The following is a 72,089-nucleotide window of genomic DNA, read 5'->3' as shown; positions in this document are numbered from 1 at the left end:
AGTTTGTTTACATTTACAGGAGATAATGCTGCCAACTTTTTATTTACAATGTCACCAGAAAGTGAGAACAGGGATTTGCATGGCACTTTTATAGCTGGCATTGCAAGATATTTACATGACAGATATGCTAAGCATTCGTATGCCCCTTCATGTTTCGGCCACCATTCCAGAGGAAATGCTTCCATGCTAATGACGCTCATTAAAAAAATAATGAATAAATTAAATATGTGACTGAGCTCCTTTGGTAGAATTGTATGTCCCCTGCTCTGTTTTACCTGCATTCTGCTGTATATTTCTTGTTATAACAGTCTTAGATGATGACCCTGAACACGTACATTTTAAGAACATTTTCACAGCAGATTTGACAAAAAGGAAAGACGGTACCAATGTGAGATTTCTAAAGATAGCTACAGCACTTGACCCAAGGTTTAGAATCTGAAGTGCCTTCCAAAATCTGAGAGGGATGAGGTGTGGAGCATGCTTTCAGAAGTCTTAAAAGATCAACACTCTGATGCGGAAACTACAGAACCCGACCACCAAAAAAAGAAAATCAACCTTCTCCTGGTGGCATCTGACTCAGATGAAGAAAATGAACATGCGTCAGTCCACACTGCTTTGGATTGTTATCGAGCAGAATCCGTCATGAGCATGGATGCATGTCCCTTGGAATGGTGGTTGAAGCATTAAGAGACATACGAATCTCTAGCACATCTGGCACATAAACATCTTGCGACGCCAACTACAACAGTCTCATGAGAATGTCTGTTCTCACTTTCAGGTGACATTATAAACAAGAAGCGGGCAGCATTATTTCCTGTAAATGTAAACAAACTTCTTTGTCTGAGTGATTGGCTGAATCACAAGTAAGACTGAGTGGACTTGCAGGCTCTAAAATTTTATATTGTTTTATTTTTGAATGTAGGTTTGGTTTTTTTTACAGAATTCTACATTTGTAAGTTCAACTTTCATGATAAACAGATTGCTCAACAGTACTTGTATTGGGTGAACTGAAAAATACTATTCTTTTGTTTTTTACAGTGCAAATACTTGTAATCAAAAATAAAGTAAGCACTGTACCCTTTGCATTCTATGTTGTAATTGAAATCGATATATTTGAAAATGTAGAAAACATCCACAAATATTTAAACAAACGGTATTCTATTATTGTTTAACAGTGCGATTAATCGCAATTAATTTTTTTAATCGCTTGACAGTCTTAGCAATTTCCCCTCACACTTCAGCTTTTTACATCTTTACTTGGCATATTGGAAACTGCATGGGCAACATTTAGTACAGCTGTTTCTTCCCTACTGGCTAACTCAGTCTTTTAGCCACTGATCATGTTTCAGTATTTAATAGAGGGGCCTAAGTAGCAATATTTGGATATTCACCTGGATTCTGGACACTTTGGTGTATCTGGATCTGTGTTTTGGGGCCACCCCCATTCACAGATAAAAGGTGTTGCAAAATGTGGATCCAGATTCAGCTTTCCAATACCCTCATAGTACAGGTGTTTTCAGACCCCCAACTTTAACTTTTGACCATCTCTGCCATTTAACATACCAGCATAACGTAGCCAGCCCCAGCAACAACACCCAGGCCTTGTCAGTAATCACAGAGCCAAGCTTAAGCACATATGTTTATGTTGAAACCCATGCTTTTGCAGATCTCATTGAGCTTCAGCAGCTCATAGCTTGGGAAGGACTGGAGTCAGAGTCCTCACTATTCTGAGGGCCCCAAAACAGCATCCATCATATATGTCCATTTCTTGCCTCCAGCAGCAGCTCCAATGGGAGGTAGGACCAGTGATTTTGGGGGAATCCAACGGTAGCTTTATTGCTCAGGCCCCAACAAATTGCAATACCACAGCTCAGGTGTCTATACTGATAGCTCTGCTCTCCACGACATAGCATTTGGCCATTTTGAATAATCAGGAACAACTGAAGAAATGACAACAGGACTCTGATTCAGTGCTTCCTTTGTAATGAAAGAGGTCCCGGGGCTCAAGCAATCATTTTACTTTCATAACTGATGCGGCAAGTCCAGCGGTGCTGGGGCTATGAACTGTCTAAGCCTATAGATGCCGGGGCTCAGCCCTGGCAAGCTCTGGCACAAATTAAGCATTGCTCTTATTCAGGGCTGCCCAGAGGATTCAGGGGGTACCAGAGCAGAAGGACCCCCTGCCGCCAAATTGCTGCCGAAGACCTGGAGCAGAAGAAGCTCCAAGGGCCTGGGCCCCATGAGAGTTTTCCGGGGCTCCCAGAGCGAGTGAAGGACCCCGCTCCAGGGGCCTCAAAAAACTCTCATGGGGGCCCCTGCAGGGCCCGGGACCTGGGGCAAATTGCCCCACTTGCCCCCTCTCTGGGCAGCCCTGCTCTTATTTCTCACGATCCCATCTAGTCCTGTGGCTCCTTCATTCCTCGCATTAAGTTGTTATCTTCAGCAACATCATGTCTGGTTGCCATGGAAATGATTGTGATGTTACATGGGGAATATTATGACTTCAGGTAGCAAACAGGTAGCAGGTGACTAGGACTCTTAGGAAGCTGGAATTTGGGTGACTTCAAATGTAATCCCAACCCTGTTCAGCAAAGAAGCTAAACTTACGAGTAACTTTAAGTGTGGTTAAGTTTCATTGGCTTCAATGGGATTTAAGCACATGCTTAACTTTAGCCATATACTTAGGTGCTGAATTGGGGCCTGCTCCTGTTGAAGTCAATATGAGATATGTCATTGACTTTAGTGGGAGTAAGATAGGATCCCAGGTCTTCATCCAATTATTCTGACCTACTTAGAAGAGGGGAAGAGAAATTCAGAGAAGATCTGCTCTGTCAGCAACAGAGTCAACTTCAGCTAGTGTGTTTTTCAAAGGTTTATATTAATGTGCTGTATTAACATAAAGTTAACATACTGAGGCTTCTGCTGGATGTTCTATGCACTATCCATTCCTGCTGTACATCGATTTCTGTCTGATAAACATAATACACACTGATGAAAGTAGGCAGAACCTGAAGGGAGACTGGCTTATCAGCCAAAAACGTCTGGAAGAATCAGAAGTTGAAATCAAAGGATAATAATATTTACATCTTTAAATGGACTTGGAATGTGCATTAAACCAGAGGAAATGTCAATCCAGTCACCTTCACACTGATAATTCATCACCATACAGCATCCTCAGTATACACAATACATTTGTGTATTGGAAAAACAAATTCAGTACACAAGAAAGTTAATTAAATTAGATGGGAAATGCCAGGAGTACATTGATATATAGATATATCATTCCCCATACACTCATGAACATATATGTATCCACAACTACACTTTAGATGTATGATAGAACCCACATACCTAATCTGCACAGACAAAAGGGACATTGATGTGTCTACACCCAACCTATAGATAAAGGAGATCCACCTACGCTTAGTCTACCTCTAGGCTATACCTAGAATCATTCTACTGAGACACTCAGATCGCAGAAATACAGCAACCGATCTACAGATAGATGAGGTTAACCAGGCCTCAGCTATAATCATCCTATTGACACAAGTTCATAGGTGTATCAATGTGCACCATTTTGTAGTAAGACAATATTCCATGTTAATCCACCTTATAACCACCCTGAAAAGACTCAACCACATGCACTGTACAAGTACCCTGCAGAGACAATGGGAATAGGCACAAACCTATAATTACCTAGTAAAGACAATCAGCTCACACATACTCCCACCACCTGTGGTTCTAAATGAGGAAAAGTGTTAGTTACACTGTTGTATTTCTATAGCGTCTCTGGAGAAAAAACAGAGGGCGTAATGAGCTACGAAGCTTGAGATAAGCTTATATGAGGCAGAATTAAAATGTACTTGCAATTTACCCCTACCACAGTTTCACCAATCTGTGAGAAGGAATACAGAGCAGGGGGCACAATTAAACTTTCTCACTTCCTCTTTAATTTGGAGATATGCAAAGAGAGAGAGAGAGAGAGAGAGAGAGGAATTTATATGGTTTTGCAGCCAGCAGTCATTTACCTTCCTCAGATAGAAGAGAGGCCAGAAGAAACAGATGTAGAATTAGGAGAATAAAGACATGCTCTGATGATGAGAAGCTGCATTATCACAATCTTGACAGAGCTGTGCAAACCTTGTGTAATGAAATCTAAAAGCAGCAGAACTGATGATGATTTGGGTATAGTTTTCCCTGGAGGTTTGATGATTTACCCTCAGTTCAAAGTGGAATCCAGCCATTATGAATTCATGGGAACAAACCCCAAAGCCATCATGTGATGATAGCAAAGAACCACAGAAAGAGTCACTGTCTTCTACTGCAGACCAAAGAATTGTATTAGAAGAAAGACAGTTTTATGACTTTACTGAAGCTCTACCAGGAACCCAAACTGCTGTGGTTTTGCACAGGATTATTTAGGAGTCTCATCGATCCAGGAAGTTATCCAAACTCAGCAAGATGATGAGCACACCTTCCAAGGGACTCACGGCTTGAAGTCAATGGGAGTCTTTCAAATGACTTCAGTGGGCTTTGGATTAGACTCTAAATAACCATACATACAGACACACACATCTACTGAATCCGAAATTCTTTTTTCATGGTTCCCTTGTCCCTCATTATAATGATGGAGAAACAAGAAACACATGGCCATGCCTACATGTGGAATCAAACCTAGAGAAATGCAAATTTCTAAATAAAATATGTCTCAATCAGGGAGGAGAATCTTGGATGCATAGTCTAAATCTGTGCTCACTTCTAATAAGCTTTACAGACAAACCCTCAGTAAATTCTGGCTCTCCCACCTAACATAAGTTTTGGGACCCATTGGGATGAATGGAGCTACATAACTGCAAGATCATCAATATCACTGGGCCAAATTTTGAAGTCCACACTCAATTTTTATTCAGTCCTTAGGCAAAACTGTCACAGACAACGGGTTTTGCCTGAGTAAGGATTGCATAAAAATGACAATATGAGCCACTCCGTCTAAGCTTTCATTTCCGTGAGTGTGCTTATGTGTAGGTGGTGGTATGCGCATGGTTATTTTTTCTTCTGGGAGATGTGCTAGTCATCTTGGGCCAAATTTACAAAGGCATATAGGCACCCAAATGCAAATAGATACCTAGTAAAATTTACAAAAGTGCCTAAGCAGGATAGGCACCAGACTCCATTCAAAGTCATATTAAGACTCCTTGCTAGGTTGCACAGATAGGCAGTGACAGAAGATTGTTACCATTTGACAACTAACTGGTGCCCTCTGGTCCATCTTTCTCAGTCCTAGGGTAGGTTTCCAGATCACAAATGGCAACCTGATTATTGTATGACATTTGTATATAGTGCCATAGGTGTGCAGAATTAGCTGGCTCTCTCGGTAGTTCTGGTGGGCAAAAAGATTGATCTATCTTAGGGTTGTATTCTGGTGCCCATCACTGTAGGATCTGAGCATTTTCCACATAAAACAATAGTGAAGTCTCCAGTGGACTTCATAGAATTTCTGGCAGTCCTCCCTTTTTTAAAGTAAAAACTCTACGTGGGGTAGGGATGTGGTTTTAAAAAAATATTAATTTATTTCTAAGGTTAATTCATTTCAATTTTGTATTATTAATTAGGATTATTATTATTAGTTTGGTTTAGTGGATTGGGTTTTTAGGTGGAAGGGGATGGCAATGTTGTGACTCATTCTAATGATGGAATGGCCTTTTTGAAGAGAAAGGTTTTGCAGTGTTTCCTACCGCTGGTCAGACTCTGGATTCTGTCAAACTGGTATCCTCACACACAGGAATTCAGAGAGCTAATCCAGAGCACAGCTAATCCAGTAGTTACCAATCTGTAGTCTCCTATGGGCCGGGGCAAAATTATTGGCCAAATCCTGCTCACCTAGCTCAGGTGGGTAATTTAATCAATGGTGTTATCCATGTGGAACAGCTTACAAGGACTAGGGGTAAGTATGTTACTTCCTGTCCTTAGGGGGAGCACATCAAAGGGATCATGGATAGGGATAAGGTTTTACCAGAGCCCCAGTTTGTCAGGTGAATTTTTTGTGGGTTCAAACTGTGCCTTCAAAATGGGGGGCTGTACACTGCAAATGTATCTCTTGGCTTAAGTCCAAGAATACAGAAAGAAAGGATTTGTTGATGCTCAACAACACCTTTCAATAACATTCACCTTGTGCAGAAAAAAAAGACATTCCCTTAATACATAGAAAACAGACTGTCCCAGGAAAGATGTTCTCTGTGTGTGTGTGTAATCATTTATTTATTTATTTGTGTGGAGGCCTACATTGCTCTCACACGCTGCATATGTTGTAGATACATAAGATTACTATGGCAATAAAGCACTGAAGTGATTGTTTAAAGAGAAATCAGCTCTCAGCCACTGCAGAGTTTGAATTAAACAAAAATAACCCAAAGCAGCAATGTAATAACCTTAAATGATCCACAGTTTTAAGCAGCTTAAGCATAATGGAATTCTCTCGGTTTTTCACAAATGCTTCACATACGCTCAGATAATAATCACACTGCCAGGTTGCCCCTGACAGAAGAGGTCTGAAAACAAACAGTGGTCTCATAAGAGAAGATGTCGTTTCCCTCATTCCTTTTATCTAGCTGCCTAGCTCTTGAATGGTGCTCAATATTATAGTATCTAAGTTCCTTCACAGCCCCAGAGCACCATTCATTTATGGATCTATAAATATCTTCTATATGCAGCATGAAATTGCCACTCTAGAGCAGACTAATGGTTCATCTAGTTGGGTATTCTATTTCCAACAGTAGTCAAAGCTAGATGCTTCAGATTAGAGGAAGACATAATTTCAGTGTCTTTATGAATAGATTTGCTAAGGAAGAGATTTTGGTATTCAGATTGTTAAGGTGGCTAGTCCCCTATGTATCTGAGCCTAGCTAGCCAGGCTTTTCATAGTGATTAGTTTAGCTGTGCTTATGGTCTTTGTAACATTTTTGTTTGCAGTTTTTTGTACATTGCTTTTATTTTGAGAAGCAAAAATGGATAGGTGGTCTTTAAGTCATGGCAACCACTGTTAAGTGTGTTAGAGAAAACACTGGCTTCTGGTGTGAATGGGAATGGAAGCAGGAAAGTAGTTATGGCTTGGGGTGTGACAAGGGAGCTGGCTTTGGTCAATATGGACCTGGGAGAAGCTGAATGACCTTGGGCGTGGGGAATGAGATGCTTGATTACCCCTGTCCTAGGCTAGCAAATTAATCATATAATCATAGGACTGGATGGGACCTCAAGTCCCCTGAACTCATGGCAGGACTAAGTATGATCTAGACTACCCCTGATAGGTGTTTGTCTAACCTGCTGTTAAAAATCTCCAAGGATGGAGATTTCACAGCCTCCCTAGGCAATTTATTCCAGAGCTTAACTCCCTGACAGTTAGGAAATTTTTCTTAATGTCCAACCTAAACTGTTCTTGCTGCAATTTAAGCCCATTGTTTCTTGTTCTATTTTCAGAGGTTAAGGAGAACAATTTTTCTCCCTCCTCCTTGTAACAACCTTTTATGTACTTAAAAACTGTTATTATGGTCCCTCTATTTTGACTATTGCCGGGGATCATCTTATGGCTTCACAGTCACAGAGTAAAGACAGATCCATGCCTTGAAGAGCTTACATCTGATGTTCACAAAGAGGATAAAGAGAAAGGATCTAACATGGAAGATGATTGAGGTGGAATCTGATATGTCTTGGTAGTTCCATGATTCCCCATCCTCCTCTTTCCTCTCCCCTTCACCTACTCTCCCTTGCCATCTGTCACTGAACCACCCCATTCTTCTATAATAGTGCCTTTCCCGACACCTCTTATTTCCCTCTCCTGTTTCCCACTACAGTGTATACAAATGTCAAGTTCTTTTTTTATTTTAGTCCTTTTTTTATTTTTAAGGACTAAGACACTTCCCTCAATAATATTTTGCAGCTGTGAGTTCCACTGGTTAATTAATACTTTGTATGGTCAGGCTGAAAAGGGCATCATCAATAGGCATAGCCATAGCTATGCCAAATGATGGGCAAGTGAAAGAGATACCCAGTAAGTTAAATGGCAATGATATTATTAATTATATATATATACCTGCAAACAACATTGCTTCCCAGTATTTCAATAACTATTCCCCCTTATATGCCCAGGTCCAGGCCTTTTATTCCACACTGATTTAAATACAGAGGCAATGTTATTTTTTTCCATATGCAGAGGAAACTATGTACTTTTGCTCTGAACTGCTTTTATTTTTGATGAAGGGAAAACATCAAAACAAGAAAGAACAAAAATAAAGTGACAGTGAGAGAGCACAGTGTGTACATCTCCCTGGTGACATGCTGCATCCTTTCTACCTTACAAATGGCAGCTGTCTTCTACAGAGAGCAGGCGATAAAATCATAATATTTACTTAGCTGCACACATTATAGGTAGGGCATACAGAGTATGGGAAATAGGGCCATGTAGTTGCTGCTCACATATATGGCATTGTATATTCATAAATTTGTACACAGATAAATCATTCAATTAATTTATAATAATAAAAAAAGTACCTAACTTTCTTGACCTTTACTTTCTGCACTCACAGCAAATGTATGCCAAGCATCTACGGTGTCAAACTGGATTCGAAACAAAAACTGTTAAATGATGATAAATGACTCAACTCTACCCAGATTCCTTGGGAGGGCTAAGATTGAGCAGCAGCAGAAGAATGGATTCAGTGGTATAGTCTCTGAGCCATTGCACTGATGTTTTCCTTCATATTGCAAAGTGAGCTGCTTAGAGTTGGGCCGAAGTCACTAAGTTCATGTCCAGGTCTGAACACCCAAAATGTAGTGTGGCTTCAGATAGAGCATTTCAGGTCCAAAGCATCTCATTTCTAGGTTTCCAAACCATATGGGGGCAGGGGAAGAGAAAGGGGGTTGTTCTCCAGAATTCTTGACAGTAAATATAGAGTAGAGAGAAGGAAAAGGCAGAGATTTTCAAGACTGATTTTTAAGAAATGAGGAAGCTCCTCCTTTTGAGCTCCCTGTACCACCTGCCGAGGATGCACAGGGTCTAAGGGGAGTTTGAGCCTGCTTGGGAATTACACGTTCTCTCTGGAAGTTCGGCATTGTCTGGGCTGTGTGTGAGGGTGGAGGGAGAGGTTCCAAGCAGTGTTGGAATTCAACTGTCAGAACCAGGAGCACCACACACACACACAAACACATTATATGTGGCCAAATACCACCCTGGAATCAAAAGGACTTAGAGAATGAGTCAGCTGTAAATCTCAGATAGCGATGGACACAAATCAGAATCTCAGATCTGGTCAACCCAAACTTCAGTAACCTTTGGATCCAGAGCTGGATCTGAATTTAGCAGCTAGGCCCCATCTCTAACTCTAACCCACCCGCACTGAACCCTACAAATCCAACTCAGTCTAGACTAGTCCCAAGGAAAGTAGCTGATAACAAATCTTTTGTTTAGAACCTCTACTTACTTGGGAAGAAGAAGGTCAGGAAGAGCCTGGCTTTGGGCACCCATCCCTACAGTGTGACTGGGAGGAAGTGGCCAAGTCCAGGTCCAGGCTCTTTAGCTTCACTGAACATGGTGGGCAGCAGCAGAATGTGGACATCTAGGGGTTCATCCATGCTCTAGTACCAAATAATTTCCAAGAGTTATTGGGGTCTGCTCCTGCTGCTGAGTTTGCAGGGTCCTCAACTTTGCCTGAAGCATTGCCTGCCAGCATGGTGCAATATATAGCCCAATGACTGATACACTGATGGTGGTGATGCATTCTTCTTCTAACAAAGAAAATAGTGCAGGAACTTGAAAGAGACACTCCATGACTGAACAACGCACTGTCAGCTGATCCTGTGTGCACGACAGGTAATTAGTGACTTTGATAATTGTGGGGAGCAGGTCATGATTTTGCTGCCAGGAATTTCAGTCCGAAAGACACATCATTACAGTATTCACTGCTATTTATTAATGCACCTCGGCAGTGAAATTTCATATCATTTTCTGGGAGAAAAACAAAAGCCGTACGTGGGTGAGGAGTTTTTTTTTTTTAATAGAGGAAAAGTAAAGCTGCTTAGTGTTTTCATACAAAACCTTGTCTCTCCTAAGGAGATGAAAATGAAGAAGAGGAAGAACCTGACAAATATCCACTGAAAACAGTTCTTTAAACCAACAAATCACATTCCCAATGTGATTAGATCAGTGAAATTCAATAGAAGGTGATGTTACTCTGAGATACATATATGTGCTTGCCCATCTGGCTTGTCAAATATAGGAACAATATGCTTTCCTCTTAAGAGATGGAGCATGTAGCAAAGAATCTCTGCAAACCTTGCTGGTATCTGAGGAGATCAAGAAATAAACACTTTAGAAAGGGTTCTTTAGGGAGATATTATATCCTGGGAAAACATGAGGAAGTGTCATTGGCCCAAATACAGCAAAGCATTTAAGCACATGCTTAACTTTAACCATTAAAGCCGATGGCACTTAAAGCACTTAATCATGTGCTTTGCTGAGTTGGGACCTTTTTGCTGAGCCTTTGTACATTGTTGTTTCCTGGAGTCTATGCGATATTCCATTAAAGAATGCGTGGTACAAGAATTTCCAGGTGTACATATAATAGATACAGTCCCAAGCACATAACCCAGGGAACTTTTTATTGGGACTTACTGTACTGTGTTAGGATCAGAAAGGCATTTATCAAGGATAATGAATAGGTGTTCAAGCCACCAAATGCTCATTAAGTCATTGAGTAGGAAGGCTGAGTCAGTTGAATACGTAACTCAATACAGTGCCTAATTCAGAACCTAATAATCACCCTCATTCTTCAGTTTAAATAGAGTAGATACAGTATGAACCAAGTAATTTACAAAAACATGATGGTGAGGAGGAAAAAGATTTTACATTGAATTATTTATATACTTGCAACGGCTCACATACACAGATTTCATTAAATAGCTTCCTCTGGTGTTAGAAATATCTCTTGTGCTTTTTGGGCTATTCATAAATAGAGGATTCGGGGTACACAAAAGGCCAATTTTTATTAAGCATGTCATTACCCTCTGGTGGCTGTGATGTAAAGTGGTGATCTCAATCACATTCCTCGGGACCAGCTTTGGATAGCTCTAATATCACTCTACAATGAGCCCCTACCTATGAATTCATGGAGCCCTCATTGGCATAGCGTCTGAGCACGTCACCATCATCAATGGGTTTTATCTTCACAACACCCCTGTGAGGTAGGGAACATTATCCCCATGTCACAGCTGGAGAACTGAGGCACAGGGGTGATTAGGTGACTTGTCCGAGGTCTCACAGTAGGCAGAGGTGGGAATGAATCCAGGGTCTCCTGAGTCCCAGTTCAGTATCCTATTCATTAAACCAGAGGTACACTGGCAGGGGAGAACGTCTGGTGTGGGAAACTTGACTGGCCGCCATCTATGCTGTTCTGTGAATAAAGACTGTGGTCCACCTGGGTAACAAGCCTCTCATCAGCTGTACATTCATTTTAAAGATGACAAGGCATCTCTAATCAAACATATTATTGTGCATAGTTACACCTTCAGTCTGCTTTTTCCTCCACTGCTTTCTTTAGTTATTGTTTATTCATAACATTTGAGACCTGAAGCCTTTCAAACAAATGTTCTCAATAATTATAGCCATCTCATTTGGAATTAACAAGACAGCTATTGTATCCTGATTCGTGATCAATGGAATGTTAAAAGAGGCCTTATTGAGTTTAATAAGTATATAAGTTGCCAGTTAATGAAGTGAAAATTATGTCACCAATAACTGTGTAATTACATTCTTATTAATGCATTCAAACATCTTGCAGCTTAATTGGCATTTAACAGGCTCGTTATAGCAAGATAATTAGATAGCCATTAATTGGTAAAATACTGATTGACATACAGTATGTTAATAGACGTGTAGCTTGCTATAGTTGTCTCGCTGTATGCTAATTTAATGCCTTCATGCCTTTATCAATTAGAGGGTTTAAAATATACAAATTTAACGTATTATAAAGTGATTGTATATTTATTGGTGAAGTCATTTTGACAATCAGTGCCACGGTGACTATTTTTTGTCTGCATGTTTATCTCACATTTCAATGCAAGCTCTTTTGGAGTTTATAAGTACTATAATAAATGCATGACTTCCTAGGACTTCATGGTTGTCGCTATGCTAAACATCACAGTCATTGAGAACTTCATAACAGTAACAAAGATAAAATCTGGATCCTCTTTTTCTGAAAGCAGAAGTCCTACCATATGAGCTAATGAAGAATCCCCAGTAGCTGTCTGTAATATAAGGACTATGATACACAGCTGAGCAGCTTTAAGTCCATTCACGGTTGTGCAGTGATGCACAAACCCACTAGCTAGCTCATTATAATAATTATGCCTCTCTATGGCAGGATTGTGTCAGATAGGATATCTATGGCACTCAAAGGATGATCTGGAATTACAGGCCATCTACTTCATATCAGGGCATGTGCTTAATATCTCTTTCTTACTAGGAAGGATGTCACGTGTTGAAAAGACAGATGGCTTAAAGATGTAATATTGTTATTAGTATTATCATTGCAGCTGGAGGCCTAACCTGAGATCAGTGCCCCATTGTTTTGGGCACTGTACCAATGCATAGTCACAGCGTCTGCTTTGAAAAGCTTGCCATTAAAATGAACAAGACAGACAAAGAGTAGAGGGGAAAAGGCACATTGCACACATGAAAGGCCACCCAGGTAAACTGCAAATGCTGAAGTGCAAAACTGGCCATCTTATGCCCTCCCATACCCAATATGCAGACACTATTAAAGTAACTATAGGGTGAATTAGGGAAGCAATTGCATATACATTTTGAAAATCATTTGATGTCTACTGGAATAATTCTGCACTGCTGGGGACATGGACTAGAAGATCTATGCCAGGGTACTCAATTATTTTTTTGTCAAGGTCCAAAGTTCTTGGTCAAGGTATAGTCAAGGTCCAGACTCCAAAGAAAATAATTTAAAAATAACAACAATGATAATAAGTAAATAAAAAGACTTCTGGGTCTGTTCAAAAGCATCTGGTGGCCTGGATGTGGCCCATGGTCCACCTACTGACTAAGCAGTCTGTTCTATTGCTAGCCTCTTTGAGTATCTCAGAGGACAGGTGATACACACATGCAAAGCATTATATTACTCCTAGGGTGATTGTTAATTAGAGCTGGGCAGGAAACAGATTTTCGTTTCACAGGAAATTCTGAGATTTAGAAATTTTTTTTAATTCTAAATCAGAAGAAAACCAGAAATTTTGAAGTTTGTTGAAATTGACTTGTTTCTGCAAAACGTTTAGCTTTCGACAGATAGGCATTTTCCCACTGAAGAACATTTCATCAGAAAATTTCTGACCAGCTCTAATTAACAATCATCACAGGAGCATACTTTACTAATAGTTCTTTATTAGAAAGTAGCCAGATATGTACCATGTAACTTTCCTGGGATTAGCTAACACAAAGACTATTCTGAAGGTAACAGATGAGTTCATTGTGCGGAACAGGAAATCTAGATTAATCGTGCCATCATATGGAAAACTGATTAGTTCATCGTATATATTCCTCAGCCAGCAAAGGATTGTTCCCTATGGTGTATTAAGTTGCAATGATAATGTTACACTGATTATAATGATGACATGAATATTATAAATGTTGATACCCTCAAGTTAGCACAGCAGGAAGAAGCTTTTCATTTAGAATTTTGCAACAAATACGTGACTTGCAACATTTTCAAATGATACTTTTTTTTTTTAGACTGGGGGAAATAGCTAAAATGATTGTTTCACTAAAAATAGCCATTTTGTGGCCATGGAAATATGAACTCTGTTTTTTCTCAGAAGAGGCAGCCACCTCAACGCTGCAGGATATGCTATATTTTGCTTCCGTATGGGATCATTCAGCTGAGTGCAGCTAGCTTGATAAACTAGTCTTCAGTGTGGGAAAGTTTGGAAGGGCGCTATGGAGAAAGTTGCTGGAAGGAATGAAACTGTGGTAAGAAATGAGATTAAAAGCCTTTGAAAATGATACAGATAAGTGTTTGCTCTGCAGTGACCTGTGAATGGGTCAGATGAGGTACATTGGCAGAGGTGGGGATGGGTAGACCCTGGGTTGAAATAACAAAATATGCAGTAGACCAGGACTGAGGCATCTTGGAAGAGCATTTTTGGAGCACAGGAAAGTAATTGGGCTGGGAGATGCAGTGCCAGATTGAGGTGCAGTGATGCAACTTGGTTTGAGCCCGGGACAAGAATAGAAGGAGGTGTGGATACAGAGACAATACGTAATTGTTGATAATGGAGCGGGGTTTTAAATGTCTGGTAGTATGCAGTACAATTCAGGGCAGGGCATATAAACCCTGGCAGAAATCTGGGGGGCAGAGGAGCATGTGACCCTGCATCCTACCCACGCATCACCTCTGTGTGGATCAAAACTGGGGTGCATAGACAGCGCTGTGTGGGGATCCAGGGCTGCACTAGTCATGGATAGGGCTGTGCCTCTGGATTGAGGTACAATGGCAGAGCTGTCTGGAAGTCAGCACAGAAATAGCAGGGGTGCTGCAAGATGTCTTCACGGTGGCAGAACCATAAGGCAGCCCAAGACTGGAATAGCAGTGCGTACTCTGGGTCCCGAAAGAGCTGCATTGGTGGAGCTGAATAAGGGCCTAGGGTTGGAAAGAAGAGGCGGGAACATTGCAGGTCAAGACTGAGCTGCACTGGAAAGAGCATGGTGCCTTTCCGTCTCTCATCTCAATGATCGAAAACATTTGTATAAAAGGTAAGAGGAGAGGTATCGTATACAGTCAAAAAGGAAACCATTTCAGTACTGAGTAGATAAGCTCATTAGATAAACTCACATAAATCTTATAGGTCCCGGGAAAACCCCTTTAAGCTAATGGGAACTCATGAGGATGAGCATGGCAGGTGGCCCAAGCCCATGAGTAATACTACCTGTGCTTTCCTTCCCACTTTAATTGGCATTAGCAGTGGAGATCAGGTAGGCAGCTTCTGAAATCAAATGCTTACATGCCCTGATACCCACATGGGATCAGGACAGAAATCAGATTAAGCTTGTTTGTGTGTTCAATGTTTGGGAAAAAATGACTTGTTCCAATATGGTGCAAGAAACAAAATGTGCTCCCCCTAACAATCAACCCCGGTGCAGTTCTGGAATGAAAGCGAGGGTGAATTCTGATGACAGAAGAGTCCTTTCCCTAGCCCCACTGCATTTCCACTGGTTTGACTTGCCTTCCACCTACTAACAAGAAAAAGCAAAGGAGGGAAAAAAAACAAAACCCAAAGCTCCTAGCAAAATGCCAGGGTTTTAAATTAAATTTAAAACAGTTTAATTGCCTAATTGCTCAGCTATTTTGTGCAGTTTATTAACAGAAGCAATTCTTCGGCAGTCATGCCAGCATAGCAGAAAATTGGCATTTGAGCCAGCGGGAATTAAAGAGGCAGAGTGCGGAACTAAAACAAAAAGAATGCCTCGAACCTAGTGGAACAGACATTTGAGGTTTTCGTCTCATTTTTATCTCTTTCTCTAATCTGCCGTAGGAAGATCAAGCTTGGGTTTTTCTTTTTAATGCGGGAATGACAGTTGCTCATCACCGGTGTCTCTGCCTATGGAAAAGTACTAGATTTCCTAAGAAATGAATGTCTGAGCAAGCAGCGCTTTTACAAAGAAATAAAATGCATTTCTTGCCAATAGTATTGGCATCTTTTAAAAGAGTCAATTTGATGACATTTTGAATAATAAACCTTGCTGTTAAATATGTATGTGTATGCAAACAAAACTAGCAAATCATCCATGTAAATAAATGCATGTACTGACGGAATAGAAGAGATTAATATTCAACTGGACTATAGCACACTTATCATGCGCTCCTCTCCCTACCATAGAGATAGAGAGAGGTTTGTGGGGGAGGGGTTGGGGAAAAGGCAGTTATAATGTAAAATAAATAATCCAATATTTATTGCCTGTAATGGAGAAATTCAATTAGCCAGGAATGCTATTGCTATAAACTTATGGGCTTCATCCAACCTTTCCATTCTCAATGCTTTCTATAATATAAAGAGGCAGGTAGCTATAAGTGTATGCCCCCCTCATTCCTTCAGAGTGCTGTCATTGGGAGAATCCTGCTGGGTGTTATACACCTGCAGTTGAGCTGGCCTAGCAGAGAAGTAAGAGGAGAATCCCACTCAAACCACTTGTCAGTGAATGTTTACCTTTGAGTTATGGGGTGGGTGTTGTGTTAATTTATCTTCTTTGGACAGGATTTCTACATGGTCAGAAAAATCCACAATCTAATAGCAGAGCATGCAAAAAATTAAAGATTTTGGTGAAATTAAGGCTTTGTTGAAGTCAATGGGAATTTTCCCATTGACTTCAATAGGGGGTCAGGATTTCACCCCTCATTAATAAAAGTGATATGCCTAATTTCTGCATGCAGTTGCATATGCAAACTGGGTTACTTATTGTGCATGATTAATGGGATTCATTTGCACATGCTACCTGCTGTACAGGCAATCAGCAACTGCAAGTGAAAATTAGGGCACAAAGTAGGGCACCTAATTAAAAAAAGTAAACAGGCCCTAAACTTCATGATGTATCTTCCAAAGAACTCTAAGTTTCCCAGAAATACTCCTAGAAACTGCAGTCCCATCCTTCCCACAGCATGGAAGCACTGCAGCAGAACGGACTGTTCAGGAGCATGTTTTTTCACAATGCAAAACGCCTCAGAACTTTTGTTTGCATGATTGCCCAGCTCAAGAAACCCCTATGAAATGAGTTCATGATCTCTGCCCAGTACATAGCAGGCAGGGAGGTTTCATCTCTGACTCAAAAGCATCATCACAATTATCACTAATTAGGATGCTTATTGTCAGTCTCAGAGAGAGGCTAAGAATGAATAGACCTGGGAAGAGAACTATCCCCTCTGTCTCAAGGCACTTAGGGTGATGAGTGAAAGCTGGTGCTTTCAGGGCCCGGGCTGTACCAGTAGATCAGTAAGGGAACTCCCATTTAGGGTTATCCATCTGCCACCTCGGCTAACACATAAAGATACACACAAGTGGTAAATGATCAACGTGATACCGTATCTGGGGAAACAAGAGCACAGCTCTTGCAAGCGTTAATGTGACCTCTGGGTATAATTCCCTATGCAGAGCACAAACATTACATGCTAGCGTGCTGACGATCACTGCTGCAGTATCTACTGTATTTGTAAATGGGAGGAATGGTACAGCATAGGTTGGCTGAAGGCTTTAGTCTGGTAGCATAGTCTAGTGGACACTATCTTTGACTGGGGTGCAAGAGACCTAGATTCTATTCCTATCTCTGCCACTGACTTGCTGTGAGATCTTTGGTCTCTCTGTGCCTCAGTTTCCCCATCTGTAAAAAGGCGATGACAACACTTTCATAGATTCATAGACCGAAGGTCAGAAGGGACCATTATGGTCATCTAGTCTGACCTCCTGCACAATGCAGGCCATAGAATCTCACCCACTCACTCCTGTAACAAATCCCTAACCTATGTCTGAGTTACTGAAGTCCTCAAATCGTGGTTTAAAGACGTCAAGGTGCAGAGAATCCTCCAGCAAGTGACCCGTGCCCCATGCTGCAGAGGAAGGCAAAAAACCTCCAGGACCTCTGCCAATCTTCCGTGGAGGAAAATTCCTTCCCAACCCCAAATATGGTGATAAGTTAAACCCTGAGCATGTGGGCAAACGCACCTTGGGATCTGTGGATAGAAACTGAAGAGAGCTAAGCATCATTAGTAGAGATGGTCAGAAAATTCAGACTTTCACTCAAAAATCTTAAACTCCAAAACTGGACATTTTTGAAGGAATATTTTTGACTCTCAGGTTTTGGATATGAAAAATTGAAACGGTTTGCAAAAAATGTCAATGGAAGTTTGGTTTAGTCAGTAGCCCAATTTTCAGTTTTAAAAGAGTTTTGGTGGAAAATTTTCAACCAGCCGGAGCTATTCATTAGCTACTGTTTGAAGCAGTAAACAAAACGTGCCTCCTCTTTTGATTAAATCTCTAAACCAGCACTGTCATTAAGTGATGTAGTAATGCTGCCAGTTTCAATACTGCACTATAAATGCACAGCAAATCAACATAGATAGCGATCAGGTTTCCATGTCTTAGGCAAGGGACATCCTGCGGAGCTAGTAACTTCCAAAGCAATTGCCGGGATGTCAAGCTTGAGGACAAAGGTAAGTCCTAGCTTATAGCATTCACCTACCCTTCTTGTGTGTGTAAGTATATAAGATGAGGAACTCATTTCTTCAAGGAAAGGACACTAATAATTTTTCTGGCATCCTTGCCTCTGGTCTCAAAAAATGATCCAGTGAGCCTTGTGATTTTCTTGTATCTTCTGACATACAAAGATCACTGTACAGCTATTGTCTAAAGCTTCCAGTTAACCTCACTATACAAAGTAAATCCATTTTTGGCCTTGTCTTCACTGTTAATGAAAGGTGCATTTTTACTTTGAGGTTACTAAGAGACATGAGCTACACTGAGTTAAAAATCCCAGTGAAGACAAGCACTTTAGTTTTACCATAAGGTAAAATAGGCTAGCTAAGCCCTAGGTGGGGTATTGTTACCTTGATGTAAAAACACACTTTTTAAAATAGTGAAAACAAGTCCCAATATTATATTTCCTGAGATCCTAATACCTGCATATCCATAATGCCGCTGCTCTCTGTGCGATAGGCAAAGACAACATTCTCTTGCTTTACAAATATACTTACGTGTTTCAGTGACAAATAAAATTTGCTATTGAGAGTGACCTCCACTTTTGGCTAGGGTCACTAGTATCTCTATGTAGACTCTTCTGCCTGTTGCCACTGCTGTGTTCTGAATACACTGTACTCCTGGTTCTCAGGATTCACAGAAAGAGATAAAATGGACAATGGGCCACTGATGCTCAGCGTGTGCTGGGATTGTTGGCCTTTGGTTTAGGAACACATGAAATAATGCCTTGATGCACCTCAGAAGGAAGAGTTTGCACTAATGGGATATGTGACCTGCTTTTAACTCTTTTATTTTCTAATACAGGCATGGAGATTGGCAACCATAGCCCAGTGGTGACATGCACTTCAGCAACAGAGTCCCAAAGGGGAGCCGTAAAGCCTCATCAGGAGGATGAAGAGTTCCTAGCCATTAAATCAAGATGTCTGCTTTCCGAGACCATATGTCATAACTAGAGCAAGAGTGGTCACAACTAGTGGTCAGAGCATGAGTCAGATTACTGGTAGGTCAGAGTCTAAGACAGGCTGGAAGACAAATCTAGAATCAGGCATCAGGAGTGTAGCCAATTAGTTCATTTTGTCATTCATTTGTTGTGTGACATTATGATTAACTAATATGTCATGGAATGGAGTTAAGTTGTAAGATGATAGAAGTATAAGACTGATCAGTAGTCAGAAGGGATAAGTATGCCTTAAGTAAGTGGCACTGAAACACAAAGCCTACAGGCTGAGGCCTGTAAAATATCAACTTAGACAAACTTGGCCATAGGCTTAAGAAATGTTTGACATAAGTAAGTGACCAAAGAATGTCCCAATGCCAAAAAATTATGGAAAAAGATGTGCCAATGGGTGGCATTACTCTTAGGGTTCATTTTTTGCAATTTTAACTACAAGTATCAGAGGGGTAGCCATGTTAGTCTGTATCCACAAAAACAAAGAGGAGTCCAATGGCACCTTAAAGACTAACAGATTTATTTGGGCATAAGCTTTCGTGGGTAAAGCACTCACTTCTTCAGATGCATGGAGTGAAAATTACAGATGCAGACATAAATATATATTGACATATGAAGAGAAAGGAGTTACCTTACAAGTGGAGAACCAATGTTGAAGGCCAATTCAGTCAGGGTGGATATGGTCTACTCCCAATAACTGATGAAGAGGTGTCAATACCAAGAGAGGGAAAATTGCTTTTGTAATGAGCCAGCCACTCTCAGTTCCTATTCAAGCCCAAATTAATGGTGTTAAATGTGCAAATGAATGTTAGTTCTGCTGTTTCTCTTTGAAGTCTGTTTCTGAAGGTTTTTGTTCAAGAATAGTTACTTTTAAATCTGTTATAGAATGTTCAGGGAGGTTGAAGTGTTCACCTACTGGCTTTTGTATGTTACCATTGCTGATGTCTGATTTGTGTCCATTTATTCTTTTATGTAGGGACTGTCCGGTTTGGCCAATGTACATGGCAGAGGGGCATTGCTGGCACATGATGGCATATATAACATTAGTAGACCTGCAGGTGAATGAGCCCTTGATGGTGTGGCCGATGTGTTTGGGTCCTCTGATGGTGTCGCTAGAGTAGATATGGGGACAGAGTAGGCAACGAGGTTTGCTACAGGGATTGGTTCCTGGGCTGGTGTTTCTGTGGTGTGGTGTGTAGTTTCTGGTGGGTATTTGCTTCAGGTTGGGGGGTTGTCTGTAAGTGAGGGCTGGCCTGCTTCCCAAGGTTCCTCATTCTCACAGACCTTGGGAGGCAAGCGATCAGGGCTGTGCATCAAATCGTGAAGTTGAGGACAAACCAGGGTCAGAAGCCAGAGTGTAGGGTCCATCACAAGCAGTGTCTGGAGCAGAGACAGGCAGGCAGTCTATATTGTTGCTCAGACAGCTCCCTTTCATGGCTTCCTGGTTCAAGTACTGGTATTGGCCAGTCAGGGGGCTGTGAGGGGCCACCACTCAGGTTCTGCTGGCCAGTGCTTCCTGCTGAGCCCAGCCTTAAAGGATCCTCCTGTAGGAGCTCTGCCTATGGCAATGAGGTGATGTCAGTAGCTCTGAACCCTCATGGTCCCAAGTTCCAGCCTTGTAGGTTCTAACACCAAATGTCTGGGGCTTTCAAAGGAATTAAACACTTACCTCCCACTGAATTTCCATGGGCTTTGGGCAGCAGGTACTTTTGAAAATCCCAGCTTACAGTTCTTGGGATGAGAACTGATCAGTGTATGGATCAGTACAAGGTGTTGCATCTCCTGTCAGACAAGTCAAAAGATTTCTAGCTCAGCTGAATCAATCCCACTCCCTTTCAGTTTGGCATTAATGCTCCCATGTGCATCAGTGATGGTTCCCATTCCCTCTCCTCTAGGACCATGACCATCTGTGCCACTTATGACCACTGTTCGGACAGGAGTTGAATTGCTCTCTGTATCCCCCTTTACACACCCACATATACACCACCAAGTCCTTCCCTTCCCTCTATTTAAAGAGTCAGATTTCTTTCTTGGAGGTAAGTTGTGTGACATTTCCATGGACAATATAAACTGACTCCATGTAACCCCATTAGCTCCACTTTTGGCACCTACTCCTTTCAAGCTAAATGCATCTCTCTCTCATGCATTCTGTATACAGGGAAAAGCATGTCAAGGGAAAAATTGCAGCAAAGTGTATTGTCACTGGCAAAGTCAAGTAAAGATGCCAGGTCCTTGCCAGTAATAGCCAAGTAACAGCAGAAGGGATACTTTTATGTTCTTTCTTGTGGGGCACAGAAAAAGAAGAGTTTTGCAGTTGTTCATTGTGCCAGAGAAGCACTCCTAGTTGTGTGTGGTATAGCAGCAGACATATGCCGGGGAAATAGTTTTTCTGTGCACTAGGCACAATCCGGCCTGATCTAGCATTGTCGTATTCCTGCTTGCTATAACTCACAGATTCAGAACCCATAAAACACCGGAGGTGAGTTTGGGTAGTTCCTTCTCCCTAACCAGACACTGCTGTAAATCTGCTCTAAGAAGTCCTTTCTATCGGCTTTTGTTCCACTGCATTTTCTGAGCACACTTAGAGGGAGTCTGTTTTACATTACTAAGATGGACTACCTTCCTCATATGGTCACAGCGGAGACTCTGTAAGAGTATAGAGGAGGTGATAAAGATCTGCCCCACTAAGGGCCAGTAAGATGGCATCTTTTGCTCCTTATTCAGACTTAATCTCTGTGGGTACAAAGAGGAAGCACAGCATAAGATCTACAGCAAATCTCACTGGAGCCCTCTAACCATAAAACACAAGACAGGTGAGGGAAGTGATATTTGGATCTAGATCAGAATTAGAACTGGGATTGTACTTCCAGGCTGATCCAGAGCAAAGGTTCTGGTTCAAGTTTGACAGCCAACTCTCACCAGCTGGTCTGTTTATGTTTCCACCATTTTCATACCCAAAGCGGATCTGGAAAGTAGGGCTCCTTCCTATTCTGGTTCCAATTTAAGAACCAAAACTATAGGGGACACATTCAGATCTGGAGGTTCAAGTCCCTTTTCTGCCCTTTTAGTGCTCGCTGTTGTAGTACAGATTAGAGGCTGTGCTCAGTGCACATCTCTGTTTATCATTGTGTCCGCCAGCTGTGAAACTGACTTCATGCCTGTAAACGTCATTGGTCTTTGAAATTAATTGGGAAGAAACAGGCCTGAATACATACAGCATCCCTCTCCCATCACTGCTAATATAACTTAAAATATTAGTTGTATCCCAAGAGGAAGTTTCAATATTGAGCCAATTTCCTAGATTTTAACATTTATTTCCCTTGTGTTTTTAAAATAAAAATCAAAGATAGTTAATATGACAGCCTGGTTATTAATATGAGTTAGTTCCTATTGAAAAGGACATGGGTTAGGACTCCGCATGCAGGCTATGTATCATTTCTTCAGAAAAAATAGTAATTGATTTTAACAGAAGTGTTTTCTTTGGTTAATCCCTTTCTCCAGGCTGTTCTGCCCAAATAGTTTTTCTGAGAGGGCTAGAGTCTGATACAGATCTGATAGGATGCCTTATTTTGCACCAAGTAATTGCATTAATTGGTACAGCCAATGATCAATGTTAATTTAAAAAAAAAACTACAAAGGCTTAGCATTCCAAAGCTATCTAGGAAAGTATCTGAATACCAAGGCTGATTTAGCCATATAATTGACCCTTCAGTCTGTAGCTTAGACAAATAACCCCACTCCTCACCACTCACAAACACCAGTCCCATTCATTTCAACTGGTGCTGCTATTGGAACATAAAAAAAAAAGAAAACAAACAAAACAAAAGGGCTGAAGTTTGCTAATTCTTTCTTTTCCCTCCCTGAAATTACAGAGAAGGGATCGTGTCAAATATACTTGTTCTACCCTAATAGATAATTCTTGCTCATTCTACAGAAAAAAAGCAAACAAGCCAGAAAGGAAGGTCCCGCTGTCACGTGGGATGATTTTTTTCATGGCCTCAGATCTAGCAGACAATAGTACTTTGTGTATGTCAGAAAGAATCATGTTTGTACCCAGTAATACGGTATTCATCTCTATTTTTTCTTGAATCACAAGAGTGGATTCTTCCCATATCACTGCAAAGCCAGAGATCTTACACAGGGATTAGTTTGGCAAGGCTAGATTGGGATACTCGTACTCGTGTTGACTAATGCCCGACTTGATGAATAGGCTCACTGAATTCAGTGGACTATTTATTTATAAGTGGCACCTAAAGGCCCCAACTAAAATCAGTGCTTCACTGTTCTAGGCACTATACAAACAGAGAAAGAGACAGTGCCTGCCCTAAACAGCTTCCAATCTAAACAGACAAAGATTGGAGGAGAAACAGACCTGGAGAGGTGAAATGATTGGCTAGTGTCACACAGGAAGACACTGGCAGAAGCAGGAATAGAATCGAGCTCTCTTAATGCCAAACTTAGGGCCCTATCCAGTGAATCACTCATAAAGGAGAATGCTGCTTAACTCAGGTGAGAGTGTTGGAATCTGGCCCAAAGTGCTTAGCTACCAAGATGCCTTAAATAGGTGGTTAAACCCATGAGTTTCACTACACAAAGAAAATAACTTGATGAAACTTTCTTTTGACATAGGACCTTCTGAGTCATTCTTCTCCCACGTTTACAACCATTTTACACTGGCGTAAATCCATTGCCTATAGTGTCATACAGAAAGTAAAAGGTGAATCAGGCTCAATATTTTCCAGACAATCAGAAAGAGGCATTTAGTATGAACATGGAGGTATGTTTACCCTTTGATAGTAGGAACTGCTACAGTACAGTGCGTTTCTCTGCAGACACGCAGATTAACTGTTTGACCTAGTTCCAAATGCAAGAAGTGTTTGTGGCAGAGACTCATCACAAAAGGCTGCCAAAATATTCTGCAAGACAGCAATAAACTCAATTTACACTATAACTTAACACCTCCCTAGCCTTTATCTCTCTGCCAAGTATGACCGCATAACATGCAGTAATCTGCACTCCATTAAAGCAAAGAATCCCAAAGTTTCCCCTTCAGAACATTTCCTTGCTTGTCAGTGCTTATGGAAAGTGCTGGAAAGCATCATCAAGAATATGATTCTGTCCATATCTACCAGTGCACCTAATGCCAGCATCAGATTCTGTGAACTTCAAACCCTTTAGAGGGAAAAAGGGAATTTTTTTCCTGTCACTCAGCCCATGATCAGTTTTATGGCCTGAAGCATGAAGATTAGTAGTTTTTAGAATTTCTTCCTAACCAGCATAAGTGCAATATACCATTCTGAGCTGTAAAGTTAAAATATTAACAGTTATATTACCTTTTATTGTTACATTATCTGTGCTTTAAATCTGCTATAACTGATTTTTTTTGAGTAGCATATTTTGCTAAAATCCTGAAAAGCCAAGCCAGCAATTCCCATTAAGGAAGCAAAACAGATATCCAGGAGACACAACTATGAGCAGCTTATGGACTCTGTTCAATAGGTACTGGAACTTTGTTCAGTCTTCACCACTTACTCTGTTTAAATGACCTCCAAACTGTGCTTAGGTCATCAAAAATTCCAGAGCCAACACTGCTCAAAAGATATTTAACATGAAGGGAAACAGGTTCAAATGGGTTGAAAAGTAGAGGATCAGCAAAATGCAGCAAAGCACTAAATCTGCCTTATGTTTCCAGAATAATGAATGGATTGTTACTATCAGTTCGGCACATATATATGCAGTAACATGCTGTATTAGATTGAAAATGTACAAATAGATTATGTCTCCAGCCATCCCCAGAGGGGATGAGCTAGTGATGTGACCCCTACATTTAAAACTGAGATTCTGTAACAGCACAAGTTCATCTCCAGTCCATTCTGAGACAGCACCTCATTCTTCTGGGCTGGCAAACTTAGTTATATGTGTGTGAGATTTTATCTGAGCACTTAACAACTAAGGCCCTTTCTGCTCTGCACAGACTAAGAAGCCCTGTATCTAAGAAGAGGGTTTTACTAGTGTCCTTGGCCAAAATTAGTCTCCCCTGCCCAGAGCTGTGCAGTGTGCCAGCTGCCACTCTCCTGTCCCAGCACGATTGGAGCTGCTGGAGTGGGTGAAGCGATTGCTGCAATAAGTATACAGTCTGCAAAGTGCTTTGGAGTGAAAGGTATGCTCTGTATTTAAGTTATTATTTTGGGATAACCAAATTACAGAGAATGGTTCAACAAACTGTTCAAGGATAATCCAACCCAACAAGAAAATAGGAACTCTGCTCTGGAAATGAAAAACCAACCTTCTGATTTGTATATCTAGAGCTATGCCGCACAAGTTAACTCTGTGGGGAATATTTAAATGGCTCCCGAATGGGCAAATTTAGAATTTTCCTGAAACAGTTCACCCACACCTTAATGTCAATGCTTTTATTTCCTGTTATCCACTCAGAGCAGCAAACGTGATGTTACCAACGGCAGCAGGGTTGGTAATATGACCAGGGAATCCCACAGATCTGGCTCTCCTTAATTTAACAAAAAATAAATTTATAATTAACTCAAAATGGTCACCTGGGAATTTAAACCCCCAACATAAAACAATAGTCCTTTGCTGATCCAACTAAAATACTGGCTGAGTCAAGGCCCTGACCAGGCAAAGTTTCTTGGGTTAAGACAGGGATACCTTTCCCTGACAGAGCCTTGTCCAGAACCAGCTCCCTGAGTGAAGCAGACAGTCCTTTTGATCTGACCTGCTGGGTCTTGAACTGGCTTCTGCCTGCTTCTGGACCTTCTAGCTGCTGGAGGACCAAGCCTCGCTGGATCTGCCAGCAGTTGATCCTGGGAGGCCTCTCTAGGCAATCCCTTGGGGTCCATACTAACTCTTCTTCTCTTCCGAAAGGCAGTGGGACCTCTGGTAGAGACCTGCAAATGCCTGGGACACCCCATCACAATGACCAATACCTTTCACCTCTGGATCACAGGTTTGAACTCAGCCAGCAGGGTGATGACCACAAGTGACCTTGAAAACTCTTTGGTGACCTGTGTGGAATGGACTGGTGGTCTCAACCCAGTTCCGAATGGAGAATTTCCCATAAGACAGGAACCTTCATCAGGCATTTGTCGGGCCCCTTCTTGGCACTCTCAACAGACAGGCTAAGGACTGAATAGGCCATGGAGACTGAGTCCCCCTCTTGTCCCTATAATTAAGACAGGCTTTTTATGGCCAGCGTCCAAGCAACTCAAACTTCTGCACTGATCCTGCTATGTAGATTCATAAAGAGGCTTCATCTTGGTGGACTGTCAATCTGGCATCCTTCACTAGCACAAAATTTGCTTTTAGAAAATGCAAATAAACGCCGTTAAATCTACTGAGCAACATCTCTCCCCTCTCCTCCTCACCCTCACCCCTTCCTAGGAGCAACATCAATACACATTACCAACCAGGCTGAAATGAAAATTAAGAATGAAAATAATGAAACCCCTCTCCTACCAGCCATGCTGGGCCTTGGCTTCTGCTCTAGCATTATACAGTCAGAATCAGCAGGAATAAAGCTGTCTATAAGAGGGACTCTCAGGGGCATTTTAAATGTTCCTAATGTAACTAAAGCTTGGAGTTTCTTTCAAGTGCCAGCAAATGGGACTGCAGATCTGTTCTGTCCATTCAACAGAGTCCCTGCAGAGAGCTACATACTGGGCCCCCTGCTTCTTGTCAAAGAAAAATTAGCAATGGAAAAAGACCCCTCAAAACACAGGAAATGCACTGACTACAGGAACTGGAACATGTTCACTGCTTTGTGCCTGGGCACTCAGCCTCTGCCTTTGGAAAGCTTTTTAGATTAAACACCTGGAGTTCATGGCACTGAGGTGCACCTAAAGGGGGAAAATATCGCCGTATATTTCCTGTACATCTTTTTTTTTTTTTAATTAAAAATGTTTTAGGAGTGAATTTAGTGCTCATAAGAGAGAGGAGACTAATAACATGGATTTCAGCCAGGCACCACTTGGGCAGATGTTTTACAGGATTCCCTACAGAGGTCTGCCAAGGCACTTCATTCCCGATCTGTAACACCCCTCTTATTTCAGCACTGGCACTGGGATACAGCTCTGCTAGTACTCCTCAGCCCTGCCTTTCAACAACCCCTGTTATTCCAGCCCTGAGCCCACAGGCAGCCCTGCACGCCTGCTATTCCAGGCCAGTGGCCAGTCCTGAGCAGAAACTGTCAATCATGCTGCATTGTGCAGAGGGTATGGTATGCTAGGCACAGTGACAGGGATTAGGCTGAAATCAGTAAACTTGATTTCATTTGCCATCCAAACTAGCATGTGAAACTAGGCTGCCTGAGATGAAAGACTCAAACACATGACCATTCTAAAGCTGCCAATGGGTAGGAATTTCACAAGTGTTTGGCGCTGACTTGGCCTTGCTCCCATTAAAGTCTACAGAACCATTGACTCCAGTGGCAGCAGAGTTAGGCCGGCGCTGAGCGTGTCTGAAAATCTCATTCAATATTTGTGACCTATGACTCCCAATAGATTGCACACGTGCATGAAAAACGTATGTGACTGTGTCAGAAATGCTTCATTTACATATTTCCTGCAAGGCTTTGTATTACTTTGAGTACCTCTTGTCTCCAAAATATATTTTAAACATATGCTTCATATAAGATATGTTGGTGCAACATAAATTTGATGGGCCAGTTCCTCAGCTGGTGTGAGCCAGTGTTTGTGTCAGTCACAGACATTTTATAGTGCATAGGCTCCATATGGAGCCTACCTATCAGAGTGATAGCTGCACTAGAAGTCCAAACAGACAGGCAGAGGACACAGAAGACTGTGTGGTGTCAGCACTGGGTACCATTATTATTAATTAATTATTATTTATGACTTGTGTTGCCATATTGCCTAGGACCCCAAGTCACGGAGCAGGACCCCAGGGTGCTAGGTGCTGTACAAATGTAACCTGCACATCTCCTGAGTGTGGTGCTCTGTCCCCTCTAGTGGCACTCAGACCATTTAGAGCTTAATTAATCTGCTCTACAGCCCTCGCTGAGGGGCATTTCGCTTTTAGCTCATGTAGTAGAGGCTCATGCATTTAGCTCCAGAGGTTGCAAGTTCAATCTTGCCTGCCAACATATGGGGTCTGTCAGAGTTACACAAACACAGAACAAAAAGATGGTCCCTGCCCCCAAAGAATTTACAGTCTAAGCACTTAGGCACCTACATCCCAGTTTCAGCTCCACTGCGATACACAAAACCCTGTAGGCACCTATCTTACTTGGCACCTAAATTTGTGGAATAGAAGTTCCCTAGGTACCCATGTTTCCGCCTCTGAGCATGTAAACTTCTGCTTCCCTTTAGGCATCTGGATGCCTATCTCCTGCCTAAACCCCAGAATGATTCATAAACCAGAGGAAGATCAGTATTTATAGCTTTTAGCCCAACAATTAGATCACTAGTCTAGGATGTGGGAGACCTGGATTCAATTCCCCTCTCTGCCAGAGCAGGGGAAAAAATGACTTGAACAGGATTTTGAGCCGTCTGACTCCAGAATACAGGTTCCCATTTGTGGATTGCTAAGAAAAGATAGGTGCATCCCTGCAGCCCACGCTTATCTCTGAGAGAGAGGTGGGCCTTAGTGCATACCCCTGTCCTTGGCATCTCCCACTGGCTAGCTTAGATGGTTCCTCATTTAGCATGCTGGCTTTTGTGGATCACATTCTTAGGTGCCTCTCTCTCCCCATTCACTGAATAGGGAGCCTAGATCCCTAATTCAGGCTTGCGGGATGACAGTGGTGTCCTTGTAATTTTCTAGACATCTAACTTTTAGGTGCTGTGACACTCAGCATTGCAACACCTTTGTGGATCCAGGTCTTAATGTCCCTCTTAAAAAGGTCCTGAGGGTATGGCTACACTTACATTTGTAAACACTGGGAGTTATAGCTGTCTTCGTACAGCTGTGTAGGGAAAGCGCTGCAGTGTGGCCACATTTGCAGCATTTGCAGCGCTGTTGGGAGTGGTGCATTGTGGGCAGCTAGGCCAGCATTCAAATCGCTGCAATGTGCTTTTCAAAACAGGGGGGTGGGGTGGAGTGTGACAGGGAGCGTGGGGGAGACAGAGAGTGGATTTTTGGAGCTGACACTGTTCTCAGCTCCCTGCCTTACAAGTTAAGAACTGGAACATACACAGCATCTACCTTCAAATCATTTTAAAAGTTTTGACCCTTCCCCCACCCCTCTCTTATTCACTAAATGCAAATTTTGCACTCCTAAATAGCCTTCAGACCCCATAAGCAGCTGCTCAACATGGACTCTCCCCTCCCCTCAAGCAAACAGCTGTGAACATTCCAAAGTAATTCCCCTGCCTCCACTAGCTCGCTCTCTGGACGTAAAGAAGCAGCTGCTGTTTGTTTTTTTAGATAAGTAGGTCCAGGGAGCTGTAGTTCAGCCATTCTTCCCGGTTTGGTGCTGACAGTGAATTGGAGATACTCTTGAATACCCAGTGAGGCCAATAAAAGCACTTTTGGTGGCCATACTTGATCGAGCAGCGCTGCATCAAACCAGCGCTGGAATCGGTACACCCAAGCAGACCAGGTGTTACAGCAGCGCTGCAGCCAGGGAGTTGCAGCGGCTGGCTGTGCTTTGCAGAGTGTGGACACAGAGTGAGTTGCCAGAGCTGTAACCCATCACAGCGCTGCAACTCTCCAGTGTAGCCAAGCCCTGAGTTAACTCTACTGTCAACTGTGCAACAGGCCAGAAGCCCAGGTGTTCAGGTATCACAGTGATGGATGTTCTATTAGAAGAAAAAGAAGTTCTATACAGTACTTTCACCAGTTAATATTTTTTCTGAATTAAGATGGCTTAGGAGAATGCTAATGGACTCAATTTTGTGAGCTGAATAACATCACCATCAAGTTTGCCCCACTATTGCAATCTTCCATTATGCTGAATGCAGAAAAAGAACAGTAGCAATTCAAAACATTAGAAGTTTGAAGTTTAACTTGTTGCAGCAGATTTTGATGCCTGCAGTTTCCATTAATATTTTATGGGAGCTGGGAGGAGAAAAGCCAACAGAGTATGGAATATATATTATTCCATACTGTATGCTAAGAATGAACGAGACATCGACTCGCTAATCCACTCTGACGCGGATCTACAGTCAGGATTCGGAGTGTCATTCGGACTGGAGAAGTGGTGGCCATGGTAGTGAAGAGAGGGAAGGTAGTCAAGACTGCATGGGGTGGAACTACAGCGGGCCACATAGCGACAGCTACAAGCGTACCTTGGCATCCCCAGATCACAGTGGAAAACCACGATGAGGAGCAAGGAAGAACAGCCAAGCATCCAAGTATCACCAAAGGATAGACAGGTCCTGCAAGAGCCCGCATCAGTGGAACGACAGACGGATCCATGCCATCACAGATAAACGCCCTTCTGGTCATCAGATACCTTGCCGGTTAAAGGTTTGGAAGCTGGGCCCCCAAAGGAGGACATTGGAGGCTGCCGATGGTGAAGACCCCGGAAGCTCCTCACAATGCACAGAAGTTTCCAACCCCAAGTCGCCAACCACCCAGAGACTGTATACAGCCAAAAGAAGGCGTGGGGCTTGGTGAGCATCAAAGCCACTGTCCTGGACGAAACCCCGGAACATCCGGAGTACATCAGTAAAGATGGCCCCCAAAGAGAGCTGCGTGAGCAGAATCGCCTGAGGCAAAGCAAGACATGGGATGGGAAAGGACCAAGCAGAGAAGTGCCATGGGCAGACAAGACTCTGATGGGATGTACATCGACAGATAGCTGAGGTGGCTGACATTGGGAAATCCTAACAGTGCTGGAAAAGCTGGACTAAAGACACAGCACTGAGGCACTGAATCAATAGCAGCACAGGAACAGGCCACTGCTGCACCAGATCCATTGAAGCATGGGGTACCCACTAGAGAAGGACCCAAGGTGCAGACTGTGCAGAAGAGCCTCCAGAGACAGTCCAACACATATGGCAGGATGAAGATGCAGCAGGAACAGCATACACTGAACGGCACAACAAGTGGCTGGCATTCGTTGTACAGGAACATCTGCACAGCATAATGGCTAGGACCCTCCCAAGACCCAGATGGGAGATTCAACAGCAGTTGTGGAGAACGCAGGGCCTAAGATTCTGTGGGACTTCCAGATCAGACGACAGGCATGGTACTGGCCAATCAACCAGACATCGTGGTAATAGACAAGGACAGAAGACAGCGGTGGTGATAGATATAGTCCGTGGCAAGTGCAGCAACATCAGGAAGAAGGAATATGAGAAGCTGGAGAAGTACCAGGGCCTGAAAGAGGAACTAGAGAGGATGTGGAAAGTGAAGGCCAAAGTGGTCCCAGTGGTGGTAGGAACACTCGGGGCTGTGACTCCTAAGCTGGGTGAGTGGCTCCAACAGATCCCAGGAACAACATCAGAGCTCTCTGTCCAGAAGAGTGCAGTGCTAGGAACAGCTAAGATACTGCGCAGAAACCTCAAGCTCCCAGGCCTCTGGTAGAGGACCCGAGCTTGAGGAAGACACATACCACCCATAGGGGTGAGAGGGGAATTTTTTTTATTATATATATATATGTATTCCCCTTTAGATGTTAGTGGTATTTGCTGCTATCTAGATCCTATCAGACTCATTGTGCTTTCAATCAGATTCGCACCTCATTTCCCACAGTTCTGTAAATATATTACAATCACAATGTTTTAATAACTTCACAGGAAAACTGAAAATAAGGCAGAGATGACAACTTATGGATATAAATTTCAATGGCCTCGTTTTTTTATGCAGTTATTAAATGCTTTGAATTGAACAAGAGGCAGGTTCAGAGCTTCGTTTAGCAGGGTATTGGAAATACACTGAAGTCCATAAGTCTGGGAAAATAAAACTGACTTTGTCGACCAATTTTACTTCCATTAGGCTCCACAATTCAACAGGCAATGATACATTGTTAAGAAGATCACAGGATCTTTTGATGAATTCCCAGCCTGGCCATTGATGGTGATTTCATTACATCACTTTCATTCACAACAGCTTTAGGCAAATACGCTCCTTAGGATGAGTGATAAGGAGGAAATGTTTTTCACCACACATGCAGGGATGCTAAAAGGAAATAAAACTGTTTCTTCACATTAGTTCTTTAATGTGGATATGCATTTGTGCTTGGGTCTGACATTTTAAATCTCATCATTTTGAGCGTACTCTAACTCATCTGGTGTGACTTAGCTCAGGATCCAAACCATAGTTTTGTATCTGAACAAAACTATAGTTTGGGAAATTCAGTCTGAACCTGGTGCCCAGTCCAAGATTTGTGGTTGATTACTGTGCATAGACCTGCCCCAATAAAAGCTCCAGAAAACCCCACATAACTTTGGCATCTCCACATAGTCCAGAGTGCATGTTTGCTCACATGACACAATTACTGCTCCCCTGGCAGTATCTGCTAAGAATAGATTTAGGTCTGGAACAGGAGGATGTGTTGAGATCTGGAGTCAGGTGCTTTTCTAAACCAGCGTGGAGGTCGCCAGGACTGGAGCAGAAAGGGGGGCTGCAGGTCAGGATTCAAGGGAACTGGCAGAACAAGAAGTGCAGTTACAGAAGGTGCCATGCAAGTGGCTAGAAAATTCACATACTGACTCCTCTCATGCAAAGGAATTTATGTACTTTAACAAAGCCACCACTTCTGGAGCACCCCCTTATGGCATAGGGTGATCCTACAGCATTCCTGCCTCTGTTTTCCTCTCTTCAGGGCTCCTCAGTAATTTCGCAAAGGTGTTCTCAGAGTCAATGGCACCCAGACTCAGGCTGGTATCGAATCGCAAACAGTTCCAAAATAAGGTCCTTCAATTTCAAATCAAAACATCATACATTTTAAACTTTATATATTCATCCTTCCCCATTCTTCATCAAGCCACACCCAGGTCTTCCTGGCTGGAGTCTTTCCTACCTTGGCAGGCCAGTCCCAGCCCTACCTAGTTAGGGACTTTTCTCTTCAGATGTTCCTCTCTCATATCTCAGGGGCTCCTGCAGGAGCCTTCCGGATCCCTTCTGAAGTCTCAATCCCAATATCTCATTACCCAGATGTCTCCCTTTTCTATCCCAGAGCCCTGATTTAGTCACATGACTCACCAGTCACATTCTCCCCACCTGGGGAGGAGAGTTGGCTGTGTCACAAGTCGGGTGAGATTCATTTCCTTTTGAAGGGCCAGCCACCCTGTAAGGATAACCCTAATAAAAAGATCCTCTGTGATGCATGGAGGCATTAACTGACTAATAATCTGTTGAGCCTGTGGGTCTCAAACTCTTTTACTGGTGACTTCTTTCACACAGCAAGCCTCTGAGTGCAACCACCCTAATAAATAAAACACACGGTTTAACATATTTAACACCATTATAAATGCTGGAGGCAAGCAGGGTTTGGGGTGAAGACTGACAGCTCGTGACCCCCCCATATAATAACCTTGCAACCCCCTGAGGGGTTCTGACCCCCAGTTTGAGAACTCCTGAGCTAACAGATTAGAAAAAACCCAACACTAGTGTGACACGCTGGAACAACACCAACCTGATGAAGATTTTCATGCAGTGATGCGATGGGAGAAAACCATTGTTTTCCAGTTCAACTCACCTAAACTAGTGCCAGGCACAGCAAGGGAATTGTGAAGAAGATCTGGTGCATGCATAATCCGTATGGGTACATGCAGCTGTTGTAAGAGACACAACACGCGCTGCTTCAAATTGATGCTGCAACTGGTGCAGGTAAATGTACAAATATTAAGAATAAAATCTACAGCATAAAGATCTACAGGATATAACAACTATGAGCAATAAGAAATATGGGCATCCATGTGGGTGTGTATTATAAAAACAAATCTTATCAACAAGCTTTTTATTATTGTCACAGGTTTACAAAAACCAGGGCTATTTCTGAGCAAGAGGTAATGCATAAACTGCACCACCCCATGAGAAGACCGGGCAGACAGTGTGCCTTAGAGACACATCTCTGTGCCAAAATTCTCCACTGCTCCCTTCCCTCCTTGCCCTGGACTACAGTTCTTTCCTACTGGCCTAAAGCAACAGCAAATTATGCCACTATCTTTGCCAATTCAGCAGGGAGGGGAGAGCCAAAGCTATAACCATTCTCTTTCTCTCCCCACTCACTCCTTGCCCACCTGCTCTGGAGGGGAATGAGCAGGTAAGCAGCACCTGCTTCCTGGAATCTTTTAATTGATGTGTTCCCAATTAATAATTTAAAGATAAGGAATAAAAACTAAATGGATTCTTTAAGGTTCTTTACATCCAGGGCAGTTACAGATAATTTAATTCAGTGGAGGATTGTGAACGACACGAGTGATAAAATTAAAGACTTTATTTAAAATCAGATAGTTAGTTAAGCAAACAGGCATTCCTATAGAACCATAGAATGATGTATCCAAGGGTGATCAGCCCCTGCATGAGAAGGGGGGTATATAATCCTATTTCAAATGGTACCCTGATGGTGGATGGGCACACCTCTGTAAAATCAGTGTCCTGTCCTTTTTATACTTACTCACAATAACCTCCTACAATCAATTAGCATTAAGCCCGCCTCTTAACCACATCTGCCATAATTAAAAACATTGGCTATTTAATATTAAACATCATTAATTAGCAGCTGTGTAAATGTCATTCCAATAGCTATCACTAGAGACAGCATTCTTCTAAAACATTCATATTTCATCTAAAACTCTTGTTAAAACCAGTGAGAACCAAACACGTTTACAACATAACCTGGGGTTATGCTCTAACGTAGCTCGAACTTGCCTGTGAGTGGTCTCATTTCACTTGTCTCATAGTTTTACCAGGCCTTGCTTGACTATTGTCGAGCCTATTTTTAGGCAATACATTTTTGGGCCAGCTTACATTTTGATGTATATCTATGTAACACAACTAAGCATCATACAGGCTACATTCCTTCTACATGCCCTGTCCCATCTTCTGTGTAATGCACTTAGAGGTCATCTTATTCCTCTCACACTCTTGCACTGCCATGTAGTCTAAGCCACAACCTACACCTTAACGAAAATGATTTTACATCCTCTATGGCACGTGTCATGCAAATGACACCCAAAGCTTTTTTACAAAAGTTGCTAAGGGCCCAGTTCTGCAGATTTACATTGAATGGTACCTTACGCTATTAACAGTTCCATTAAAAGGGGATCATTAATAACCACAAGTAGGCTGGCCTTTTGCTTCACATCCAAAAGAGAGCCCCCCTGGCAGCACAGCACCTCCTGACAACAGGCTGGAGCATTGCCTCGTTATTCACTCGGCAAGAAGGGTGTCACTTATAGCCAACACCATTCCCTACAGCATCTTCCCTTGGGGATCGTCCATTCAACTATTTGCCCCGCCCAACCGTGCCCAGAGCATAAGGGTATGGCTACACTTGAAATTTCAAAGCGCTGCCGCGGCAGCGCTGTGGGAGCGCTGCCATGGCAGCGCTTTGAAGTGTGAGTGTGGTTGGAGTGCCAGCACTGGGAGACAGTTCTCCCAGCACTGCACATAAACCACATCCTCTACGGGTGTAGCTTGCAGCCCTGGGAACCGTGCTTCCAGCGTTGCAGCGCTGATTACACTGAGGCTTTATAGCGCTGTATCTTGCAGCGCTCAGGGGGGTGTTTTTTCACACCCCTGAGCGCGAAAGTTGCAGCGCTGTAAAGTGCCAGTGTAGCCAAGCTCTGTGATGTGAGGAGATCAGAGCTGGCGACGATCTACCTGATGTCCTTTCCTGGTGTGAATTTGTTGGAAGTTATAAACAGGGAGAGATTTTAACTTCATAACATGAGCAATGTACTTGTGCAATATTTACCATATTCAAATAAGTAAAGTGACTCTCTTACCCAGTATAACATATAGTGCCTACTGCTTGCTGATAGGTTAATGCAACTGTCTCCACTCCCACCCACTTTAGCTGCTTTTTAACACACATGCTGGTGTTTGTCAATTAAAGGGATACTATAGCTCTCGAGCTGGAGATGTCTTGGTAGTTGTAAGGCAATGAAAATTATCCTAAAGGCCACAGAAATGACACATTTACTCCTTAACTAAAATCAATAGCTATTCAGCATGGGAAAGGAGGTATGTGCACGCACACACACACACACACACACACACACACGCACCCTTTAACAGCCCTACATGAATACCTTGCAGTATTGGAATTTCATGGCTGGATATCACAAAATTATCTATCATCTAGGTGAAGGGAAAGGCTCGGGGGGGAAAGGCCTTATTAATCAATAGCTGGTTCCTTTAAACAAATAAATCCCATATTTAGATCCTAAAGAGCTGTGCAAGCATTTGGGAGACCCAGTTGGGAATATGCTAGCAGTTGTACCACACAGAAATGCTGAGAACGCAAGTTTAATTTAAGGAGCCTTTCATGGAGGATGACCAAAATAAATCCATGATACAAATCACTTTCTTGGTTTGCTAGAAACAAATATGCACCCAGATAGTCTAATGTTATAGGGAAGCATTTGCCACAGACCCTAATTTAATATTTCTTTTGGCTTACTAGGAATTCATTGTTAGGGTTCTGGGTTTTCTCTTTTCTTTTTAATGTCAAATACATAGCTAGCAGGTACTGCAAATAATACCCTCCTAAGGGTAAATGGTGAGTGCATGGCTCATTTAAGCCTCATTTGAGTGAAACTGCTCCCTAGCTCTGCTCTGTGAATCAAAAGGAGAGTGTGTACAATCACTCGAAGCAGCAGTAGCATTTCCCAGAAAGCTTTTGGAAACTTGACACAATTGCTGATCAATACACTCTCCAGTTAATTGATGGGACATGGAGGGGGGAAAAAAAAGACCATCAATAAATAATCTTAGTTAGGAAACCTAGGTCTGAGGAGAGGTGCTCTAAGTTTAACGAAAGATGTCCATGCTCAGGAATTAAAATGAGGAGTGAAGAAAAGAAGAGCAGTCTCAGATAGTGTGTCTTTCGGAGGATAATAGGCTTAAAAGAAGCTGAGTAAAAGAGCACTCCGGGAGACTTAAAACATTGGGTCCTAAAAGGAAACAAATACATCTGTATATTATTATATAATAAATAATGCAGTGGTTCTCAACCTTTCCCTTACCAGGACCCTCTTTTCTATCACACTGAGGCATGCACAGGGGCCTCCTCCCATTAGCCAGGACCTACTCCCATTCAGTAATATGGGAAGTGAAGGGTTGTCAGGACCCTCTTATGCCTGTTGGTGACACTCTAGGGGGTCATACACCCAGGCTGAGAGCCCATATATTAATAATTGACACTTGGGAGAAGTAAAGGTTCACCCAAGGTTCTCACAGCTCTTTGCAGACCAGGGGCGGCTCTAGGCATTTCGCCGCCCCAAGCACGGCAAGCAGGCTGCCTTTGGCGGCTTGCCTGCGGAGGGTCCGCTGGTCCTGCAGCTTTGGCGGACCTTCTGCAGCCATGCCTGCAGGAAGTCCAGAAGCCGCGGGACCAGCAGACCCTCCGCAGGCAAGCCACCGAAGGCAGCCTGCCTGCCGCCCCTGTGGCAACCGGCAGAGCGCCCCCCGCAGCTTGCTGCCCCAAGCACGCGCTTAGCGTGCTGGGGCCTGGAGCTGCCCCGGTTTCAGACATTAATTCAATAAAGGTGGAACTCACCTCTGCGCAAAGGGGAGGCACAGTCCTACACACCCTATGGAAGTCCTGATTTGAGTACTTAAGTGAGGCATAGATCTTCTTCTGGCCTACTTCACAAGGGTGAATTTCATTCAAAGCCTGCCAGCTAGAATTGGGATAATGCTGCAAAAACATTCTCAGGAATATCCATTGAAAATAGTCAATAACTCGCATTGGGCGTGTTCTCCCTTCCCCCTTTTGTATTCTCTTCCAGTGAGCATTCAGAGCCGAGTTTCACTAGCATGAATGCTCATGGAAAGCAAACATGAAGCTCATGCATTTGAATACTTGCAGGAGGAGAAGTTTATATGCCAGGGTTTGGCAAGCTTTCAGAAGTGCTGTGCCGAGTCTTCATTTATTCACTCTAATTTAAGGTTTCGCATGCCAGTGATACATTAACGTTTTTTAGAAGGTCTCTTTCTATAAGTCTATAATATATAACTAAACGATTGTTGTATGCAAAGTAAATAAAGTTTTACAAATGTTTAAGAAGTTTCATTTAAAATTAAATTAAAATGCAGAGCCCCCCGGACCAGTGGCCAGGACCTGGGCAGTGAGAGTGTGACTGAAAATCAGCTCGCGTGCTACCTTAGGCACGTGCGCCATAGGTTGCCTACCCCTCTTATATTCCTTTCCACAAGTTTTCGCACCAGAAATGTGCTTAGAAGAGTTACACTCACTTGTTCCGGGAAAAGAAACAAAACTACCCGACTGATGTGATCAATCACAACTAAGCAAAGTTACAGGATGAGTGAGCTTGGTGAAAAGTGTCATAAAATAATTTAGAATAATGTTATGCTGGGAGTTGAGTGAAACCTGATGGAAGCTGGTGGGCATCACGGCTGCCCTTTGCCCAGAATAGAAGCAATTAAACTTCTCTATTGAAGACAGATGAAACAACAAGAGCCACTACACAAAACACAAGTCCCATGCAAGGCTGGTCAGGAGCTGAGCTATATGAGCGGAGGGTTTTCACTGGGGAATGAATGCAAATGCAGAGGGCTGGTTATTATTAGATGGAGCTGTGTGTGAGAGAAAAGCAGCCAAGAAAACACCACAGAAGTACATAGAGAAGAGAACAAGGAAGCCCCAATGTCAGCCAGAGAAGCATTTGTAGCATGATGTTGGGAGGAAAAAAGAGAGAGAACTTTTGGGCAAAGTGCTGTCTGGAAAGAGACTTGGAACTGTGAGCAAAGAAACTGCCTTCTGCTATTTGATACCTGTTACGCTCAGGGAAACAGGACTTGTATACACTGAATGCAAATAAGCAGGATTGGATCAAAGAAATACCTGACTCCACCATCAATTTCTCCTCCTATAATGGAAACAACCCATAAGACCTAAAATAATTTCTACCTGCTTTGATCAAAAAGGGTAACAAATACATTTGAGAAAACAGATTTTTCATGGACCAAAAAAAAAAAAAAAAAGGCTAAATTCAACTGGATAATTTGTAATGTTTTACTCATACAGTTCTACTCACATTAATGCCATTATCCCTATGTAAGATAGGTAAACTGAGGCATGGAGAGGTGAGTCAATTTGCTCAAGGTCACATAAGGATCCAGTAGCAGAGCCAAAAATAGACTCCAGTAGCCATTCTAACTTAAAGTCACATGTTGTAACCCACAACAATCTCTGTTGACATGATTTCCCAGATTATACCTCACTGTTTTTTTCCTGAGTTGCTGCTGTAACAACCTATCTTTTTGGTAGCAAATGTCCTGTCCTGTTCACAGACTAGCTTAGCTGGCATTGCACAGCAAGAGAACTAATCAGAACCAGCATAATCTCTTCTAATATTCGTACTGCTGTTCTTTAACGGACAGGTTCCACATTAGCGTGATTTGTGAGAATCCCACACCAAGATGTCCAGTGACTCAACATGCTGTTTTGTGGCTGAGCAAGGGGTAATGTATAAACTGCACCATGCCTTGACCAGCCTTCGCAGGCTGTTTTGTGGATCCCGCAGCAAAGTATTATGAATAGCATCCGTACAGAGAGAATTGCCCTGTGAGCAGAGGCTACAGTGATGAACACTGTCATAATGGCTGCATCTACTTATCACATTGAAATCATCTGTGGCTTGAATGTTTGTAAACTTCAATTTTCAAACATGCTCAAAGCATTTGGTCTCACTGAAGCCAGTGTGAAAAGCACCGTTTTTGAGTCAAGTAAATGTACACGATTGAACTTCCCTTAAACTGTTCTTTTTAAAAAAACACAAAAAACATTTTATTTGCATGCTCAGACATGCCAAGAAGGAATTATTGTTTTAGCGCAGAGAATAGAAATTCTACTCCTGGATTCTACCCCCAGCTTTGCCACTGTTTCATTTTGTCACCCTGAGAGTAAGCAACTGTGAGTCACTCGGTTCCCCCATCTGTAAAATGGGGATAATCATCCTGAAAAATGTCACAGGGGTATTGTGAGGCTTAGTAACCAAATATGTGCACAGGGCTTTGGCAGCAAGATTAAAGGTGCTAAATAAGTGCAAAGCAGGAGAAAGCCTGTTTGATCAGTTGTCCCTCATTCAGAATACATGCGTCCTTTTTCCTTTTGGCCAAGGAGCAAACATCATATTGTAGGAGCATCTGGCACTTTACTGGTGCATTTACAAGCCAACTGCTGCCAGAGGTTACAATGGTCTTGTCAGCATTTGATGGATAGAAGGAATCAGTACCATGCTTTACTTGTTCAATCCCTTGAATAGACAAGACAGATTGTGCAGTTGGAATGAAGGATTGTGCACGCCCTCACAGCAGCAGAGAGTTCAACAAGATATGAAGCAGCCATGGCGGAACTACATTAGTTTCCGAGAAGAGGAAAAGTAAGTAAGTGTGTGTGTGTAGCAAAGTTGCCCCTTTGGAACTCCCTCTTGTTCTTCTCTTTGATCTAGTGGAAGGATGGTGCATAGACACACAGAGACAGAATGTTTCATTGCTTTGATAAATCCATGCCTCACAGGCGAGATTTCAAAGGGAATTTTGAAGCGCTGCCCCTCCCCTCACTTGGTGGGGGGAAAGTCAGCGTGTCAGCTGTGGAAGATGCAGATGTGATGATAATCAGAGGCGCTGACGTTGCTCTTGGCACAGCCACTGGAGTGAGAAAGGATTAGAAGGGGTCTCTCTTTTTTTCAGGTTGGTAGGGTGGTGAAAGCCTCAAGAGCTCCAAAGCAGAACTGCCAGCTGTATAAATTAGTGCTCTTGAAGATGGGATGAATTATTATCCCTTACTCAGGCATTTGCTGGAGATTCTGAACTGTGGGCAAGGACAATAAAACCCCAGCTGTGAACCACAAAGCCCAATGTCTACATCTCTTATTGGGGTTAGCCTGCAGATGAGATTAATGTCTTAGGAGCAGCGTGCTCTGGAAATGTGCTACAAAGAAGAGGAAGCAATTCCTCACCTTCCCCTGTGCAGCACCGCAGCTGGCCAAGTGCATTATGGAGAGGGAGGATTGGCTCCACTCTCATCTGAAATATAATATAGCGGTCCCAACCCTTTTTCCCCATGGAAGAGAGAAATAGTTCCAATAATGTGAACCCATCACATTTGTCAAGCTTCAGCCTTCTTTGAGGGTTCAAAAGAAAATGCAATTATCATTATGCCCCAGTTTTGCCTGGGCCTCACCATGAGGTCTGGGCAATTTTGGTTTGCTGGAATTTGGATCAAAACTTTTGAAATTTAATTCCTGTGGGTTTACATGCTGTGTGTTTTGCTTCGATTTTTGGAATTCAGACTAAACCACAAAGTCATAGGGACACTCAGCTGAGTTAGCAAATTTTGCCCACTTCAGAGTCACAATCGGGGAAAGTCCCACATTTCATGTTTTATATGTTCATGCCAAAGTCTAGCAGTTATCACTGTAATCTACACACACTTTAGGGGTGTTACCTAAATGGGAATTAGGCCCTACCTATCTGGTAGTATTGGCTGGGAATTTTATATCAAAATGCTTTTGCAATGGAAAATGGGCATCTGCAAAAACAGAAATGGGAAAATTTTGATATTGCTGAAATGCTTCAATATTTTGTTGGGAAAATTGAAATGAATGATTTTGCTGTGGGTCAGGTCGACAGAACCAAAACATTTTGTTTTGTGGAACAGAATCAAGAAGTTCAGCCACAATTCATGGTTGAAGTGCTGCACTGTCTCATGGAAGTTGAAGTTCAGGTGCCTTATACTGCATAGTCCAGGCCCTGTAGCTGAAATACAGCTCACTGGATACGCCATGTTCTTACCTGTAGCTGAATCACCACAATGTATCATCAGAATCCCATGACTATGGTACATCATGGGCAGGGCCGGCGCTAGGATTTCTGACGCCCTAGGCGCCGGGACATTTCGCCGCCCCCCGCACGGGTCTCGTGGCTCCCTGACCCCGGGGGGGGGGAGGGGAGCTCCTCCCAGGGCCTGCGGACCGCCGCGGCGCGCCCTGACCCCGGGGAAACCGCCCGGGTTGCCGGCCACTGTGCGATCCTGCCCGGCGCCCTGACTGCTCGGCGGCGCCGCTGACCCAGACGGGGCGCCCTAAGCGCTGGCTGCACAGCGCTGCTGCAGCAGTCAGACTATGCAGTGGCTGCTGCAACCATTTAAAAAATTTGGGGGGGGGCGCCGCTTTTTGGCGCCCCCAAATCTTGGCGCCCTAGGCAACCGCCTAGTTCGCCTAAATGGTTGCACCGGCCCTGATCATGGGAAACGAAGTCTGACAGGAGAGCCCAGCTCATAAAATATAGTGGGAGATGAGATACATGAACTACCGCTCCTGTGAGGCATTGTGGTAGCTCAGGTAGATGCTGTTCTGCATCAAACTAAATCAAACTGAAACATTTTGACATTTCCTAATTGAATTTTTTTGAACTTTTCATTGTATCAAACAAAATTTGATTTTTTGGTCCTGATTCGGGATAAACAACAAAATGTTGAAATATCAGAATTCCCTACAGGATAGAAATTCCAATTTTTCCACTCTTTCTAATCTAGGTACTTATATAGTCCCCATCACTGTAGTATCTGAGCACTTCATACACATTATGTAATTTATTCTCACAACTTCCAAACACCTCTGTAAGATAGGAGGCAGTAAGTATCCCATTTCTTTTGTGATTAAATGACTTGCCCACAGACACAGAGAGCCTGAGGCAGAGCTGAAAACAGGACACAGATGTTTTCGTTCCAGAAGACAATCCTTCCTCAAGTCTCTGAAGTGCTCAAAGCTTGGCCCAGGCTCAGTCACATCTCATCCTAAGTTACCCCACTGCTTGGTTCACCATCACTCAGAGCTGAGCTCCAGGGGCATGTGAAATTCAGCAAGTCCAACTTACAAGGCAATTTCTAGGTCATTGCCGTTTACAGGAACTATATCTGAACCAAGCCAAGCTATCAGGACCGAGTCATAGGTGGCCAGCCTACTGACTAAAACTAAGGCCAGATTTCAGGAATCTGAGTTGTTTGTCCATCTGGGAGTCAGGAATCAGAACTCAGGCCAAGTCAGAAACAAAGTCTCAGAGCCAGGGGACGAGCGCCAGAGTCAGGAACCAGGAGTTAGAAGCAGAGGACCAGGCCAAATCGGTAACTAGGTGTCAGAGCTGTGAGGCAAAGTGAAGTGCAGGAACCAGGGATCAGGAGCAGCACAAGAAAGCAAAGTCTATAGCAGCAGCTAGCTGAGGTTCTGCTTAGTTGCTCAGACAAACTTCCTGCATCCTCCCCAGGTTTAAATAGGATATATGGGCCAATCAGGAATTGGGAATGGCCTGTCAATCAGGCCTTCCAGGGGTGGCATATCCTGTGGGGGTGGGTGGGCCCCTAAGACTGATAACTTGCTGAGTGTTTCTCTTACCAAAGCTGTTAGATGGCAGCATGGAGGTGGGAACCACTGTGAGAACCTGCAAACCCTGGTTATAGGCCCAGTCTCCTTGTGCAAAGGTTTGAACCTTTTGAAGTACCCTCACTGCTCTAGACAAGAGGAAGCGACTGATATTCAAACATAAATGAAAAAGTAACCCTCTCACTCTGTGTTTATTAAGTCTCCCTTTTTTATATAATTTATAGAGTATAAATAAATTATATCATAAAAAGGTATGGGATGCAATTTTCATTCAACTTACATGGCACAGCTACACCAATTACTGTCTCCCAGTGAGTTAGGACTAGGACACATTTTCATCTAGGCTGCATGCTGACATGTTTTCAGGTTCTGGTCTATTAGGGAAACACACATTGTGGGTGCACATAATGCAGAGCAGCCCTGCAAATCAAGTCCAGCTACTCAGGCACAGCCCAGACCAAAATGCTGCCAAATGGGCAGTTCCAGGTTCCACTTCACGGAGGGAGAAACCACCTCCAGGACCATTTATCTGCCCCCTTTCTGGCACTGTTTGGCATGGCGCATCTGTTGCTTCAGCTGTTGTCAAACCCTTTGGCAACTCCTGGTGCTTGTTTGGCCTTTGCCAGCCTGACTTGCACGGTGATTTGCATACCATAGCCTTTCCAGTTGAAATTGTGGCTAACAAAACATTTGGCCATTGTTATTCATGACACTTGCTAACTCCAGCTTCACATCTCCAGCCAGTAGATCAGCACCATTCCCTTCATTCAGCTTCTTCTCTGTGGGCACAGCCTTTAGATTTCATTAGCTCTACTGTAATCCTTCTATCTCTCTTCCAGTAGGGGCATGCACTGGCATCAATCCACCTAGTGTTCCTTTCCTTCAAGCGGACTATCCACTTAGCTCAGCAAGTCTGTCCATACTACAATCCCACCAACTGCTGCCCTAGAGGGACAGACAGATGGAAAGTACTGATGAGAGAACTGATTGACACTGCAACTTTTAGAGAAGAGCTGTTATAGCAGACCTGCGAGCGTGTCACAGTTACTGGAGTGGCACAGAAGTGGAGAAAGTTTACATCAGTATGTCAAAGCCTAGACAAGTAGGCCAAGTATTTTCCAGCTTTGTTATCACAGAATTAAATTCTGCCTCGAGTTGTGGCTGTCTTGCTTTGTTCCAGTGAGTAAGTCTGATGGATGAGATTTCCATCCGAGCACAACTTTGTGGTTGGGGCAGCTTTACTTCTAAACTGGCTGTATTCAAGGGCAACATCATCAAGAAGGAATGTGGCACAGTACTTGCAAGGTGAGGTTCTCTTATAGCAGTTCACCCAGTGGTGGAAGAGAATGGGATAGAAGGACCATATGGTACAACGGTGCCATCCAATAATAGCAGCAGCATCCTCAGTCAGCTCTGTTACTTTCTCATCATTTCACATCAGACCATTCCATCACTCCACTGAATATCTGCCTGTCATTAGATACACATCTCATTTCTGTTCATGCTTTGCTTGGTTCAATTCTGGTCTTGAGTATGCTGCTGAGAGTTCATTTCAAAGTCTTCTGTCCACTGTAACATTTGTCTCTTCTTACCAGACATCAGTCAGTTCTGGCAGAATTGGGCTTCTCCTCTACATACAAAATAGATGAACCAATCATCTGAATTAAGGTTCATTTTGAAAGACCAAGAAGAAATGTAGTAGGGATACTTATATGAAATAATGAATGATGTAAGGAAGATTAATTTGTCTCCTATTTATTCTGTCCCATAATACAAGAACAAGGAATCACTTCTATGTTAATAATAAATATTAAACAATAATAATAATAATAATAAATAACCATAATTATTTTTCTGTGTTTCCCAAGCCAGAGCTCACTACATCGTTAAAATAGCAATAAAATAAAATTAGAACTTCATAATCAAAAGCATACTCTTTTTGTAAATGATCCCTTATAGAAAAGTCCTATAAAATTCATTAGGAAATGATATATTTTCTGAAGTTTTTTGAGGAATGCAATCTTAAAAATTATATCCCTAATATAGGGTACTATATTATGGCTCAAAAAAATCTACAGAAAGATTGTCATACTGCATTTAATTCACTGGGCTGTGAATAGAGTAATTTCTATAGAATTCTGTTGTCTCTATCCCCATGAAAATCTGTAGAACTTTCCCATAAGAGATCCCTTTCTGATCAGTGAGCTGGGAAGATGATGTCTAATGTATCTTCACTCTCCAGGGAGACCTCAGTAAGCCTCTTGAGACATCTCTATTGACTACAGCCATAAACTATCATTATTGACTCTTAATATCCTGCATTCTCTTCTGTACAGTCACGTTGTAGATCTGGACTTTGATTGATCTTGGGTAGAGATTTACCTGAACAGACTTTTTTGCAGCTACCTGAATTCACCTCTGGCCTTTTCTTTGATTGAGTTCTTTATGAACTCTTTCTGGTAATGACTACCTTTACCTGATAGGAGAACCCAAGATAAGGCCTCCTCAAGCTCCATGTCATTAAAAAAAAAGACAACACCTCATGTCTCTTTATGACCTTGATTTTATTTTCTTTAACTTCTATACAGAACTGTCCAAATATTACAGAAAGTGTTATGGAGTGGGTGGGGCCTTATCTCTACATGTTTTTTTTTCAGTATTCAAAGTATTATAACGGGGTGGGTAGGTTTGAAAAATCACCAAAAAAATGTGTTATGTAACTTATGGACAGCCCCAACAGTCTTGGAGGCTTACAATTCTACCTTGCGCTGCAGGGTGAATTCCACTGACGAACGCCAACTCCTTTTAAAATGGGTAATCCGTTTCTGCAAGACAGGTGGAATCCCAAGGTTCCAGCAGTTTATTTTCTCTTATTTACATTCTGCTTATTTGTTTGGGTGGGTTTTTTTTTTAAGCTCCCTACCATCTGTTGCTGAAAGTATATCAGCAGATAAATCACATGCACGCTTCCCTCCACATAACAGATAAGCTTTAAAATATCCCTGAAATAATCTTTGATAGCCCACTTTGTTTGTAAATGGTGCAGAACAAGTTACAGGTCCTGAAGCCAGTTTTCTTGGGTGAGGTTCCCAGAGGAAACGTGAAGAGAAGATGCTTGACTCACAGATGAACAAAAACAAAAACAGCTTGAAATGTATTGAGGGCTTTACTGCACAAAAGGTTAAACAAAAGGGAGTTCTTAAAATAAACTCCGACAGGCCCAGTGTAGTAAATACACTGTCCAGCTCCCTGCTGTGAAGTTCTGAAAACATTGGGAGGTGAAGGCAATTCAGCACTTTGCAGGCTCAAACCCACTGGCAGCAAATTGGTGGTGTCCAAGATGCATTCTATCAGAGTGGAGATGGGTATTCCCCCAATATTTCTAAACCTGCATGATGACCTCTGCTGGGTTTACACAACATTTTTGAGCCAGAGTAGTTCCGCTTAGAGGATTGCATTTCTAGTTCACCTGAGTCATGATGGCCGACCGCAGAGGGAAAGCTTTCAAAAAGCAATATTGACTTCAGAAGAACAGGAAGAGGAAGTAGCAGCCAGCAAATCCAAACAAGTGACCTGGTAATTAACAGACCAGAGATGATCACTGGAACTCCCCCTTCCAATCTAACATTTCCGCTGTCAGTGAGAGCAAATCAATGCTGCAGAGAGATGCTCTTCTCACGGGCTGGTTTTATTTTTACAGATCCCAATGTAGAAGGCATCCCTGCTCCCATCCCAGCTATGGGAAAGGTTAAGACTATCTTAACAAGCTGGAATAAACAGCAGAGGATCTCTAAAGCTGTGATTGTAACCCAGGCCTGCACAACATACGGCTCACGTGGGACCCACGGGGGGAATCTAAATCCCCCGCACATGGCGCTCTGCGGGCAGCCCAGAGCCCTTTGAATCCCGGCCACAGCAGGCAATCAAAGGGCTCTGCACTGCCCACAGCAGCGGGGAGCCCAGAGCTTTTTAAATCCCAGCCGTGGCAGGAAGGAAAGGGGGAAGCCCAGCGCTGGGGCGGCAGGGGGTGTGGGTCAGTGGGGGGAGAGCCCAGGACTGGGGCAGCAGGGAGATACAGGGGGGATCCCAGGGCTGGGACGGGGCCAGCCAAATTTTTTTTTGCTTGGGGCAGCAAAAACCCTAGAGCCGACCCTGCCAGGTTCCCCCAGCTGCTGGAGCCCTGGGCCCTTTAATTTGACCCTGAGGGCTCTCAGCCACATCTTCAGCTGGGAGCCCCCAGTTGATTTATAATAAAGTATCACCTCCCCACTCTCAACCTTCCTTTTTGGCCCACAGCTGTTTTGGTGGGGTGGCGCTGGGGAAGGAGGGTTTGTTTCCACAGGGCTGGGTGATCCTGGGGCAGGGTGTTTCTGTGGGGCTGGGAGGTTTTGGCCCTCAGCTGTTTTCTTTGGAGTAATGTGGCCCTCGTCGCTTTATGAGTTGTGCAGGCCTGTTGTAGCCATTTGCAGGAGGACGAGGAGAATCAGAAAGCTCACCTCTTAGCCACTGACAGACGATTTCACCCAACACCCACTGCTGGTATTAAGCTTTTAAAGGCTGGTAAATCTTCCGCTCTGTTAAATCTAAACCCCTTAATTGGTGTCTTTCTTACAGGGAAGCATTGGCTCTAATTTGACATATATTTTATGGTTCACTCTACCCCTCAGTTCATAAAAACGATCCGACTTCTCCTCGCCTCACTGGTCGAGGCCACTCTCCCAAATGCCTGTCCATAATCTCGGATGAAAAATGATAGCCCCCCGAAAGTGGTGTGTCAGAGAAGCGCGAGAGGCGCTGACACACACGCACATCTGAGGCAGAAATCTGCCAAATTAAAATTGCAGAGATAGGAAGATGATGAACCATCTCGTTGATTCAGCTTGTCACTCTGGTGGCCTCGCTCAAAGCAAATAAATAAATAAAAAGAGAGCAGAAATATTGTCATTACACTGAGGACGGAAGCCACAGGGCACAAGGAATCACCCTCTCTGAGCGACATCACTAATAACATAGCTGTCACCTCGTGCAGCCGTGCCAGCCTTTATCTGACCATTGCAGTTCTGATGCCTGGTCAAATCATACAAGGTGCTGAGTACTCTCGGTTCCCTTGGCTTTAATGTGAGCTCGGGGAACTCACTCTGGAGAGGCTCAGTTCTTGGGAGAAAAGGGCCCAGAGAATCCCTGAGTGTTTTCTCCCTTTTCAAGCACATTTAGAGTTTGAAAGTGTTAAGCTGTACATCTGTCTAAGAGTCACTTAAACAAAGTGAAACTTAGCATCCTTGGGAGTTCTTCATCCACCTCCTTTTATTAAGGGAGTGAAATACATAAAACACATCTGTGCCACCTGAAGATTTTGAGAGAGGGATTTTTGTGGCGTGGAGTATAGTTGGAGTGTAGATTTTGAAGTTACATGACAAGCAATGGCTGGGTTTCAGGAACTGCAGCCCAACAGGATAAATAGGGAAAGAACAAGTTAAAAATGACTTGGACAAATTAAATGTCTTCAAGTCACCAGGGCCTGATGAAATGCATCCTAGAATACTCAAGGCGCTGACTGAGGAGATATCTGAGCCATTCGTGATTATCTTTGAAAAGTCATGGAAGGTGGGAGAAATTCCAGAAGACTGGAAAAGAACAAATACAGTGCCATCTATAAAAAGGGAAATAAGAACAACCCAGGGATTTACAGACCAGTCAGCTTAACTTCTGTACTCGAAAGATAATGGAGGAAATAATTAAGCAATCAATTTGCAAACACCTAGAAGATAATAAGGTGATAAGTAACAGCATGGATTTCTCAAAAACAAATCATGTCAAACCAACCTGATAGCCTTCTTTGACAAGGTAACAAACCTCGTGGATGGTGGGAAATGGTAGACACGATATATCTTGACTTTAGTAAAGCTTTTGATATTGTCTCGCACAACCTTCTCATAAACAAACTAGGGAAATGCAATCTTAGAAGGAGCTACTACAAAGTGGACGCAAAACTGGTTGGAAAACTGTTCCCAGAGAGAACAGGAGTACTTGTGGCACCTTAGAGACTAACAAATTTATTTCAGCATAAGCTTTCTTGGGCTACAGCTCACTTCTTCAGATGCATAGAATGGAACACACAGACAGGAGATATTTATACATACAGAGAACATGAAACAGTGGAAGTATGCATACCAACAGGAAGAGTCTAATCAATTGAGATGAGCTATCATCAGCAGGAGAAAAAAAACTTTTGAAGTGATAATTGAGATGACCCATAGAAGGTGTGAGGAGAACTTAACATAGGGAAATAGATTCAATTAGTATAATGACCCAACCATTTCCAGTCTCTGTTTAAACCTAAGTTAATTGTATCTAATTTGCATATTAATTGTAGTTCAGCAGTCTCTCTTTTGAGTCTGTTTTTGAGGTTATTTTGTTGCAAAATTGCCACCTTCAAGTCTGTCACTGAGTGGTTAGAGAGGTTGAAGTGTTCTCCCACTGGTTTTGAATGTTATGATTCCTGATGTCAGATTTGTGTCCATTTATTCTTTTGCATAGAGACTGTCCAGTTTGGCCAATGTATATTGCAGAGGGCCATTGCTGGCACATGATGGCATATATCACGTTGACTGAGAATGGTTGGGTCATTATACTAATTGAATCTATTTCCCTATGTTAAGTTCTCCTCACACCTTCTATTGGTCATCTCAATTATCACTTCAAAAGTTTTTTTTCTCCCGCTGATGATAGCTCATCTCAATTGATTAGATTCTTCATGTTGGTATGCATACTTCCACCTTTTCATGTTCTCTGTATGTATAAATATCTCCTGTCTGTGCGTTCCATTCTATGCATCTGAAGAAAAGAATAGTGAGCTATGAGCCACGAAAGGCTTATGCTGAAATAAATTTGTTTAGTCTCTAAGGTGTCACAAGTAACCCTCTCTTTTTTGCGGATACAGACTAACATGGTTATTACTCTGAAACCTGTTCCCAGAGAGTAGCTATCAGTGGTTCACATGGTAGAAGGGCATACCAAGTAGGGTCCCGCAGGGCTCAGTTCTGGGTCTGGTTCTGTTCAATATCTTCATCAATGATTTAGATAATGGCATAGAGAGTACACTTATAAAGTTTGCGGATGATACCAAACTGGGAGGCGTTGCAAGTGCTTTGGAGGATAGGATTAAAATTCAAAATGATCTGGACAAACCAGAGAAATGATCTGAAGTAAATAGGATGAAATTCAATAAGGACAAATGCAAAGTACTCTATTTAGGAAGGAACAATCAACTGAGCACATACATACAAAATGGAAAATGACTGCCTAGGAAGGAGTACTGTGGAAAGGGATCAAGGGGTCAGAGTCGACCACAAGCTAAATATGAGTCAACATTGTAACACTGTTGTAAAAAAATCGAACATCATTCTGGGATGTATTAGCAGGAATGTTGTAAGCAAGACACGAGAAGTAATTCTTCCGCTCTGATTAGGCCTCAATTGGAGTATTGTACAGGAAAAGACAAAGTCAAGATTCTTTCTGTCTGAGGTACTTACATGGCCCGATTACCATAGAATCTGAGCGCCTCACAGTCTTTAAGGTATTTTTCCCTCACAACACCCTTGTGAGGTAGGTCAGGGCTATTACCCCATTTGTAAAACCACAGTCCAGTTTGTAGAACTGAGGCACAGGCAGACTAAGTGACTTGCCCAAAGTCACACTGGCAGTCTGTGGCAGAGCCAGGGATTCAATCTGGATCTATCAAGTCGTAACCATTTCTTCTCAAGACAAAGGGTCAAAGCTTCAGCTGGTTTAAATTGGTCTTGTTCCACTGAAATCAACAGAGCTATATTAGGTTACAGCCACAAGGATTGGGCCCAGAATATCTCAGGACTTCATTACAATACAAAATGAGTGAACAAACTTGGACAAAAATAATACTCCTCCTTTTTGGATTCTTTCCTCTGTTTCTAGAAATGACCTGAAAGGGCACCCCTATGAAAGTTCAGAGACGTCTCCTTACATTACCCCCATTAGCATTCATTTCTGCAAACCTTCTTCCGTAGTTCTGCTTGGAACTAGCCCTAGAATTGCTGAAACTTCATGAGAAAGCCTAGTTTCATGGCCTTTCTAGCTCAAGTAGATGCGTAAATCTTGCTAGAAAGATTGTTCTGAAGTGGTTGCCAGTCTCCTTTAGCAGACACAGTAGGTGTAACATCTACCTTCTAGTATAGTTGCTCCGATGGTGGGTTCTTATGCTGAACCTATTCACCCTTTCATTTTTTATTTTTCCATACATCTCATCTATCCAAAGTGTTACTATAATGCCCATTACCATTGTATTCATGATATACCGTGACTTCTAATAATAAAATTTTGGGTCCTTTCCCATACAGAAGCTTTGGAGCGTATACAGTTTGCCTATCACCAGCAGTATCTGAATCACAAATCTGTTGAATCACCACAAAGGTTATGAAATAAGTGTCTGTACAGAGCAGCTCTGCTAAGCTATACTTCTCATGCATGCTCTTGCTTTTCCATTGGACGCTCAGATTTCACAGGAGGAGACAGGGTGGCATTTGTTGGCAAAGAATCAGGCTTCTTTCAAGAAAATGAGATTAGAGGCCAGAAATTGCTTTGCTTGATATATTTATAGGCATTTGACCTGTTAAAGGCCTAAGTGTGCACGCTGCTAACAGGCTTTAATTGAAATGTGCTTTTAAGTGTCAGTCACAAGGGTTCAATTGACTGAAGGAAATATGACTAAAAGTATGTGTTCAAATATGCAATAGAGCTGTACACAATATTCAGTTCAAACCATACAATCTTAATTCATTGGAACGATTTTCTGTCCTCACACTATTTTAGTCTTTTTTGAAAACTTATCCGCGGTGTCCATCCCTGCCCTGTGTCACCAAAGTGGGGGTAACAGTCACAGCTTGGCTGCTGTCATCAGCACACCCATTCAGCTTGACTGGAGAGTCCCTCAGAAACCAGGCTGCAAGGAAGGAAGCAAGGTTTGCTCTGCAATTGCTCCTCCGTCTAACAAAGACTACTCTGTGGGCTGCTGTGCAAGCAGCCCCAGCTTCATTCTCCCCAGCCATCCCTTTCTGATCACTCACAATGCTGGTCCGCCTCCCTGCTCATCAACTATATTTCTTAGTGCAGTACAGCACGGCAGACAATATGAGGAAGGAGGCAGGGGCTAGCACGGCCTGCCTCACACTCACTCACTCGCCACCTGTCCCTCAGCAACACCACATATTGCATGCCCAGCACAGGACAGTGGAAGAGGGCAGGACATGGGGAGGAGGCAGGAGCTGATGAAGAAGTAATGATGAAATGCAAGGGAGTGAAAGGGAGAGTTATGGGTAGGAGACTGGACCATTACAGGTAGAAGACCTGGGGAAATGGAGTGGGTGCGCAAAGAAGGAGACAATAGTGGAGAACCAAGGAGATGTTGGGCAGAGGGAAACATAGGAAAGAAAACACTGATGGTAAAATTAGGGAGGATGGTTTTGTGGCTAATGCAGATAGGACTGGGAGTGCCTCAGTTCAGTTCGTGGTTTTGCTCCTGACTCATTCTGTGACTCTGGGTAAGTCCCAAAATGGTCGAGTGGCTTATGTTCTTCTTCCTGCAGAATGGAGTATGAACAGAGGTCTACCAGGCAAGAAGTTGAAAATACCTTTCCAGGTGGAAGGAGTTCTATAAATGCCAAAGTATTATCACTGCTGTAGGCAGGGGGGTGACAGGCTGGATCAGGCAGTGCTCACTCACTCACATTACCTGTGAGGACAGAGCACAGACCCTCCTGCCCTGAAAACACAGGCTCCCTTACTGGAGCTAGAGTAGAATCCTACTGGTTCTAGCAGTGCGAAAGCCTATATTCCACGTGGGCATCTAACCAGTAGAGGGAGACATGATCACATTTAACCTTGTCTGACATTACACCCACTAGCGGGCTGTTGTGTAGCACCCTCCACTACTTCACACAGTATAGTATAGACATGCAGGTGAGCATGCTTCTGTGCATATGTATCTGTACCCCTTCTGGATACACCATGTCATAATTATGTGTGAGAGAACAGGAGAGAGAGAGAGAGAGATAGTATATGTGAGAGGCATTTCCACTCCTTATTTCTAACTGTCAGGAAATTAATTTTTTTGCCCCTGTAGCATTTAATCTGATTCCTGAAGTTTCTCCCCACTGTACAGTGCGGGGATAAGGGGCCAGTTACATTCTGAATGCCATTTTGTGACAATTTAACAAACAAGATCCCCATCAAACCAATTCTCAGAAGTGTCACTCTGGGCTGGCACTGAGCAGAGATTAAATGAACTTTCCTTTCTTATCTGATGTTTTGAATTTCACTGCTCCTCTCTTTCATTAAAAATGAACTAAGGAAGTAGGGTTCGGGGCAGCGGGGGAAGAGAAGCAGAATAAAATAGAAGCCTTTTACATCTAAAAGTCAAGGCAATTATCTCTTACATCCAGCCCACTCCTCCAAGACTTCGAATGAAGCCATTAAAATCTGTGTCCATCTAGCAACTTTTCCACATCTAATTAGGTGAAAAAGCCAGTTAATGGATATGTTCCAAAGAAATCTTTTTTTAAACTATTCTTACTTTCAAAAGATGGTCCACGTACAATCTGGATGCTGCTCACGCTCTCTCTCTCTTGCTCTTCTCAGATGCTTCAGGAACATAAGACAAGAAATTTGGGGAGAAGGTTCCTTTCATAGGCAACGCAGCAAGACTTTTGCGGTGAGCATGGATAGGGAGAAGGAGGAGGAGAGCTGGCTGCGAAAGATGGTGCTGCCGTTTAGATTGTGAGGTGAGTGAAAGAGGGCTGAGGGACTGAGCACTATAAAAGCAAGTTGCAAAGACACAGCATGACAAAATGGGTGGATCCAGTACATCCAGAGAGTTCTCAGCCCTTTGGACAAGTTTGAGTTCCTTTGTGTAGGAAGCTCTTTTAAAACTAGCTAACTGTCCACTGGTACTATGTCAGTGTGTGTCTGTGGAGTGCTTCTTTTCAATGCTATGAGTCTCTGTAGCCTTTCAGAAAATTGGATGCTGTGTTCCTTCAGCCTGGGAAAGAATTCCTCTCATCCACCCATCTGTTGGACTGTTAAAGCATCCACCACCCTAATACTGAAGGGCTGATAGATGCCATTCTTCCACAGTCCGGAGTAGGATGGCTGGCAGGGATGGTTCCTGGGATCCACCCCCAAAAATATGTCTGATTCATAGACAGGCCCCAGTTTTCAGGTGAGATGCAGATTTATGGCAGGACTATAAATCCTGTTGCTGTGTGAGTTCATTGAACAAAGGACGAAGAAAAGATGTGTTGGAAAAGATACCCCGCCTGTAAAAAGGACATTACCACCCCCCTCCCCCAGTACTCTTTTGTGGTGGAGTACAGTTCTGATGTACACTGCCTCAGTTTCCCCCTCACTGAGGTAACAATGAGGTCCCTTTAACAGTCCAGTCAAGAAGCCAAGCACTCTATAGCTGTATAGTATCTCTCTTTAACAAAGCTGTCTGACAGGAGCATTTGTATGACAGTTTAAAGGCTCTTACCTTAGATAAAACTTCAAAGTCCTAAAACAGAAGTCCCTGGGCCCCAGCAGCAGCAGCTCCTCCTGCTGTAAGGCCTGAGGCAACTCTGCTGCCTGGAGAGATCTGCAGGCCTTTTCTGGGCACGGTCTCTCCCAGGCCCTCCTGCCTGGGGAGGGCTGTAATTAATTTTCTTTCTGCTTTAGGAGCACCATTTCTGCCTAGTTCAGATGCCCAGGAAGCTCCCCTTCCTCCAGAGCTTCCTTTCTCCTCAGGTGCTTCCCCAACTGAGCTCTCCTAAGCCTTTTATTAGGCCTAGGTGTTGCTTACTGATTTAACTGCTTTCCAGCTTCTGAGGTAGTTAGCTATGCCCAGGTGGACCTGGGTTGGCTCATTCCCTTCAGGAGCTTGTCACAGGCAAGCTGGGCATCTGACTCCCCTTAAAGGGCAAGCCCTGTGACACCACTCTATATAGAAAAAACCTCTAATTCCTGAAGCCAGACCTGTTGGCTAGCATGGGTGCTGAAGGGAGTAGTGTATGTGGTGCAGTGATCCCAGAGTCCTACTTTGGTCATGGTAGCCTGGCTGGCATCAATCTTCGAATGCTGAAACTTCCTTTAAAATGACAAAGGAAAAAGCAGCAAAGAGTCCTGTGGCACCTTGTAGACTAACAGACGTTTTGGAGCATAAGCTTTCATGGGTGAATACCCACTTCATCAGATGCATCCGATGAAGTGGGTATTCACCCATGAAAGCTCATGCTTCAATATGTCTGTTAGTCTGTAAGATGCCAAAGGACTCTTTGCGGCTTTTACAGATCCAGACTAACATGGCTACCTCTCTGATACTTGACAAGGGAAAAGGATCTTTTGCAATGTAGCACCTTATATGCCCCTTAGTGAGGCCACCACAAACATCAGTCCCTTGCAGACTCAACCTAAGATCACTGGAGAGAGAGAGCAAATCTAGTGTGACAGCGTCATCATATCCCTTTCCACACTGCATGGACCAAGAACCCTGAGATTCTGAACAAAAGCCATCGGCATGATGGAGAACAGTTGGTCTAGATGGATGGACAATAGCAGTAATGAAGAAGACTTCTTTCTTCACAGTGGCTATGAATGGCTGATACAGATATGGATGAACAAAAGCATCAGCAAACAAGGCCTGCAGAGGGCTGAGAATGATCAATAATCAATAATCGACTAACTGACTCTGTGCCCTTCTCTGACTCTCACCTCAGGGCTTTATTCCATGCAGCCTCAGACACCTGGAACCCCTTCCCTAACCCAGACAGATAAACCTCCACTCTCTCTCCCCTTCCAAATTCTTCCTTAAAATGGGTCTCTTCCCTATAATCTCTAGTCCCTGAACAGAGAATTGGCAGCTAGTCTGATGACCAATCAACAAAACCCTACACTCAGCAAATTCATAGACTCATAGACTTTAAGGTCAGAAGGGACAATTGTGATCATCTAGTCTGACCTCCTGCACAATGCAGGCCAAAGAATCTCACTCACCCAATCCTGTAACAAACCCCCTAACCTATGTCTGAGTTACTGAAGTCCTCAAATCATGGTTTAAAGACCTTTAGGTGCAGAGAATCCTCCAGCAAGTGACCCGGGCCCCACGCTGCAGAGAAAGACGAAAAAGCTCCAAAGCCTGCCAATCTGCCCTGAGGAAAATCCTTCCCGATCCAATGGTGATCAGTTAAACCCTGAGCATGTGGGCAGACTCACCAGCCAGCAGTCAGGAAAGAATTCTCTGTAGTAAACTCAGATCCATCACAGACCATTGGCAGTATTACCTGAAATCAAAGATCAAAATTGCCAAATTAGCTACCCATCAACCAACCTCTCCATAAACTTATCAAGCTTAGTCTTGAAGCCAGATATGTCTTTTGCCCCACTGCTCCCCTTGGAAGCTATTCCAGAACTTCACTCCTAATGGTTAGATACTTTTGTCTAATTCAGTCTAAACTTTCTAGTGTCCATTATACCATTGTTCTTATGTCCACATTGGTACTAAGCTTAAATAATTCCTCCCTCCCTGATATCTATTACATCTGATATAATAAAGAGCATCAATCTCCCCTCAGCCTTCTTTTGGTTAGCTAAAACAAGCCAAGCTCTTTGAGTCTCCTTTCAGAAGCAGTTCCTTTCCTCAGATCACCTAGTAGCCCTTCTCTGTACCTGTTCCAGTTTGAATTAATCCTTCTTAAACATGGGAGACCAGAACTGCACATAGTACTCCAGATGAGGTCTCACCAGTGCCTTGTATAACGGTACTAACACCTCCTTATCTTTACTGGAAATACGTCGTCTGATGCATCCCAAGACCGCGTTAGCTTTTTTAACAGACATATCAAATTGGTGGCTCATAGTCATCCTGTGATCAACCAATACTCCGAGGTCCTTCTCCTCCTTTGTTACTTCCAACTGATGTGTCCCCAGTTTATAACCAAAATTCTTGTTATTAATCCCCAAATGCATGACCTTGCACTTTTCACTGTTGGGAATGGTTGGGTCATTACACTAATTGAATCTATTTCCCCATGTTAAATTCTCCTCACACCTTCTATGGGTCATCTCAATTATTACTTCAAAGGTTGTTTTTTTCTCCTCCTGCTGCTGATAGCTCATCTCAATTGATTGGCCTCTTACAGTTGGCATGGCTACTTCCACCTTTCCATGTTCTCTGTAAAACTGTATGGAACTAATCAGACCCCATGCTGTCTTCATTGCTCTGTCATACTGCTTTATATCACACCCCTAGCCTTAAGCCTGATGTATATTGTGTATTTAGATTGCAAGCTCCTTGGAGAAGGGGTCTGATCTTGTACCTGCCTGAAAACACTAGAATGTGGTTGGTGTTGTTCAGATAATAAGTAATGGGTCAGGTCTTCAGATGCAGCTACAGAATGCTTGGCACCACTGGAGTGGTTTACTTGGGTAGTGCAGCAGTGTTCTGCTGGTATAAAGCTGCCCGACAGCCAACTCCAGCTCTGAGAGATCTCCTGTACAGGATCCTAGGATAGCAGAAAGCCACCATAGCAACTCCCATACCGTATACTTTCTGCCACATGATGCAGAGGCATCCCCGTGCCCGGAAGGTAACAGACTGCCATATTGCAACCTTGGGGGTGATGGTACCAGTATAAAGTACAACATCCTTCATGCTTTATCTTGCACTGGAGGATTGTCTCAGAGAAGAGACTGATCTCATTGCCTAAGTGAACTGCTTATTTATGTGGAAGAAAGGGGTCAAATGTTGAAAGGGAAGGGGATTTAAGGATAGTGGGAATTGCTGTGAGGAGAAGACAGGAGGTATGAATGATGAAAGAAGGACGGGGAAAGTATCTTTACAATTGGTGTCAATTAGTATAGCTTTATTGAAGTCAAAGATGTCATTGAAATCAATGGTGCTACACTTATTTATGCCAGCTGCAGATCCGGCCCTATATATTCAACTAAAACCAACAACAATCCCTCACTCCCATCCCAAAACAAACACACTCAAACTTGTAGCTACAAATAGAGCTGAGTGATTTTTTTTCTTAATTTTTTTTCAATGAAAAATAGTATTTTGACTTAGAAGGTTTTGGTGTGTGCATATGTGTGTGTGTGTGAGAGAGAAAACAAACATTTCCATTGGGGTCAGATTTGTTGTTGTTGAAAACTAAAATTCTTGTGGTTTCAATAAACAAACAAAATCTAGTTTTGGTTCTTCAACAGAAACATGAAAAAATGCCATGAAAAATGTAGATTAAATTTGTAGTGGAAAATGAAGTACATTTTTCACCCAGATCTACTAATAAGCCATGTACGTACAACCCTGATCACTTTGCTTGTATGTTGCATCTCTTTCCTCCGTTCTTTGTCTCTCTTTATCCCTATGCGCTCTTTCAGGCAGAGAATCTGTCTCTTTCTGTGTTTGGAAAGTATCTAGCATCTTTTGGCACCCCTGCCCCCAATATTCTAAAAGGAACACAACAACTGTGGAGTATAACAATTCCCTAATGTTTCCAAGAGAAATAGTAGAAGCCTTGTAGATACAGACACAATGACAGAGGGACATACTCATCTATAAGCTCTGTTCCATCTTTAATTTCTATGACTGAATTCCCCACAGATGATAAAAGCACTAGAATGATTTTCATTTTCATTTGCTTCCAAAGTCTGGGTCTAAATGTTAAGAGAGCCCACAAGGGTTAATGTTCATTGATGTTCAACTCTCTAACCGCCAACTCCCTGCAGCTCTCAGATTAACATCACTCAATTGTCATGATAGGTAAAGATGAGAAAACCTGATAAAATGAGGCTTGGATGGACAGTGGATTGAAATAGAATTTGGGCAGGGATTGTAGCCACAGAGCGCTGAGAGGTCATAAATACTTCAGAAGAAAAGGACTGTAAGAGACAATCATAGCTTCCCACAGTGGCACCCTCTATAAACTGCTATAGATCCTGTTTTGCACCTCAACATTCATGGGCATGTTAGAAAAAGCTGCACAATTCAGATGTCCAGAGTGAGCGAAAAAAGACCCCTTTTCTTTAATGTCACCTCAGCTTTCAGGAACAGTGATTTCTTCAACGCCACTCAAAGAAGCTGTGGAGCCTATTAAAATATCTTTCATAATCTGCGCTAAATCCACTGCATCGGCGTTAACTCTGCCTTGTGTGTCTTCATCAACAAAGCAATGTCCCTTTCATCTTTTTTTCTTACATTGCCAGCAAGAAAAAGGCAATTTATAATTTGCAATGAGCACAATCTGGCTGGGATCCAATCCAATCCAGGGAGGGTAACGGTTGCAGAGGAATTTCTCAAGACCTTAATATCTGACATATGGTGCACTGCTTTCATTTCTGACCTGTGCAATTCAGGTCAGTGGTGAAAATTACATTTACAGCAGGTCTTTATTAATAACGTTTTATCTAGGGTGATGATGACCTCTAGGAACAGGGACCCAGGAACCACAAACCATGATACAATGACACACAGAAGCAGTGCTTCTTTCATTCCATTGACAAAGCTCCAATGTGGATTTTCTTACCTTTTGCCCATGGCTATGAAACTATAAAGACTGATGTCATGTCTGGGTCAGAATAACAGGTGGTACCCACAGTCTATGCTATAAGGAGATACTGGTTTAAGTCATGTGGTGGATTTCAGAGGAGCATGAGCATGCCCCTAGGGAATTCAACTAGTTGGATTATTTATGCATCTTCCCTCTCATCACCACCTGTTGACTAGCATGTGGTTCTTCTTATAATGGCTTTAGGTTTTTCTTTAGCTGTATGACAGCACCAAAGACAAACTGCCTTCCTTTCAGAAAACTTGGAGGTTTGCAAGATTCAAGAACTATTGTTTTGAGTTTGTAAACTGGTTTAAGCGTGCAAACCTTTTCTTTGCTCCATATTTTTTCCAGGGTGATAGAAGAAAAACATAAAATCAACACGTTCTTCTAGTTAAAGCAGAGCCCATATTAGGTGTAGAAATAGAAGGGCCTTGCCTCTCCAGCTTTCAAAATTAGGCAAAGCAAGTTCACTGAAATCTTTTTATGGGTCTGATCCAAAGCCCATAGATTTCAATGGCAAGATTCCCATTGGTTTCAGCTGGCTTTGGGGCAGGTTCTATAAGATTTTCTATTCTATTTTATTCTGGTATTTATACTGCACCCATCCCTGAGATATCTAAGCACCTACATATAATCCACGATGTCTCTCTGAGAGCTCTCACAACCAATGTGAGAACCACCCCAGTAGGCCAAGAAGCCACAGTGATAGATTCCTTAAACCATCATGTACTTTTTGCATCCTGCTATTACTGATGCTGATTATTCTAATGTCAGCAATTTAACCATATTAAAATGCACATTGTTTGCTGGCACCCAAACTTGCCAAGCAAACCAGATTGCCATATATCAGCATCCTGTCCTCTTCACTATGTATCACTCCTCCAATTTGTGTGTTATCTGCAAATTTTATCATGGATGATTTTATATTTTCTTCCACGTCATTGACAAAACATTTACGTAACACAGGGCCAAGAACAGATCCCTCCAGGACTCTACTAGAAACACACCCATTCAATGATGATTCCCTGCTTACAATTACATTTTGAGACCTTATCAGTTAGCCAGCTTTTAATCCATTTAATGTATAACATGTTAATTTTATGTTATCATAGTTTTTTAGTCAAAAGGTTGTGCAGTAACAAAGTCACACACCTTTCAGAAGTTTAAGTATAGCAGCACTACTACTTTTTAACCTCTTCTGGGGTGCAACCCAGACCTAGGGTGACCAGAGAGCAAGCGTAATAAATTGCGATGGGGTGTGAGGGGGTAATAGAAGCCTATATAAGAAAAAGCCCCCCAAATCAGGATTGTTCCTATAAAATCAGGACATCGGTCACCCTACCCAGACCAGTGAGAGGTTGTGTCACCATTTGCCCCATAACCTTGGGTGCCTCACAATGTTTTGTTTTTGCATCTCCCAACCTGGACCACTCATAACCATGTCTGTGTATAGCTGCAGTCCTGGTCCAGCAACTGTGACCCCAGCTGCCTGTCAGCAACACTCTAGTCACACTCTGGCTTCCAGAAGCCTAGGTAACTACTTGCAGGTTGGCCCCAAACCACTCCCAGTCTTGAATTTTCCCCCAAAACCTGTGTTCTGCACTGTTCAGTTCTCTCCTGGACAGGTCAAATTTTAGAGGTCCATAGCCCCTGTCAGGGATCAACATGCAACAGTTTGCTATTTTAATTAGACTTATCAAACAGTTCAGTTTAAAGAGAACACTGGATTAGTTTTGATTAAAAAATAAAACAAGTTTATTTAACTGCAAAGAGATAGGTTCTAAGTGAGTACAAGTATAAGGCATTAAAGTCAGAAATGGTTACAAGAGAAATAAAGATAAAACACTTTCTGGTAGCTAAAACTTAACAAACTAGACTTCAGGTATCAAGGTAATGTCCTTACCACATGGTCCCCAGCAACATTGCTGACCAAAATCTTAAGACAGGATCTCAGACTCCCTAATATCAAAGGCCTGGTTCCTTTGTCTTCCTAGGTGAAAAAGCATGAGAAAGAAAGAGATTCTGGGGTGGGCTGTCAGAATCCCAATGTTTATGGCATCACAGTTTATCCCCAATGCACGTCACAAAGACATCCACTGTAATACCACTGAGTGAGTCAGACCAAGGTGGCAGTGGATTTAAAAGGCCATTTCATTTAGTGGTGGCATAAGAGATTATTCTGAGACAGCGAAAGGAGATGTCAGAGCCAGAAATGATGGAATGACCCTCGGATCTTTAGAGGTTGACATATTATGAAAAACAATATACATGGAAGAGAATAAAATAGAGGAATCCAGTCAAACACAAGAGTGCATTTCTGATTTATGTGATGAGAAACATGTAAATACACAGGGAAAATATTCAGACCACCAAATAGCTTAGGCAGATGCACACAGGCCCACCCATTCTGATATAAGAATGACTGGAACATTTCTTCTCCTCCCTTTTTCTTTCCTGTATTTTACTAAGGATAAGAAAGAAAGAAAGAAAGAAAGAAAGAAAGAAAACAATCTGTGTTATGTTACATGTTATTTGTTAAAATCTCAATAAGGATTCAACTAAAAATAAAAGAATACCATAAACTTCTGTTTGCAGTCAAGTACCCTGGCAATCTCTAGCGGTAAGGTGAAAAGGAAGGCAGGATTTCAAGACAACTGATCAAAATATGAGAAGACATTTTGGTGAAGTTGTTCGTGGAAGACATTTTGGTGAAGATGTTCGTGAAAAACATCATCCCATTTTTTCATTGATATTCACTGTTCCAATGGACAATACTGTTGAAATTTCCAATTTCAAAATTTTTCTACCAGCTGTAGATTTCATGGTGAGGTATTGGTAATAGGATATAGACCCTTTGTTGAGAGATCCATCAGATCATAGGTGTGGTCAGACACTTTTAGCTCTAAGATGCTGGTTCATGTCCACTCCTTACTCATTATCACCATGGAAAATCCTAAAGGGACGTAGCCTCCTTGCAGTCCAGGCACCACTCAGATTGATCTCTAGCTAGGTCTTTCAGACAGTCTGGCTGGATGTTTGTCTATGTCCACCACTGGTGGTCTTATTATACTACTGAAGCATTTGGCACCAAGGTGATGGATGGCCGTGAAGTGGCATTTTTGGTAAACACTCCTCATAATTCTTGGTCTTCCATTCTAATAATACGTTCATGCCAAGAAAGCTGCCAAAACTGAACCAATGCTGATGAAGGCAGATGGTAGATTTGGCTACAAATATCCTCAGTGCTGATATTGTCCTACCACATAATATGAAGCAACTGGCCAACCCATACGGGTTAGTAGTCGTAAACATTCAGTGGATTATCAGTTGATGACCTATGTAAAATATCAATCCAATTCCTAGTGACAGGTGTCTACATCACACACAGAAAACCTCCACCACTGCAAGTGGCACTAACTGGCCTTTTTGTCAGCCCTCTCAGGAGACAGACCAGTGACTGAATATGTCCTGGAGTCATCTTCTTGGCCCTTAGAGGTTGTGCTTCCAGATCAGAATGGAGGCCCTGTTATGGAGCACTATAGGAAAAGTTTGCATTGCTACTGCATGCCAGTACCTCTTTTGTGGATTATTAAGGGAGCTGTCTCCAAGGATGTACATTCAGTCTATTTCAGGAGCAATAAATCCACAAGAAAAAGTGATAATAAAAACAAATATGAAATGATATGTACATCTTGTGTAAAATATGGTTAAAAACATTTGAAACAGAATTTGTGGATTGGGAGCCCTTGGAGGCTAGTGTTTTCTGAGTATCCACACAATAGGCCTTCATTTTATTCCTTAGGCCCCAGGTGAAAGAGCAAAGAGTTGAAGGGTGAAATTCTGACTCTACTGAAGTCAATGGGCATCTTTCCCACACCGGAGCTTAAGCTATGCCAAAAATGCATGTGCCCCCACCGAGTGTGAAAAACACAACTTACATGTGCAAGAGGGTGCATGCAGGGGGACATATCTGCTTTGCACAAGTAACAGGTGCATCCAGATTTTGCAACAGAAAATATATCCCTTTGGGGATTTCCATTTTTGGTGGTCAGTTTCCTTACAACTCTCTGAAAAAAAAGGTGTCTGCTCTCAAGCAAATGTCAGGATTTGTTCTATTTGTCACCACTGTCATCTTGTTCTTTTTGTAATTTCTTCATCCTCCAGGAAAGTGCGATTCACAAGCAGCATCTAACCACTTTCCAGCTGGGTCTTGACAGAGGCACAAAAAGAAGTCAAGTGACTCACGAAAGGACATTCAGCGACTCGTGGCCACAGCAAGGCTTAGACTGTAGGAGCCTTCTCTGTGCTGAACCTTTGCTGTATGCCCTAGTTTACCCAGATTTCTTTTACTACTGTCAAATTCTCAGAAAGGGCCTTTGAATATATGTTCTCAGCCTATCTGGCTAAACATGGGAGTGAAACAGTTTATTGCTTTTGACAGAACTCATGTAAATCATTGAAAAACTTTTTCAATATCTACAATATTTTAAATCAATATTCCAGGATATGTTTAAAATATGTATGTAGTATAAATGTTATTGTAAGCTTATTTTCAGCATTATTTGTTCTTAGGGTGACTAGATGTCCCGATTTTATAGGGACAGACCCAATATTTGGGGCTTTTTCTTATATAGGCTCCTATTACCCCCCCACCCCAGTCCCGATTTTTCACACATGCTGTCTGGTCACCCTATTTGCTCTGGCTTCTAAACTGATTTACCTAGCCTGTTTTTTACTTTAACTAGGGGTATTTTAATTTGATAGGACTGTCAAGCGATTAAAAAAAAATAATTCTGCGATTAAAAAAATTAACCAGGTGATTAATAGCACAATTAATCACAGTGTGAAACAATAATAGATTACCATTTATTTGAATATTTCTGGATGTCTTCTACATTTTCTAATATATCGATTTCAATTACAACACATAATACAAAGGGCACAGTCTCACTTTATATTTATTTTTTATTAAAAGTATTTGAACTGTAAAAAAAACATAAGAAATAATATTTTTCAATTCACCTAATACAAGTTCTGTAGTGCAATATCTTTATCATGAAAGTTGAACTTACAAATGTAGAATTATATACAAAAAAAACCCCAACTGCATTCAAAAATAAAACAATGTAAAATTTTAGAGCCAGCAAGTCCACTCAGTCTTACAATTGGTCAGACAAAGAAGTTTGTTTACATTTACAGGAAATAATGCTGCCTGCTTCTTTTTACAATATCACCTGAAAGTGAGAACAGGTGTTCGCATGACACTGTTGTAGCTGGCATTGCAAGATATTTACGTGCCAGATGTGCTAGGTATTCGTACGTCTCTTCATGCTTCAACCACCATTCCAAGGGATATGAGTCCATGCTGATGATGGATTCTGCTCAATCCAAAGCAGTGCAGAGCGATGCATGTTCATTTTCATTAACTGAGTCAGATGTCACCAGCAGAAGGTTGATTTTCTTTTTTGGAGGGTTGGGTTCTGTAGTTTCTGCACAAGAGTGTGGCTCTTTTAAGATTTCTGAAAGCATACTCCACACCTCGTCCCTCTCAGATTTTGGAAAGCACTTCAGATTCTTAAACCTTGGGTTGACTGCTGGAGCTATCTTCAGAAATCTCACATTAGTATCTTCTTTGCGCTTTATGAAATCTGCAGTGAACCTGTTCTTATAATGAACAGCATGTGCTGGGTCATCATCCAAGACTGCTATAACATGAAATATATGGCAGAATGTGGGTAAAACAGAGCAGGGGACATACAATTCTCCAACAAGAAATTCAATCACAAATTTAATGAATGTATTTTTTTTAATGAATGTCATCAGCATGAAAGCATCTCCTCTGGAATGGTGGCTGAAGCATGAAGAGGCATACGAATGTTTAGCATATCTGGAATGTAAATACTGTGGCAAATAGCAGGCACTATTATGATAGGTCCCATACTTTCTCCTCTTGTGGGGGTTCAGGGTGCTGTTTCTCACCCCTGAACTGGAGTATCAACTGTCCCACTAGTGTCCCAGAAAAGAGGAATGGAGAGGGAGGGACCCAGGCTCGCCCTCTACTCCGGGTCCCAGCCCAGGGGCCCTAGGGATAGTGGTAAACCATTTGAACTAGCGATTTCTTCCCCTGAGCTACTTCCTTCTCCGGCCTTTCAGTTTATGGGGCTTTCTGACCTCTCTCCGCTTGGGCCAAGTTTCTCCCAACCCCGTGTGTCTGTACAGTCCCTCTGCTCTGCACAAGCTGGGTTTCCCTTTACCTAGGGTCTTGGTCTTCTGGCCCACCACAGCACTTCTCCAAACTGGTCTCCTCCAAACTGTTCCCCACTCCAGCACCAAACCACTCTGCTTCAACTCCTCCAACTGTTTGATTGAAGCGGGGGGGGGGGGGGTTAATCAGGTGACTAGCTTCAGGTGCTGTAATTGGCTTAATTGGTTTCAGGTGCTCTAATTAATCTGTAGCAGACTCTCTTCCCTCTATAGGGAATAAGGCTCTCATCATCCTGGGGCTTACATATCTCCCATCTATCACTCTCCTGCTGCCCTCTGGCCATGTTATATCACAATAGCCAGTATTGTAAGGTACAGAAGTGCTATGCAAATGGCTGTTCTCACTTTCTGGTGACATTGTAAATAAGAAGAGGGCAGCATTTTCTCCTGTAAATATAAACAAACGTGTTTGTCTTAGCAATTGGCTGAACAAGAAGAAGGACTGAGTGGCTCTGAAGTTTTACATTTTTTTGTTTTTGAGTGCAGGTATATAACACAAAAAAAAATCTACATTTGTAAGTTGCACTTTCACAACAAAGATATTGCACTACAGTACTTGTATGAGGTGAATTGAAAATACTATTTCTTTTGTTTATCACTTTTACAGTGCAAATATTTGAAATAAAAATAATATGCACTTTGATTTTGATTACAACACAGAATACAATCTATATGAAAATATAGAAAAACATCCAAAATATTTAATAAATGTCGATTGGTATTCTATTGTTTAACAGTGCAATTAAAACTGATTATTTGCGATGAATTTTTTTGACTTAATCACATGAGTTAACTGCGATTAATTGGCAGCCCTAAATTTTAACTAGGATTTTTTTAAAAAATGTTTCATTAACGTCCTGTAAGTCCATAAACTCAGTAGAGGACAGTCATAAAAGGTCACACCCAGTGCAACAGCCTTGCACATACTGTCCATCTGTGTATCTGTGCATGTACACAATACTCAACCCCGTAGCCTCTTAGTGCCAAGAACGGTTGTTCAGGGGATGAGGAAAAAACAGGCATATCACTAGGAAGAAGCACGCTACTTGCCTCCACACTCAGAGGTGGCTGTGCCTGGAAGTGACAGAACTGTGTGCGCTAGCTCTGGCATATAAAGCCATAAGAAAATCATAGCTTGTATTTCAAATTAAAGTCTTTGCTTCCAACTCCTGCTCACCACACCTCGGAGGATTTTTTTTCTCTCCCTTTTTAAAAAAAAAATAAAAAAATCTAAGTGTTAGTAACCCCCCAAGGGAAACTGGTTAATTGACTTCAATTAAGCTGCAATCTTCCTAGTGCTGCAGCAACCTCAGTGTCCATATAGAGGATAGTGTCCTATTAGAGACCGGTACTTCAACTGTAAGTTCTTTGGAGTCATAACCACCCTTTTGTTCTGTGTTTGTACAGCTCCTAGCACATGGGGGTCATGGGCTATGACTTATGCTCCTAGGCCAGAGGGGGGCAAACTATGGCCCATGGGCCACATCCGGCTGGCAGGACCCTTCCCTCTGGCCCCTGAGATCCTGCTGGGGAGCGGGGTCAGGACAGGCTTGCGGAGAAGCCAGTCCAAGTCCCCGGCAGGGCGGAGGCTAGCCCCTGGCCCCTCCTTTTCTGCTCCCTTCCCCTCCCCGCCTCCCCCGCAGTCACAGTTCCCCCAATGCCTGCAGCGTGGCTGCAGCTCCAGACGGGCGGCACAGCTATAGCGCAGCCAGAACTGGTGCTCCAGGGCAATGTGGTCAGGAGGAGAGGAGCAGAGGGAGCTGAGGAGGGAAAGAACAGGGGGGTGGTCAAGGGGCCTGGACCCTGCTGACAGGGACAGGGGCAGAGCAAGCCAGGGTGCCCTTCCACCCACAGCATGCTTGGCCCCTGTCCCCAGAAGCCAAGCCCAGACAGGGAGCAAGCCATGCCCAACTGCCAGGGAGACCAGCCAAACAAGCAGGGGAGATGCACAGGGAAAGGACTGAGCCCCCCTCTCCCCCACCCCACAGGTAATGTGGGGCAGGGAGGGTTAGATAAGGGGTAGGGGGGCAGTCAGGGGTGAGCATCAGTGGAGATTGGATAGGGAATGGGTGTCCTGGGAGGCAGTCAGCAGTGGGGAGCAGGGAGGGTTGGATGGGGAGTGGGGGTTCCGAGGGACTGAATAGGGGGCAGGGGGCAGGTTACGCCTTGCTGTTTGGGGATGCATAGCCAAACAGCCTTCCCTACCCGGCCCTTCATACAATATCCGAACCTAATATGGCCCTAGGGCCAAAAAGTTTGCCCACCCCTGTCCTAGGCAAACCCGCAATACAAATAATACATGACAATACCAGCAAGTATCCTTTGGAGAAAACTTTGACCTTTCAAGGATTTCTCTCCACCCTCAAATATCCCCCAACATATTGGGTCAAATTGTGCTCTCAATTTCAGTGTTTCAATCCAGTGTAACGCCACGGATTAGAAGAGTTTCCTCAGCATAGCTGAAAGCAGAATTTGGCTGCCTGGTTATAATTTTCCTTCACCTTCATTAGACACAATACCATGTCCATTAAACAACTGATGTATTGGGTCCTTTGAGTCCCATGATGTGCAGTGTGTGTGCGCGTGTGTAAAATACATTTCTGGAGATTTTTGGTTCGTATAAATGTCTGTCTTGATCTGTAGCACCAGAGACAGTACACTGCCAGATTTCCCCATGTAACTCTATCAATGTACCTCACAACTGATATGCAACAGCTCCTGCAATTGCCGTCTTGGCTCCCCATGAAACTGTTCAATAGCCTCAATCTTGACATGCATGTGACATCCCCAAGAGACTATGATGGACTGAGTGAAAACAAACTCATTTCACTAGTGACAAGAAATCCAATCTTGAAGTCAGGTCTCCAGAGGAAAAGGCTAGTACATTAATGTCGTACTATCCTGAAACAGATCTCTTTAGTGAACCCAGGATGCTTCCTGGTGCAAGTTCCAAGAATCTCTCTTGTACAATTCCTAACAGTAGCTGCTCAGCATTAGTCATAAGCCTTATCAGGTGATAGACTGTTTGTTCACCACAAATAAAGTAACAAGTGGAGTGGAGATTGCAGCGATGAGCTGACAATCTGCAAAAGCTTTGCAGTATTCAAAGTCTTTAGGATCAGTGGAAATTTTCAGTCTTAGAAGCTGAACAGCCCTTCATGTCTCCGCCCAGAGAACCTATGGCTCTATCTATGTAAAATAAAATAAACCCTTTTAATCAGCTGCACGGCTTTACATGCAGAATCAGCAGCATCAGGTATGAAGAATGGCCCTGTAGAATCAGACCAGTGAAACAGGATATTTTTTTGGAACTCCAGTTGAGACTCTAAAATATCTCTGAGCAGCTGTAGCTTTGTCTTTCCCTCCCCTTCCCCCCTGCCTTCCCCTCTTCACATGTTTTCCAGGCATGGTAACGAGAAGAGGGGCTTTCATCTTCATTAGGAGCCAAACATTTCTGCTGTCTCATCAGACTCTTTTTGCCACCAGCGCGCATTTGTCTGCAATAAGAAAAATAGCTTCCCAGATAATTAGTCTGCTAAAGAATTTTTCTGTGCTCCTTTCAGGGGCTGCTAAAACTTGCATAGAGGATAAACTATAGCACACAAAAAATTGTCATCAGGCCTCCCTCCACCTACCCCGCCCCTTTTTTCCTCCCCAGGAAGGAGGATAGATCCCTTTACATGCACATGCTTCTGACAGCTTTTGCAGCTTGTGCTGCCTGAAGACCCCATTAAAACCTCGTGGTAGGAAATGGTTCATGAGTTTTGTGAATCTGCAGTAGTGGAATCTTACCTGACACAGAATCAGCACTGCACTCCAGAATCTAGGCTTTCCTTTAAACAAAATACATGTATAACCCTTAAGAACCAAGGGCAAACCAAGGCCCCCCGATGTCTCCTTGGGCCAGCAGAGTACTGGAAACAAAAGCTCTGAGAGATGGGAACTGCCTCACTGAGACAAAGTGGGGTTGGGTGGGAGGGAGACGGGGACCTTGTCTCTGAAACCTTGAAGATGGCAGATTAAATGTGGACATTAATGGATGAAGTTCAATAAAGACAAATGCAAAGTGCTCCACTTAGGAAGAAACAATCAGTTTCACACGTACAGACTGGGAAGAGACCGTCTAGGAAGGAGTATGGCAGAAAGAGATCTAGGGGTCATAGTGGACCACAAGCTAAATATGAGTCAACAGCGTGATACTGTTGCAAAAAAAAGCAAACGTGATTCTGGGATGCTGTAAACAGGTTTGGGACTCACCACCTGGCACCTCCTGCTGGTGACTCCAGGAATTAGCTCTGTCCAGTGGAGCGCCCCCTCCTGGTGGTGTCCCATCCGTTGTTCTGCCCTCTATTGGTGTCTCTGGACCCGTGTTGCTCCCTGCTCAGCAGCGTCCTCTTCAAGACCACTGCCCTCCAGCAGTGCCCCTTAGTCTATCTGCACCCCCTTCCAGGGATCGATAATCAGCAGTCCCACTCCAGCCTTCAGGTGTAACCACTCACCCTCAAAGTCTAATCCCTCTCAGCAGGGATCTGGCGTGGTCTATAATGGCCACTCCCTATGGCCAGTGGCTGGATGTACTCCAAGGAGAAGGGGGGGCGGGGGACCCAGGCCCGCCCTCTACTCTGGGTCCCGGCCCAGGGACCCTCTGGCGTCAGCCTCACTGTCAGACTCCTTGTCCCCTCCTCAGTCTGTTTCCCTGGGCCGCTTCCCCTACGGCCCCTTGCACCCGCTAGGCCCTTCCCCTCAGGGCCTGCAGCCTGGCAGCTTGGGGCTAGAGTCTTCTAGCCTCCCTGAGCCTGCCCAGCACTGCGCTATCTGCAGTGCCAGTCTCCCCCTTGGAAACTGACCTTCTCCCTTCAAAGGCCTGGGACAGACTGACTGCTCCTGCTCTGGGCAGCCTTTATATACCTCTGAGCCTGGCCCTGATTGGCTGTCTACAATCTGGCTCCTGGCTTCCGATTGGCTCCTGGGCTGCGCAGGCCTCCCTGGCCTGCCACAGCCCACTCTCACAGGGAGTGGGGGAATCTGCCCCACTACAGATGCATTAACAGGTGTGTTGTAAACAAGACAGGAGAAGTCATTCTTCCACTCTACTCTGCGCTGGTTAGGCCTCAATTGAGTATTGTGTCCAGTTCTGGGCACCGCGTTTCAAGAAAGATGTGGAGAAATTGGAGAGGGTCCAGAGAAGAGCAACAAGAATGATTAAAGGTCTTGAGAACATGACCTATGAAGGAAGGCTGAAAGAATTGGGTTTATTTAGTTTGGAAAAGAGAAGACTGAGAGGGGACATGATAGCAGTTTTCAGGTATCTAAAAGGGTGTCATCAGGAGGAGGGAGAAAACTTGTTCACCTTAGCCTCTAATGATAGAACAAGAAGCAATGGGCTTAAACTGCAGCAAGGGAGATTTAGGTTGGACATTAGGAAAAAGTTCCTAACTGTCAGGGTAGTTAAACACTGGAATAAATTGCCTA

This window comes from Chelonoidis abingdonii, chromosome 17 (genome assembly GCF_003597395.2).
Source record: "Chelonoidis abingdonii isolate Lonesome George chromosome 17, CheloAbing_2.0, whole genome shotgun sequence".
Classification (NCBI taxonomy): Eukaryota; Metazoa; Chordata; order Testudines; family Testudinidae; genus Chelonoidis; species Chelonoidis abingdonii.
This window is presented reverse-complemented; position numbering follows the sequence as displayed.